Source organism: Balaenoptera borealis (assembly GCF_965194805.1).
Source record: "Balaenoptera borealis genome assembly, chromosome: 21".
Lineage (NCBI taxonomy): Eukaryota > Metazoa > Chordata > Mammalia > Artiodactyla > Balaenopteridae > Balaenoptera > Balaenoptera borealis.
Genome location: NC_138880.1, coordinates 30,178,539 through 30,250,627, shown reverse-complemented (window position 1 = coordinate 30,250,627; position 72,089 = coordinate 30,178,539). Strand labels below are relative to the sequence as shown.

The 72,089-nt window shown below is 36.9% G+C and overlaps 1 long non-coding RNA gene across 1 annotated transcript; it reads left to right on the top strand.

The window, feature by feature from the left end:
• Positions 1-16,305: 16,305 nt before the first annotated feature.
• On the top strand, positions 16,306-70,584 carry LOC309619790. Its single transcript, XR_014239235.1, has 2 exons — positions 16,306-26,375; positions 68,487-70,584. It is a non-coding gene; the product is annotated as an uncharacterized lncRNA (long non-coding RNA).
• Positions 70,585-72,089: the final 1,505 nt, after the last annotated feature.

Genomic DNA, 72,089 nt, shown 5'->3' with positions numbered 1-72,089 from the left:
CCCACCAACAGTGCAAGAGGGTTCCCTTTTCTCCACACCCTCTCCAGCATTTATTGTTTGTAGATTTTTTGATGATGGCCATTCTGACTGGTGTGAGATGATATCTCATTGTAGTTTTGACTTGCATTTCTCTAATCATTAATGATGTTGAGCATCCTTTCATGTGTTTGTTGGCAATCTGTATATCTTCTTTGGAGAAATGTCTATTTAGGTCTTCTGCCCATTTTTGGATTGGGTTGTTTGTTTTTTTGATATTGAGCTGCATGAGCTGCTTGTAAATTTTGGAGATTAATCCTTTGTCAGTTGCTTCATTTGCAAACGGTTCCTCTTAAGACAGAATCATAAATTGATGGTGTTGACAGCCAGGAACAAGGGCAAGAATACAACGAAGAGTTTTAATCCTCAAGAAGCCTTATCTTTTATTTCGTTGTAAGTAATTAAATAGTTTTGGGGCTCATGATAGAAATCAGACATTAATTGAGAAGGATTTAGGGAGGCTTATGCTAAGCATTTTGAAGACATTTCTTTCATGTCTATGTCAGGGTGAATTGCAGGCTTCATGGAATTGATGTTTTGATTATGAAGAGTATAATAAGGTAATGGGATCTGTAGCTAGTGGACAGAACTCTGTCCTTCCTGTGCTTCACCACTAAGTTTAGAAAATACTTAAACTCAACTCTACTACTACATATCAATTTATGAAGTGAACATAAAATTAATGCCGTTTTTCAAGTTTTTTTTAATGAAGATTATAATTGATGTCCAAAATCATTCTTTGAAATGTACCCACCTCTAAGGTTTTCAAGGGCATGATGGCTAATATAGAATTTCCTGTTTCTGCAAGTCCTACATGCCTTTCTATTTTTGGTCAACCATGCTTACATCTACAGAAGGAAGAGAAACTGACCTTCGACACTCCAATTCATTTATTTGGTTACTTCGCAAAATTATGATTAAATACTTGGCCAACACTGGTACCAAGAGTCCTATAAATTTGATTTTATCCTTTGGATTTTTTTCCTTGGTTACTACAGAGAGTTTGAAAAACAATTGTTAATTGACCATCATTATTAACAAACTACTTTTAAGGATCCTCATAGATTTCAGGTTGTTTGATCCTAGAGGTCAGGGCTGCCTTTGTGCTGGTTAGATTTCGGTAGGAGGTAAGTCACAAAGCACCGTGGGTGGTCGTGGTGTTGCACACACACGTGACCACACAGGTGGTCACCTTTATTTTCTTGGTTGATAAATCACCTTTAAGTCAAGGTAAGGGGCCTCCCTTCTCTCCTGGAATTGACAGCCTTGAGGTCTTTTGTGTTGCAAGATGGTGGGGCTCTGGAGAAGATTAGAATAGATATCCTTAGACGTTTGAGTGACTAAGTCTCTCTAGGAAAGGGGATAATTGAATGCTCTGTTCTGAGGAATGAATATGAAAATTAGCCCTTTTTCTCAATCTACGGAGGGAAGGGATAATTTTCTTTCCTGTGTCTGTGTGAGTCAGATATGTGTGTGTCTGCATCATTTCTGGCAGTTCTCGCGACAGTTGTGTGATATCATGTCAGCATAAATTATTGTAAAATCTTTTGGCCATGCATACTTTCCAAGAGCTAGTGCACGTATTTCTAGGACACAGACACCATAAGGAAGTCCAAGATACAGGAAGGCAGCGCATGGAAGTCTGTAAAGGGCACTGTGTCTGTCCCCTGTCGCTGGCCAGACGGCAGTAGTTATTTTATTTAGAAACCGTTAGACCATAGTAGTTGCTTGCCTTTAGGGATATCGCTGAATTATAATACAGAAGAATAATGTCTATAATGAGGATAAGAGTCACATTTTTATAATTTGGGCTAGTAAGGGACAGGTACTATTGCACTGAGACAGATTTCCATCCAAATTTGTAGTAAAAACAACTGGCTCTTAAATTATAAATCTTTGATTTTGAAAAAGACAGTATCCACTTAAAAAAAAAAAACTATCCCCAATCCATCGCCACCAGAGAAATCTTATATAATTTAAATTCTGAGTATCAAAAAGTAATTTTAATACACTAGAGATCTTTAAAGTAACACTAGTGGATCCTTTGAGTAATGCAAAGATACAGTCCTTATTTACCTTAAAATTTTTATATAGTGTTTTCTGCTGTTTAAATTATTTAAAGTATAATTATATACATAGTACTTTATAAATAGAAACAATAAAGATACAGATAGGCAAAAACAAGAAAACAAATTCAATGTTAATTTCATCAGCCAGCAATAATAACTATGAACACATATGATGCACATTCTTACAGAATTACTGCAAATACACCCACACCCACAAACACACTGACATTTTTAAAGCGATTTCTGTACTTAAGGGACTTCAAAGGGACTACTGCACTTAACTATTTTGGTAACCACACTTTCCCACTAATCACTACATTATCAGTGTAGAGGGTTTTTTTTTTTTAATTTTTAAAAAAATTGTTCTTTCTTTACACTTTAAGAAAATATATTATCTTACAACAGTTATCTGTTTATTTGTTCATAAGTGTCAGAGAGTCAGCCGTATTTTTAGTCTTTAATTGAACTCAGCGTACTTGGATATTCTTGCTTGAAAGCAATCCACACAGGCAGAGTGGGCTTGTGGAATTATTCTTAATTAGTGCACATGAGGCATGGTTAGCAGTTTAAGACCCAAATCTCACATTAAAAACTATAGATGCAATTGTTTCTGAAGTAAGTTACTTTACTGCAATTCTTGCTTCTCTGCTAGAAGAGGATCTTTGTTGCTAGGAACTTTCTTTCGTGTTTGGAATTGGAAGAAGAGCCATTCTTAGGAGGTGCCAGTTTGGCATCCTATCTGAGGCGTTTGTGAATTACACTCTTAGGAGCTCTGCTGGCTCCTGGTGTGGTCCCCTTCTGTTTCTGTGAAGTCACTGTGGCTTTGACAAATCTTCTTAGTTCAAAGGGGTGTCTTCACCAAGATTGTCTTTTCCTTTCGCTGTTTTTTCCTGAGGATTTTACACAACTCTTGAGTGTTATAATTACTATGTCAGCGTTATATGTTATATTTGACAAAATATTAAAAAATTATCAATAATGACACATCACAGTAGGAATATACATCTCTTGCCAAACCTTGTTGTTGTCAGATTTGATGAGCCATGCATTAAAATTATAGCAATTTAAAAACATCTGTCGTAATTCATTACATTCTGATTATTTAACTGAACCAAAGGTATAAATCAAAGTTAATCATTCCAGAGACTAAGAAGATAGCTTAATAATATCTAAAATTTCATGAGAGATATCCTTTTAAAACAGTGAAAGTGACATCAAGGTTAATTAAATCCCATCTTTATTCCTATTTTCACTTAGTTTCAGCAAGTCATTCAGATTTTAGAATGTGTTCAAGTGAAGAAATGGTATTAATATTAGGAGTCAGTGACTTTTTTGGATAACTGGTATATTTTAAATAATTTACAGTTAAAAATTTCAATGGAAATCACTATGGTCAATTGTAATTTTTTTTTTTTTTAGTTCAGATGGAACATGATAGGCATACTATATAAAATATTTATTTAAAAATGCTGGACAATATTTAATAAAATGTTGAACAAATAGATCAAATCACATTGTAAGAAAATCTAAATGTCCAAATTCTTCTGCTAAGTTGGAACTTGTTTCTTTTTAAAAAGGATATTATTTGAAATAAATGGGACATTTATGAAAAATATCTTCCTTTTTCCCTGGCTTAGGAATTTGTTGTTGTCAAAGCTTTGTGAGGATGGGATTTGAAGTGTGCAAAACATCACATGTAATGAACTCCATAAGACATCCACATTATTGGTTCTAATGGCAGTTTATTGAAATAGATGTGTTACTCAAAATCACATGTCTATATTGAGAGGACGTACAGATTAAATATGACAGAATTTCTTTCTTTCTGTAATGGATGAATTAGCAAGTAAATAGAATTGTTTCAGACCCAAGAAGACAGGTTTTATTGCATGCCATCCTCTCTCAGATATTGGAATTTTTTCTGAACAAGTGAGGGCAAGTACAAGTCCATTTTGTTTACTGGTAGGTAGGTCGGCATAAGTGCGTGTGCCTGTGTGTAGTTAACAAGGGTAAATGCTAGACAAAATTAATATGAGGTCTCAGATAGAAATCAGCTCATTTTATTTCTTGCTGTTAAAATTAATTAATGGACTTGAGGACACGGGGTAGGGGGAAGGGTAAGCTGGGACGAAGTGAGAGGGTAGCATGGATATATATACACTACCAAATGTAAAATAGATAGCTAGTGGGAAGCAGCCGCATAGCACAGGGAGATCAGCTCGGTGCTTTGTGACCACCTAGAGGGGTGGGATAGGGAGGGTGGGAGGGAGACGCAAGAGGGAGAATATACGGGGATATACGTGTACGTATAGCTGATTCACTTTGTTATAAAGCAGAAACTAACACACCATTGTAAAGCAGTTATACTCCAATAAAAATGTTTTAAAAAGTAATTAACGGATAATACTTTCATTTTCAATAATATTTGAATAGGTGAAAAACAGAAAAAGCAAAGAACCCCAGTGCATTATACACACATCTGTCTGGTATCTCCTTCCTTCATTAATTAAGCCGATGCATATTTTAGTGTTCCTGATGTGTCACATACTAGAAAATGCAGATACAAAAATATGCATATTATCCCTTGAACTGTATAGGCTTACAGCCTAGTAGGGAAGATGGTCAAACGTACTCGTGAAATTAACTGTAGCAGGCCAACAAGTGAATGAGCATTTACACTGGGTTAGGGAGAAGTTGGGGGAAAAGCTTTAATTGAAGGGAATCATGGTTCAGCGGACTTTAACAAGGCGTGAGGTTTTTGTCAGGTGAACAAGCTAAGTCAGTATATTCTGATCGGCAGGTATAGCATGAGCAAGAGCGTGTGGGGTGGCTGCCAGAGAAGTGTGTAAGGTCCTCGTGGTTAGAAGAGGGGATGCAGAGTAGAAATCAGTGAGGGGTTTCATTCAGTGACCTATGGCAGCTGAACCAGAACAGGGTGGCTCACTTTCTCACGTGACAGTTCAGGAGAGTCAGTTGCTGGAACTGCTGCAGAAGCAGGAACGTCGAGGTGTACGACCTCCACACTCGCTGGGATTTAACCCCCATGAGCCCAAGAAGGCAGCTGATGGTCTTCTCTCTCTATTAGCTTTGTCTTTTCCGGAATATTTCTTGAAGACAAATTTAGCGCGCTCCAGGGAACTAAGGCTGTTAAATATTCTGTCGTTCGATCTCATTGAGAGGAATAACCATTTGAGTGGTTTATCATGGCTTGGACCCTAGGGCCCTTACAGGGGATCATGGAGTCCATTACAGCAAAAGCTAAAAGACGAGGCTGTAGATGTCTCACCGTGTACACTTTGGGAGACGGGAGACTGAAGGATTTTTGACAGTTTGCCGATTGGGAGAATAACATGATTTGTGCCCTGGTTAATTGAACATCACACCAATTACAGTACTGAGATAATTGTGTGTGTGTGTGTGTGTGTGTGTGTATTTGTGTGTGTGTGAAATTCACTTGTCGCAGGCCAGTGCAATCCCCAAATGTAGAAGTAAAGGTAAGGGCTTTGGAAAAATTAGTGTTTGCCCTTTACCAGTTGGTATTGGTGTTTTTGATAGAGAAAATGACTTGGGTTTATATCATTACATAAACATTTTATTTTAGAACAGTTTTAGATTTATAGAAAAATTACATTGTACAGAGAGTTCCCATATACCCATCACCCAGTTTCCCCTATTATTAACATTTTATATTGGTTCCGATCAATGATTGGTTCCAATCAATCACTTGTTCCAATCAATGAACCAATAATGATACAGTATTATTAACTAATACCTATATTTTATTGAGATTTCCCCAGATTTTGCCTAATGTTCTCCTTCTGTTCCAGGATCCCATGAAAATACCAAAGTACATATGTCCTACCCCCTTAGGCTCTTCTTGTCTGTGGCGGTTTCTCAGACTTGCTCTACTTTTGATGACCTTGCCTGTCTGAGGAGAACTGGTCAGGTATTTTGAGGAGTTCCATCAATTGAGATTTGTCTGGTGATTTTCCCATCATGTGATTGGGGTTGTGGGTATTTGGGAGGAAGATGACAGAGGTAAAGTGTCATTTTCATCTCCTTGAATCAGGGAAATGTAACGTGAACATGAGTCCTCACTGTAGATGTTAACATGAATCGTCACTGTAGACGTTGACCTTGATCACTACCCAGCGTAGTGCTTGTCTGGTTTCTCTACTGTAAGCTCCTCGTCCTCCACCAGCCTGTTCTCTCTCACATTCTTGGAAGGAGTTACAATGCACAACCCAAATGTAAGCTCTGAGGAGCTATGCTCCATCTTCTTAATGGCAGAGTATAATTTATATTTCAAATATATATTATTTGGAATTGCACTGCATGAGAGATTTGTCTCTTCTCCCATATTAATTAATTAGGTCATTTATTTATACCAGTGTGGACTCCCTGATGTATATTTTACACTTTGGGTTATAATCCTACTACTGTATTTTATTTATTTATTTGTTTGTTTCTCAAATCATTCCATATTTTATGGTTGGGAATTCTCACAGTTGGATCTCTTCATCGTGTACGTATGTTTAGTACTTCCTCACTTTCTGGCACTAAAAGATGCTCAAGATTCACTATGTGTATTTCCTGTACCAGTCCTAGAATCAGCCAATTTTCCAAGGAGCCCTGGTTCATTTTATTAGAGTAGGTTTTAGAAAACAAGACCTGGGCACTGCGTGTGCTCATTATTTCTGGGGTTATCATTGATTTTAGGTTCCCTCAACTTAGAAGGAAGGAAATATATGTGTGCATACTAACATATATACGTATATCTGTTTATTCATTTATCAATACTTATATATGTAACCATCCCTATCCATATTAAGCTAAACATGAATTCACACTGATTTCTCCAGCTCTCATATATTACCACATAGATCATTTTAACAATATTTCCTTGTTTACCTATAAACTGCCACTCTAAGAGTGAGAAACCTGACCCATTTTCCACCATCCATTTAATTAATTTAATCAGTTCCAGTATACATGTATAGCAACATGAGAATTGTTAGCTGTAACCACGTAGAACACAACTTTAGCAACTATAATATGGTGTTTATGTACAGTGCCTTTGCTTTCAGTCTTACATACTTCACTTCTTTCCAGAGTTAACATAGGTGAAAATTTTTCTCTTTCCCCTTCAGTGAAGGTGTTTCATACATGTATGGTGTCGTTAGATTCTCTTGTCAAATTCTTCATTCCTTCCTAGGATTCTCTTATTTCCTAATGATTTTAAAATTTGCATTCATTAAGATCACGTTCGGTTATAAAGATATATGGCTTTTGACAACTGCATAATGTCATCTATTCACAGTGACAGGCATCATGAAGAATAATTTCACCACCCTAAATATTCCCTGTGCTTTGCCTATTCAGCCTTCCTCACCTCTGCTAGTCCCATAGAAACCACTGCTGCTTTTCTTTTTTTATACCTTTGCTTTTTCCAGAATGTCATATATTTGGAATCATACAGTAATGTACCCTTTTCAGATTGACTTATTTTAATTAGCAATATGATTTAAGATGTGACACATGTCATTTCATTACTTGATAGCTCATTTTTTATTACCAAGTACTATTGCATTGTGTGAATGTACAATAGTTTTGTTCCCCAATTGAAGGATATCTTATTTCTAGGTTTTAATAATTATGAATAAAACTGCTGTAAATATCTATATGCAGGCTTTTGTGTGGACATTCATTTTCAAGTCTGTTAAGTAAATGCCTAGGAGCTTGACTGCTGGATTGAACGGTAGGGACATGTTTAGTTTTGTAAGAAACCACCAAACTGTCTTCCACAGTGGTTGCACCATCCTGCGCCCCCAGCGGCACTGAACGAGAGCTCTTGTTGCTTCACATCCTCACCGTCAGGCATATTTAACTTTCCGGACTTGAGACAGGCTGATAGGTGTGTGGTTCCATGTCATTGTTATAATTTGCAATTACAATTTGCATTTTTTTCTTTTTAAGTTTAAAAATTTTTTTTGCATATTTTATATACAAATACTACATTAAATAGATGTGTTGTAAGTGTTTTCTTCCAGTCTATGGCTTCTCTTTTCAGAGAGCAGAAGATTTTAACTTTAATGAAGTTCAATTCATCAGTGTTTTCTTTCATGGATTGTGGTTTTGGTGTCATGTTTAAAAAGTCATCACCAAACCCCAGGTGATCTAGATATTCTCCTGTGTTTTCTTACAGAAGCCTTAGTTTTATGTTTTACATTTAGACCTATGATCCATTTTGAGTTAATTTGTGTGAAAGCTGTAGAACCTGTATTTTTTTTTTGCTTATGGATGTCCAGTTGTTCCTGTACCACTGGTTGAAAACACTTCTCTTTTTTGATTGAATCATCTTTGCTTCTTTGTCAAAGAGAAATTAAGCCAATTGACTGTATTTCCATGGGTTTATATATGAGTTCTCTATTTCGTTATATTGATATGCATCTGTTTTTTCTCTAAGATGGGTGAAAGAGATCATGGAGAATTAGTGTCATTTTTTTCTTAAATGTTAGGAAGACTTCACCTGTAAAATCATATGAATATGATACGTTTAGGGGGATGTTTATTAATTATTGATTAAATTTCATCATTAGATATAAGCTGTTTCAGATTATCAGTTTCTCCTTGTTTGAATTTTGGTAATTTGTATCTATCATCTGTGTTGTCAGGCATAGAGTTGTTCATAGTATTCCCTTATTTCTCTGTTGTTACCCATGGGATTACTAGGGATGACCCCTTTTTCATCTCAAATATTAGTAACTTGCACCCCGTCTGCTTTTTTCTTGGTTAGCCTGACTAGAGTTATATCAATTTTATTGATCTTTTCAAAGAACCAGCTTTTTGGTTTTGTCTGTTTTTCTCTATTGTTTTCCTGTTCTCAATTTCATTGATTTCTGCTCTAATTTTTATTATTTCTTTTCTTATATTTACTTTAGGCTTACATTTCTCTCCTTTTTCTAGTTTTCCAACATGGAAGCCTAGATTATGTATTTTAGATCTTCTTTTCTAATACGTGCATTCAGTGCTGTAAATTTCACTCTATCACTGCTCTTGCTGCATTTCACAAATTCTGATAATTTGTTTTTTCAATTTAATTTACTTCAAAATATTCAAGTGTCTCCTGAGACTTCTTCTTTGACCCATGGGTTATTTAGAAGTGTGTTGTTTAATCTCCAAATATTTTGCATTTTCCAGCTATCTTTCTGTTGTTAATTTCTAGTCTAATTCTATTGCGATCTGAGAAAATATTTTGTATGACTTCTTTCAAAATAAATTTGTTAAGATGTGTATTATGGCGCAGAATATGGACTATATTGATGAATGGGTCCAGGTAAGCAAGAAAAGCACACGTATTTTGCTGTTTGGGGGACAGTATATCTGCTAAATGTTAATTAGATCAAGTAGATTCACAGTGCTGTTCTGGTCAATTATATACTTCCTGATTGTCTACCTGTTTGACCTATCAATTACTGAAAGAGGGGTGTTGAATTCTCCAACTATAGCCATGGATCTATTTCTTCTTTCGTTTCTTTTAGTTTTGCCTCGTGTATTTTGATGCTCTGTTGTTAGATGCATACATATTTAGGACTGTTGTGTTTCCTTGGAGAACTGATCCCTTTATCACTATTAAACATCCCTGTCTATCTCTGATAGTTTTCCTTGTTCTGAGTTTGTTTTTGGTCTGAAGATAATATTGTTATTCCAGCTTTATTTTGATAACAGCATGGTCTTTCTTTCTTCCTTTATTTTAAATGTATCTGTACTTTTATATTCACAATAAATTTTGGGGGAAAATGTGGTTAAGTCTTATGTTTTTATCTGCTTTGAAAACCTCTGTTAATTGGTTTATTTAGACTATTTCCATTTATTTTATTTTTTTATTTTTATTTTTATTTTTTAAAGTAGGGTAACAATTTTATTAATACTATTTATGTACATTAAATTGTATTTCTTTTTTTTTTTTAACATCTTTATTGAAGTATAATTGCCTTACAATGGTGTGTTAGCTTCTGCTTTATAACAAAGTTAATCAGTTATACATATACAATATGTTCCCATATCTCTTCCCTCTTGCATCTCCCTCCCTCCCACCCTCCCCATCCCACCCTTCTAGGTGGTCACAAAGCACCGAGCTGATCTCCCTGTGCTATGCGGCTGCTTCCCACTAGCTATCTATTTTACATTTGGTAGTGTATATATGTCCATGACACTCTCTCACCCTGTCACATCTCACCCCACCCCCTCCCCATATCCTCAAGTCCATTCTCTAGTAGGTCTGTGTCTTTATTTCCGTCTTGCCACTAGGTTCTTCATGGCCTTTTTTTTTTTTTTTTCCTTAGATTCCGTATATATGTGTTAGCATACTGTATTTGCTTTTCTCTTTCTGACTTACTTCACTCTGTATGACAGACTCTAACTCCATCCACCTCATTACAAATACCTCCATTTCATTTCTTTTTATGGCTGAGTAATATTCCATTGTATATATGTGCCACATCTTCTTTATCCATTCATCTGTCGATGGACATTTAGGTTGCTTCCATGTATTTTATTTTTTTTAAAATATTTATTTATTTATTTATTTGGCTACACCGGGTCTTAGTTTCAGTGTGCGAACTCTTAGTTGTGGCATATGGGATCTAGTTCTCTGACCAGGGATCGAACCCAGGCCCCCTGCATTGGGAGCGCAGAGTCTTAGCCACTGGACTACCAGGGAAGTCTCTAGACTATTTCCATTTAAAGTGATTATTGATATGGTTGGATTAATATTTACCACGTTTATAACTATTTTCTATTAATTGCATTTTTCTTTTCTCTTTGTTCTTATTTTCTGCTTCCTCTGGTTTTAATTAAGCATCTTATATGATTCTATTTCATATCCTCATTTAGCATATCATATATACTTCTTTTTTATTTTCTTTGTGGTTGTCTTTGAGCTTGCAATATACATTTTAAGTCACCTCAGGCCACTTTCAAATAACTGTGTACTGCTTTGTAGGTAGTTCAGGTATTTTAGAGTATTCCTTATGGCATTGCTGTCATTCATTTCATGGATCCATCTACTATAATCAGCTAATACATTACTACAATTACTGCTTTAAATGAGCACTTATTTTTGAGCAACTGAGAATTTAAAAATATTTTATTTTACCTTTACATTCCTTCTCCAAAGGTCTTCCTTCATGTAGACCTGAATCTTTTACATTTATCATTTTTCATCTCTCTGAAGAACGTTTTATAAATTTTCTCACAGGGCACGGCTGCTGATAATGAATTCTTTTATTTTTATTTGAGAAAAATCTTGATTTTTCTTTACTTTTTAATGATATTTTCACTGGATAGAATTCTAGGTTGGTATTTTTTTCAACACATGAAACATTTCATTCTGTTCTCTTCTTGCTTGCAATATTTCTAACATAATAATCCAACCTATTAATAAAGCCAATGAAGGCATTTTTGATTTCTATTCATGTTTTTTTATTTCGTGTGTCTTTTTTTCCTTATAGTTTCCATCTCTGTGCTTCTATTACCCATCCATTTTGCACGTTGTCCTTTTTAATCATTAGAACCCTTAACCTATTAATCATTGTTACTTTAAATTCCATGTCTGATAATTTAACAAATTTGTATCATGTCTAAGTATGCTTCTGATACTTGCTTTTTTCTTCAGACTGTGTTTCCTTGACTTTTATCATGCTTGGCAATTTTTCATTGAAAACTGGATATGATGTATCAAGGAGTGGGAACCGAGGTAAGCAGGCCTTTTGTGGGAGGTTTTGTGTTTACTTGAGAAGAGTCTGGCTCTGTTTCGTGTTTGCTCCGGCAGTCGGTGCCAGAGGCTTCTGTTTCCTTCTGTCGTTTTCCGGCTCCCATGTTTTCCTTTGGCTTATCTGAGATAAAGTCCTTCTCAGATAAAGTCTGTTTTGCTGCTGCTTCAGCTGGAATCTGTGCTGTTTCACTGGAGTCCTGCTGGCATGGTGGGAAGGTGTGGTGGGGGAAGGATTTTACAGCTTCATGGTTAAGTCTCAGTCTTTAGGTGGGCTTGTGTCTCTGGGCTGTGACCTTCTCAAGTGTGTCTTAGCTTCTTTCCTCTCTCAGGTGAAATAGGAAGGCTGGAGGAGGCCGAGGTGGGGGGAGAGATGCTCTTTCCTCAGGTGACATAAGTCTCTGGGAATGTCTTTACCCTGGAGAACACACCGTTGGTATAGAGCATGTTTCTCTGGGTCTGTTTCATAAGGATTACTCTTCCCCTTGCTCCGCCAGAACCAAGAGAGGCTCTTTCTTGACTCTTCAGCAGGAAAAGATGGCGGCGTCCCCAGAGGTAAAAACCACAGAAGTGTGCTGCTCCAATACTGCCACCTTCAGGAGAGTCCTAGTCTACACTCCACCTTCAGCAACTCATTGAATTTGCTGGTTAAGTGTTCCTACCACTGTACGGCTCCAGCAGCACCTCTTCCAGGGAAGCAGATCTCAACTGTGACCCTCTGAATTCCCGTCTCTCCAGGTTTTCGGGTGGTGGCTTTTCCTGCAAATGCCATCCGCTCATGAGTCCAAGAAAAGGCATTGATTCTTAGTGAGTTCAGCTTTGTCTTCTTGCAGGGATGGGAGTGACAACTTCTGAGCTCTTTAAACATCAGAGCTCAAGCTGGAAGTCGTCTTTATTCTTTAAAGGAATTTCAAGAGTCTTATGTTGTGTGCCCTGATAAGAACCAGCCCTGTGGTCTAGTTACAGTCAAATAATAAATTCCTATGGAAAACTCTATTCTCTTTCTATGCTACGATTCTCTCTCTTTTCAATGCTGGGTCCTATCCAAGAAAGCAATATAATACAAGCAATGATTAAAATTATAGATGAATAAGCTTCAGAGGGCCAAGGTAGATCCACTTTACATATCTTGGACATGTTTTCTGCATTTAGATTAGCCCCTATAGCCTGAGTCAAATATTTCAGCATTTCTTTATATTTTCTCTAGTTGTCTCAGTCATTTGTTATTTTATTCATTCCACAAAATTCGCACCTACTCTGTGTAAATATTGTCTAAAAATAAATGTGCCAGATCATATTTTCTAGATAATGCGATGAACACACTATTTAAAATTCTTACTCTTGTGGTATTTAGATTTATAAATTAATGTTTTCTTTTCAATTTAATTGTATGTTCTTTGAAGGCAATGAGCTCAGCTCTTTAAGTCTTTTGTAATGCTGTATCCCTCCTCACCCCACACCATTCTTCATTATGAAAACTGGATTAGAGCACTCCTGAAATGTCAAGAGGTCTATTTAAGGCTAAAAGCACTTGAAGATTAAACTCTTATACTTATCCGAATGGAGCTTCAGGCTTATCTGGTTAATTGAGGTATTTTCAAACCTAATAGGACAAAAGCCTATTGTACATTCTGGAAATCATGTGATGAAGGGTTTTATTGTACTATATGTAGAAGGAAGATACAATGACAACATAGAAGCATTTTATTAAATTATTTCTATAACATGAGCTTTGGAGTCAGATGAACTGGATTTTGAAATCCAGCTTAACCTCCTGTTAGCACGGTGCCTAGCAAATAATTTAAACTTTAAGTTTTGGTCTTCGCATCTGTAAAGTAGGCATACAATTATAAATCATAAAAACATTTTCATGAGGATTAAAAGACATAAAGTCTGAAAGGCACTGAGCATATTGTGTAGCACATAGGAAACTTGATAAAGCATTGCTGCTCTTATTCTACTTACTTTAGTACTCCAAATGAGTCTAGGAAAGTATCATACAGACACCATAAATGTTCTTATTCTACTCAAATATTCTTCAGAAACTTGGAGATGGTGTAAGCTTTTGCTCTTTTCCCACATTTGTCATATAAGGTTAACTCCTGTTGGATTCTCTAAATCATTTGTCAGCAAAACCCTCTGAATGAAAGATGGATGTTTCATATAGGTAACATAGAGAAGAGAACACTCCAGGATAAGCAGTGAGAAAAAGGGATACTCTATAAATATAACATTTGTGGGGAACAGGAAAGTAGAGGGGAAGTAATGGGATTCTGTGGGAACAATCAGGGAGGGGTCAGTCTTTAAAGTTCAGGCAGATCAGGAGGGTGCTTGACTTCCTAATGATCATTGCTTAATTCATTTGATTCCTTATTCATATTTTCTAAATAAACAGTATTGAAGCATAATTCACACTGAATAAATTATACCAATTTTAAGGGTAGATTTCAATGAGTTTGAAATATTGGCCCACCCATATAACCATCCCACCAAACAAACAAGATACATAATATTGATTTACTTTAATTTGTTCTTTTTCTACATAATTATGGAGGAAACTTGGTTTGTTGATTTTAGATCTTTCTTCTTTTCCTGTATAAACCTTTATACCTATACATTTTCTTCTCAGCATGGCTTTCACCACATTCCATGAATTTTGATGTGTTCTGTTTTTATTTTTATTCAGTGCAAATATTTAAAATTTTTTCTCCTGATTCCTTCTTTGATCCCTAGCCTAGTTGGAAATGTGATGTTTAAATGTCAAATATTTAGATATTTCCTAAATTTTCTACATTTTGAGTTCTAATTTGATTCCACTATAGTTATAGAACACGCTGTTTACTATATCAGTCTTAATAAGTTTAGCAAGACTTATGGTCTAGCCTATGGCTTATACTGGAGAGTATTCCATGAACACTTAACAAGTGTTTGGACTCTGCGGGAGTTTGGTGGAGTGCTCTATAGATGTCAGTGAGATCAAATTTCATGATCTAATCTTTATCTTTCCTGATTTTGCATCTTACTGTTTTATCCATTAGTAATAGAGGAGTATAGAAATATCAAAGTATAGTTGTTGAATCAATGATGTCTTCTTTTTGATTCTGGCAGATTTTGCCTTATGTATTTTGGGGGCCCATTGCTAGGATAGTATACATTGATTATTGTCATGTTTTCTAATGTATTGACCCAAGACTTTCTAACACACTAAGTCTAGCGGCTTCACAGATTGATATTACCTACCTAGTCTTTTAAGGTGTGCATATTCTAGAGGGTTCTCTCTTTAGTGCATTGCCTCTGGTCCAGTAGCATCCACATCACCTGGGAGTGCTATTGCCAAGTTTAACAAATAAAAAACCAGGACGCCAAGCTAAACTTGAGTTTTGATACATGAAAGAAAATTGTGTATCTTTCATTGAGTACCTGAAATTCATACGTACCTGGGTTACCTGTATTTTATCTGTCAGCCCCACCTGGTAACGTTTTAGAAATGCAGCATCAAGAACTCTACCTCAAACCTGTTTAATTGGAATCTGCATTTTAATGAGAGATTTTGATAAGTTCTATGCATATTAAAGTTCCAGAAGTGTAGGGACCTAGTTTGACATAGGGCAGGAAGTCTCAGGTGGAGTATCAGAGGGTGATATCTTAGCTATAAATTCAGAGCAGCAGTAGGAAATACACACTTTTGAAGAGAGTCTATGATCACGGGTTCTGCTCATTTCTGCAACTCCCCAATTAAACAATTTACTGGATTTCCTTAATATCATGTGTAATCAAAACATTTCCAAATTAGTTGTAGCTCTTGGCTTTAAGTGTTATAAAGCAATAAAAAGAAAATAATTCAGAAGTGTAGTCATTGGAATATTATTTTTTGCATAAAGCTTCTGTTTTAATTACATTAAAAATATTTTGCCAAAGCCATTATGGAATTTTTAAATCTCAAGGCATTTAGAAATGTATATTGGATTGTCTCCATTACCACCACCCCTCACCCTAAGCCCACATCCTTTTAGAGGTTCATTTTGCTAATGATCACATTGTTTACTATAATTGCTTTTTAATAATTACTTCAGCTATTTCACCTAAATATGTCTGCACTGAAAGTTTATCTGTAAATTAATTAGCCTTTATTAATTAGCCAGTACATATGTATAATAAAAATGTAATATCTATATTATATATATTATATATATATATATATATATATACATATGCACATATCTCTTCTGAAATATAATTCTAAGTGTCAGAAATCAGAAACCTTCATTATTTTTTTTAAATAACAACCATAAGGAACATTACTTTTTATTTCAGAGATGTTTGTGCTTTTTTTCCAATTTGGAAAATCCCATTATTTTTTTTTCTTTCTTTTTTAATTGAAAATTTATTTTTTTTTCTTAATTTTTTAATTTAGTATATATATATATATATATATACACACACACACACACACAAATATATATATATACACATATATAGGAATATATCCTTTTTTAGATTCTATTCCCTTATAGGTTATTACAAAATAGTGGGTATAGTTCCCTGTGCTATACAGTAAGTCCTTGTTGATTGTTTTATATATAGGAGTATGTATCTGTTAATTCCAAACTCCTAATTTATCCCTCCCCTGCTTCCCCTTCGGTAATCATAAGTTTGTTTCCTATGTCTGTGGGTCTATTTCTGTTTTGTAAATAAGTTCATTTGCATCTTCTTTTTCAGATTCCACATATAAGCAATATTGTATGATATTTGTCTTTCTCTGTCTGACTCACTTCAGAATGGAACACTACTCAGCCATAAAAAAGAACAAAATAATGCCATCTGCAGCAACATAGATGGATCTAGAGATCATCACACTAAGTGAAATAAGCCAGACAGAGATTTTTGTGCTTTTACAGCCCCATAGTGATTTCTCATAGAATCTCTTGGAAGTTGAAGCTGCTGAGAGAGGGTGAATTGTGAGGGCAGCTCCCACCACTCCCGACCATTGAGACACTCACCTGGTCACATCAGCTCCCCACCCCTCTGCTTCTTCATCTTGTAATGAGAATTCTATCACACTTACTTTTCCAATGCTGCTGTGTGCGTCAGATTTGAAAAGACATACAATTCAAGCAGTGCTCACCTCAGTGTTCAGTGGTACAATGAAGATCTCTACTGAAAATGTGCTGTTTGCTACTAATATTAGTCTTTACTCTCTCCATGTGGACTTTTATGAAAACTTAACTCTTCCGAGGAGGGTAATATAGTATGTATTATTTAAATATTTATGTAAGGAAATTCCCCGGTGATCCAGTGGTTAGGACTCTGTGCTCTCACTGCTGGGGCCGGGTTCCATCCCTGGTCAGGGAGCTAAGATCCTGCAAGCCACGTGGCACAGCCAAAAAAAAAAAAAAAATTAATGAGATGGTTTATTTTGTTATAAATAGTTAAGCACAGGTGTTGGTAATTATTAGCAAGGCAGCAAAAAGGGAAGCAACTTGGGTGGCAGGCCAGTGGTAGCCATATGGGAAAGACAGATTTAGGGAAGATAAATAAAGCAGAGCTCAAGCTAAGCCCTGTAATTAAAGCCTTTCATCTACTCTAGGAATGCAGCTGGTGCAAAATATTCACACCTGTTCCTCACATCAAGAAAGAATGTATATGTGTCGTAACTGATCCTGTCTGTATTCAAGCATTTGTTGACTCTCATTTGCTCCAGATCCATTCAAATATTTCTGAAGTTGTCTTGGAAGTTTCCATTTAGTCATCGCATAGATGGTTGAAGGACTTCTTGCCGGTCTTACTGGTTCATCTTCTTATATAATTGCAACTTTGTCCTCATCTTTACTTTGGGGAGTTTTATGATCTTGATGCTATTATGCTATGTATTTTTAGGATGGTATCATTTGACCTGCCTTTACAGAATACCACTGGGATAACCTGGCTTTAGTGGGTTTTCAGATTCTTTTCATCGTTTAAGAGGCTGGTGAACACATGAGCTCTTAGGCAACTGGTCACTACTTCTCAGGGGATACTGTTTTTTTAATTAATAGATCATATTTTAGAGCTGTTTTCAGTTTACAGAGAAATTGAACAGGAAGTACAGAGAGTTCCCATACACGCTCCTCTTCCTCCTCACACAGTTTCTGCACATATTAACAACTTACATGAGTGTGGTATATAACATTTGTTGCAGTTCATGAACCAATATCAATACATTATTAGTAACTAACGTCTAGAGTTTAGGGCACACTCTTTTTGATGTATAATCCTACAGGTTTTGACGCATGCCTAATGTGTCACCTCTTCATACTTATACTCTTATACAGAAGAGTTTCATTGCCCTAAAATTCCCCTGTGCTCCACCTATTCAATCTTCCTTCCTTATTCTGAACCCCTGGCAACCACTGATCTTTATACTGTGTCTATAATTTTATCTTTTCCAAGATGTCATATGTTAGAATCATGCAATATGTAGCCCTTTCACATTGGTTTCTTTCACTCAGTAATACGCATGAACTTCCCCGATACCTTTTCATGGCTTGGTCGCGCATGTTATTTAGCACTGAATAATATCCCATTGTCTGGATGTACCAGTTTATCTATTCATACACCTACTGAAGGGCATCTATGATGCTTCCAAATTTTGGCATTTATGAATAAAGCTGCTGTAGATATTTGTGTGCAGGGTTTTGTGTAGACATAAGCTTTCAACTCCTTTGGGTAAATACCAAGAAGCATGATTGCTAGACTGTATGGTAAGAGTATGTTTAGTTTTGTAAGAATCTGCCAAATGGTCTTCCAAAGTGGCTTTAACATTTTGCAGGTAATGAGAATTCCTGTTACTCCACATCCTTACCAGCATTTGGTATTGTCAGTGTTCTAGGTTACAGACGTTCTAATAGGTAGATAGTGATAGCTCATTGTTGTTTTAATTTGCAATTCACTAATGATACACATTGTTGGCATCTTTTCATATGCTTATTCACCATTTGTATATCTTCTTTGGTGAGAGGTCTGTTCAGATATTTTGCCCATTTTTAAATTGGGCTGGTTATTATTACTTAGTTTTAAGTGTTCTTTGAATATTTTGGATAAATACGTGTTTTGCTAATATTTTCTACCAGTCTGTGATTTGTCTTTTCATTCTCTTAACAAAGTATTTCACAAAGCAGAAGTTTTTAATATTACTGAAGTCCAACTTATCTTTTTTTTTTTCTTTTATGGATTATGCTTTTGGTGTTTTATCTAAAAAGTCATCACTAAACTCAAGGTTACCTATATTTTCTTCTTTGTTTTCTTCTGGAAGTTTTATAGTAGTCTTTCATTTTACCTTTAGGTCTATAATCCATTTTGAGATGACTTTTTGTGAAAGTCGTAAGGTCTGTGTCTCAATTCATTTTTTTTTTATGTGAATGTCTCATGGTTCAAACACTATTTGTTAAAAAGGCTATCTTTGACCATCCATTATATTACCTTTGCTCCTTTGTGAAAGATCAGTTGACTATATTTATTATGTAGGTCTGTTTCTGAGTTCTCTATTCTGTTCCATTGGTCTGTTTGCCTATTATTTTGCCAAATATCACACTTTCTTGATTATTATAGCCTTATAATAAGTCTTGAAATCAGGTAGTGTCAGTCCTCTGATGTTGTTTCTCTCCTTCAAAATTGTCTTGGCTATTCTGGGTCTTTTGCCTTTCCACATGAACATTAGAGTCAATTTGTTGAATCCAAAAAATGACTTGCTGGTTGAGCTGAATCTCTAGATCAAGCTGGGAATAACTGACATCTTAACAATGTTGAGTCTTCCTATCCATGAACATGGAATATCTCTCCAATTTTTTTAGTTCCTTTGATTTCTTTCATCAGAATTTTATAGTTTTCCCTGTATAGATCTTGTATATATTTTGTTAGGTTTATACTTTAGTATTTCATTTTGGGTGTGGTAATGTAAATGGCATCATGTTTTTACGTCAAATTCCAACTGTTCCTTGCCTGTATATAGGAAAGGTATTGACTTTTGTACATTCACCTGGCATCCTGCAACCTTGCTATCATCACTTATTAGACCCAAGAGTTTTTGTTGTTGTTGTTGACTCTTTGGGATGCTACATAAGCAATCATGTTATCTGCATACACAGTTTTATTTTCTCCTTCCAATCTGTATAATTTTTATTTCCTTTTCCTATCAAATAAGCTAGGACCTTCAGTATTATGTTGAATGGGAATGGTAAAAGGGGTCATTCTTACCTTGTTTCTGATCTTAGTGAGAAGACATCTGATTTTTCACCATTAAGTATGATGTTAGCTGCAGGTTTTTTGTAGATGTTATTTATCAAGTTGTGGAAGTTATCCTCTACATCTAGTTTGCTGAGAGCTTTTTATACTGAATGGGTGTTGGATTTTGTCAAATGATTTTTCTGCATCTACTAGTATGATTATGTGATTTTTCATTTTCAGCCTGTCTGTGATAACACTAATTGATTTTTAAATGTTGAATCAGCCTTGCATATGTGGAATAAATCCCACTTGGTCATGATTTTTAAAATTCCTTTTATATTCCTTTTATTGTTGAATCCATATGCTAATATTTTGTTTAGGACTCTTTCATTTGTGTTCATTAGAGATATTGGTCTTTAGTTTTGCACTCTCGTAGTATCTTGTTCTGGTTTTGGTATAAGATTAATGCTGGCCTCATAGAATGAGTTAGGATACATTCCCTCTCTTTCTATTTTCTGAAAGTAATTGTAGAAAGTAATTGGTATACTTTCTTCTTTAAATGTTTAGGAGAATTCACCAATGAGTCTGGTGCTTTCTCCTATGGAAGGTCATTAATCATTGAGTTTGTTTCTTTAAGAGATATAGGTCTGTTCAGATGATCTATTTCTCCTTGTGTTAGTTTTGATAGATTGTTTCAAGGAATGTACTCACTTCATCTAAGTTATTCAAGCTTTGGGCATAGAGTTGTATATAATTTTTCATGTTCATGGGATCAGTAGTTAGAAATCTCTCATGCTGGGATCCTGAGTTTTTATCTTTTCAGGTCTCTGCTTTGCTCATATTCCAGTCATCTTCAGACACCCACTTTCCCATTTTATTAGCCACATTTATATTTAGCAGCTTATTGTTCATATAGCTTCTGCTCTACTTTTCATGTTACCATTACTGTGTCTGGGTCATACGTATTGTTAATTATAATAAGGAATTATTATCAATACATAAAAAGAGTTGGTGGAGCAAAATGAATTGCTCTCTCATAAAGTTATCAAGGGAAGAGCCTGTGCATTAGCAACAGCTTGAAACATTTCCTGACCCCTTGTGGGAATTTTTTCCTTAGCTTTGTGACTTAACATCATAAAGATCTTGCATTTTGCTGTATTCCCTTGATTCTGGCACCGTACCACAAACCTTGAAACTAGTACTCAATACCAGGTACATCCGTTATTTGGCTGGAAAGACCAAAAGAGGTAAAAGACATAGAATTAAGAAGCCACAGAAATTAATATAATTTTAACTGATTCTTTTCAGTTAGCCAGTCCTTTTCTAGCTTTTGTACATTGAAAGAAAATGAGCACACACCCCTGTCGTGCACTGACATCAGCTGACATCAGCCAGCCTGCATCATGGGACATCCCAGTACTGCTACAATGAGGGCATAAACAATGTTCGGGCTGTAGTTTGGAGGCTCTTCATGCATGATCCCAGTGCCATGGGCTTCCTCTCCTTGAGGCTAATCTACTACTGATGCCCCTAATGTCCAAAATTGCCTCAAATAGAGTCTAACACTGAGCCTTAACTTGACACTATTTACTGAGGAGACTCAGTAAATAGTTGGGAGAAAGTTAACTACATCTCTTGGGAGAAAGTTGACTACACTGGCTTCCTTCCATCCTTGAAAAGGCAGAGCTTAATTTTGACTGGAGAAGAAATACGTTTTGGATATTGGTTTGCTTTTCCTGACATGAGGTCCTCAGTCACTGAAACAATCCAAGGGCTCTCCATGTTCATCCTTCCATATGGGTCCCACATCACACGGAGTCAGACTAAGGAATTCACTTCATAGGGAAGAAGATGCTTCTGTGGACACAGCAAAACTGAATCCACCAGTCTTGTCACATACTGTGCCACTCATAGGCAGCCAGCCTGGTAAAGTGATGGAATAGTTCACAGGTGGCACATCTGAGGGTCACAGGTCAGAGATGACATGCTGCAAGGATAGGGCCTTATCCTCTGAGATGCAGTATACACTCTAAACTAACAACCACTGTATGGTGTTGTGTCCCTAATAGGTAAAATAACGCAGGTCTAGGAATCAATGATAAAGGTATAGGTGTGAGTCTGCTAATATTACTTCCAGTGACTCACTTGGGGTAACTGTTTTTCCTGCCCCTTCAACTTTGGGCTCTGCAGGTTCTCTTGTTCCTACAGAGAAGCAGCAGACACAGAAAGAGCCCCTGGACTTTCAGCAATTATGCTGCCCAGGCTCATTGGATCTTACATCAAGAGACCAGCAGGTAACAAGAGGAGTCACCCACCTTCCTGGCAGGGGCAGTAGTCACTGATGGTCAGGAGGAGACAGGGATGCTTTTATAATATGTGATCGTGGAGAAAAGTTTCACCTTCCTCCCTTCACATAAAGGCGGTTTATTCCAGCATCTCTTTATGCTCCTTGCTCAATTTTGAGAAGAAGTGGACAAACGCAGTAGCCATGGCCTAAGAGCATGGTTACTAGGGGGCTAGAAGTCTCATGAATGACGGTGTGGACAAAAGCATCATTTTGCTCACTTGGACCACCGTAGATAAAAGCTGAGTGTGAGGGGAGTTGGGAATGACATCAGCATGGCCTTGAGACCAGCTCGAGGGGCGGGAGCTGCAGTTCATTCCACAGCTGTCCCTCTGGTATCACAGGGCATTGGTTCCAGGACACCTTCAGATACCAAAATCCATGGATGCTCAAGTTCCTTAGATAGAATGGCCTAGTACTGTCTGTGTTTGGTATCTGTGGATGCAGAATCCGTGGATACTGAGGGCCGACTGTACTAACTTCTCTCTTCTGAGCTACCCTTGGGAAGAGAGGCACCACCGAATCTTGGTGCTGCTCCCAGAGATCATAAGACCAAGTGGATATGAGTGGCTCAAGGGATGGAAGATAGCCAGCACTGTCATGCATGTCCAGATCCCACCATGGGAATTAAAGACATTCATTGAGCGGTAGGGAATCCTGCCAGCTGAACGTTCAGATATCGGCTCATTCTGGGAATTGCTTTCCTCTGAATTAAAGGGAGTAACATCTCCCGAGGTCACACTCCTTTCCATGGGGCATCCTGTATCCACTGACTGGTCCGTACAGGGGTACAAAGGCTTTCCCTTGTCAGCCAATATCAAGAGAGCTTTGATGGGTCACCTCAGCTTAAAAGTTCCCTGTGTCCTACCTGAGTGCTTTATGATGGTTACAGTGGTGCCCAAACTCCTCTCTACCCAGTCCTGCATCATCTTCTTTTTCCACTGGTGGAGAGCACATATTACTAAACTTCCTGAGCGCTGCCAAGTCTGAATCTGCTTCCCAGGGATCCCAACCAGCAAGGATAGTCTTTTATTGATTGATTGATTGATTGGATGTTTTATTTATGTATTTTTAAAATCTTATTGGAGTATAGTTGATTTACAATGTTAATCAACATATATATACATTCTTTTCAGATTCTTTTCCATTGTAGATTATTACAAGATATTGAATATTTTTCCCTGTGCTATACAGTAGGTCCTTGTTGGGTTATCTATTTTATATACAGTAGTGTGTGTATCTTAATCCCAAGCTCCTAATTTACCCCTCCCCCAACCCCACGTTTCGACTTTAGTAACCATAAATCTGTGATTCTGTTTTCGAAATCTGTGATTCTGTTTCTGTTTTGTAAATAAGTTCATTTATATCATTTTTAAAAAATAGATTCCACATATGAGTGATATCATATTTGTTTTTCTCTGTCTGACTTACTTCACTTAGTATGATAATCTCTAGGTCTTTTAGAAGTTATTTCAGGAGTGACATCATCAACATGGCAGAGTAGGTAGTGCCAAGCCCCTATTCCCATAGAGAAATACTGAAAATATGGAAAGACAAGCAGAAACTCTCAGGATAAAATTTGTCAGAACTCTGGAAAACACACAAAGGTTTAGAGCAGACAAGTGAACACTGGATCGGGAAAAAGGCAGCTTGAAAATGATGGGAAAACTTTGTGATGTTTTCACTTGCTCTCACCCCATTCTCTTCCCAGGGCGACAGTTAATTCTGGAATATCAGAATTAACTAGGGAAGATAACTAAGGGCATATAAATGGAGGCAAAAAAGCCAACAGAATATGGGTATTGTCGTTGACGTGTCCTCTGAGGTACCTAAATGCAGTTGAGATTCACTGAAGTATATGTTTGCCCTCTTTCTACAAACAACAAGAAATGTGCTCCTAGTTGAAAATCAAACAACAGTAAACAGAAAAATGTTGCTGAGTGACCATCCAGTAATGTGTTTTTTCCCTAAATTGTGTATCACAATCTGTATGTCATTAATTATGCTTTAAAATATGATTTCTAATTGTAAAAATGTATCTCGTCACCTGGATGTACATTAGCTTATACAATTGTGAAGCTGTTACTGATCATTCAAATCATTCTGCTTTTTCTCTGTTGTCAGTACTGTGAGGACCATCCTTATAGGTGTGTTTGTGTTCATTTCACTAATTATATGTTTAACAAATACTGATCTACTTCTTCCTTGAGATTGTTATATTTTTCCATTGTGTTTATGCTTACAAAAGGTTCATCCTGCTCGCAAGAAAAGTTACATATTCTGTTATGTTTGTAGAAATATATAACTATTGATCCAGAATATTAAGAATCATCACATTTATAGTACATTGATAGCTGTATAAAGAACTAATTCTTATTCAGTTTATTAAAATATTATTTATTGTATCTCAGTAAAATCTTAAATATTTCCACGTGTATAGTTTCACTATTTTTTCTTAATGTTATTATTAAGGTTTTTATATTTTTCTCTGCTACAATAAACAAGAATAGAAAAGTAGATACCAATGAAAATAAATTATCATGATTTTTTACTGGGTCATATTAAAATATTTTATTAATTTTAAATTTTCAGTCAATTTCCTTCTGTTTACTATGTCAATAAGTGTCATATATAAATTATGATACATTTATCTCTTTTTAATTTTTTTTTATTTCTAACTTACTCCTTAGCTAGAAAGCTAAAACAGTATAAACCTGTATAGTGGTAATAGTCATAATTATTTAATTGTTTACTTTAATGAGAATTCCTCTTTTATTTTACATTGAATTTAGCTTCAAAAATGATAGAATTTTTCATGTTATACGAGTATATTCCTATATCTGTTATATAATATGTTTAAAAATAAGGAATAATGTCAAAAGTTGTGGAATGCCTTTACAAAATCTACGGAGGCATTTCTTTTCTTATTTAGAATGTCTTCGAGATTAATTATAATAGCATTTTCCTAATGAGAAATCATTCTAGAAATAAAGCCTGTCTGTTGGGATGAATATGAGTTTTGGAGTTAGAAACGTAAGTTCAAATTAAAATAATAGGTTAAAGTTTAATCTAAACACTTTCCTTGTTATTAGGCAATGTTTTCTAAATATTTTGGTATCATGATTTCATGTCCTACTAAAATTAGTTACTTTAATATTTCTCTCTGTCTTGGAGCAAATTATATATTATGGGGTTTTCTGTTCATTTAAAGTGCTAAAGAAGTCTGTAAAACCACGTGGATGTGGATGAGAAGGCTTTGGGAGAAAGTTTAAAGAGGAAAGAGGAGAGGGGGGAATTCTAACACTTAATGCTTGGTGGAGGAGACTAGACCTACAGAGGGGAAAGAAATCAGTCATTAAAAAAAGGAGACATAAGTGTCCTTGGCTATGAAAATAAAGGGATGCGTGTTTCTGGGGGAATGGTCACCAGTTGCGAGTGCAGCTGAGACCTGAAATACAATAAGATCTAAGCATAGTCCAGAAATTTTTAAAGTGACCCAAGGATGTGATTATTTATTTGCAGTAATGTTCTACACAGGACTGTTCATAATAGCAAAAAAAAAAAATGGTATATTTTCAGGGGTACGGTATTGATTATGGCAGTGGTATTATCCCTTTGCTACGCTGATGTTAAAATGATGTTGCAACCACATATTTAGTAACGGGAAAGGAAGTTCACACTAAAATTTTAGGTGAACAAGAGGAAATTACATAACAGGGTGTATTCAGGATTATGAAGGACTTTTATTTTTGTCAGTCTGCCTATCTGCCTGTTTTAAAGATACTACAGCGATCATGTTTAACTTATATAACAGGAAAATGCAGTGAATGTTCTCACCATGAGGAAGTGACCTGTGAGTCTAGCTGCACAGAGATCTTGGGTGAGTCCACTGACAGCTGTCTCGTGGAGTGAAGGTGCCCTCAGGTGGGTGGCAGCCAGCTCTGGAATGAAGGTAGGTGTGAAAATGAAGACAATAAGTGTGCACTGCTGTTTCGGGATTCTGCCCTTGAAAGAGAGAAAGCAGATTGACTAGTGACCAGAGAAAGATGCAAAGTTGAGTGAGGATTTGATTGTTTAAATGGAAGTGTCTTCAGTCGTGAATCATACAATGGAAATTTCCCAGGTGAGAGACAAAGATTGAATATTCAATGAAAAGGAGTAAAGAATATAATATTATTCCTGATAAAATAAGAATAGTTAGACTCCAAAGCATGGGTGAAAAATTAGTCTTGGTGGAAGAGCTAGCTCTGCTCTTGCAATAGGAGAAGAGAGAGAAGGATACAGGAAATATATACGTATTGATAATTAGGAAGATCAAGTTGTTGTCTCTGATGGATTCCCTTCTCTCTTTTAAGAGAGAGGCAGGGGTCATCTGAGAGTGAGTGGAGATTAGGTGGCCAGAGGTGAAAGGAGAGGGGAACCATTTGGAATAGGACTTGGAAGGAAAAAGAGAGTGAGCTGACCTGAGAAATATAGTGGAATTGCATCGTCCCAGTGCTGAGGGTCCTGTGGCTGATAATGAAGAGTTTGTAATGGAAACATTCTTCCATATGGGTTCATCTTCTATGGCAGTGGTGTGCTGCTAGTATGCAGGCAGTGGGTTATCAGAAAGGGGATAATTGGGTTCAATTGTTACCATTTAAAATACCTCCTGGGGCTGCTTTGAAAATTAAATGAGATAATGCTTACTGAATGTTTAGATCACCGCCTGACACCTCAATAGCACACGAATTAACAGTTCGAAAATGATTTTTATTCCTGAGCCAGAGTTCACTCATACACACACACACACACAGATAACACACACATATACACACCTAAAATAAATATTTATGTATTAATAAAATAGGTATACTTATATGCGTGTACTTTCAGAAGTATCAATTTCAGTGATATTTCAAACTTAGCTTCTTATTATTTCTATTATATTGCTTCAAATTCCGATTTCTCTCATTATAAAAATATTTTATTTTTATTCTATTTTCATTTTACCCACCTTTTCTTAGTTTCATTTCTAGAAGTTTGTATATCATTCGTTGTTTCAAATAATTTTAATTATTCATCAATTCAAGTGATAGTTTTATCTGGTTTTCTTCAAACATCCTGTTTTATTTCTGTTTGTTTTAACTTAAGCTCTTGTAATGAATCCTTATGAATGAATCTTTATTTACTGATCATTTTCTTCATTGGATGATTGAAATAATTGAAGTGTAAGAGGATATCTCTGAGTCCTTGTTTGATATTATACCCTAAGTCTAGATACCCAGTTTTAATAAAGGTTTTTATTTATATTACTCATTTCTTAATTGACCTAGCATTCACTTATGGGAGTATTATTTTAAAAAGAGATGGGCATCTGTGTTCTGCTTAGAAGCCCATCATAGTGAATGTAGACGAACACACATGAAAACAACACAGCCCGCAAGACCTCACCCAAAGATAATTCCTACTGATACTTTGGGGTATGTCTTTGGGGGAACCTCATGGCTTGATAGAAACAGAAGCCAGATGACATGCAGTTGCCACGTGAGTTTAGAGTTTTATTTCAATTTTTATAATTTTTTTGTGACTAAATCGACCTTTTAATGAAAATTGCACAACACATATCAGGAAAACGTACACTAAATTAATGCTCTAGAAGTTTGTAATATTTTTAACTTAAACTTTAAATCAAACATTTAGTAAAAAAAAAAAAAAAAATTTATTCAACAATATTTTTTTTCCCACCGTGTTCCTATAGGTGGGTATTTCTACGTTCTAAACTAAGATTTACTTAAAACCCATTCAGACTAGGTGGTTGCACTGGGTCTCCTCCTCTCTCCCTGTTCTTCAATAATTTTGTGATCAAGCAGTTTTTGTTCTCTCTTATTACCTTAATTTTGACACATGATGAAACTTGGAATGAGAGAAAATCAATTAGTGTCAGAGAACAAGATTTCCTTTGTAATTTTTTTCAGAGTAATTGCTTTCACGGGCTGTACCTGCAAATATTGATTGCCTCTACATGTTCTGCATCAAATGTTAAACTATAATATGATTTTACAACCCCCTTTTTTATTAGCAGATTTCAGGGGTACCTTTCAACACTTTAGTTTTTCAAATTTACCGCCTATTAGAATTGCAGGCAGGGGGCCTGTGTGTTGTGAGAACTTTAATCTTTCTGTGTAGTGTTCCATTTGTGGGTGTGTTAGTGAAATGTGGGCAGTTCAAGTTGGAAAGAGAACTATTTCCCTTTTTAAAGTTTATAACCTGTTGAATAATATTGAAACAGGAGGTCAGAATATCTTCCAAAAAATATTGATTATTGTTTTTGGTATTTTTTTTACATATGTATTTTGTAGGGGAGGAAAAATAATTACCCCTCTCCCCTTCTGAGTTCTTAGCTGAGACCCCTTGTAATAAAAGATGGATGAATAAGAGGAAAACACACAGATATTTGATTAACATTTTGACCTCATATATGTATATATGGGAGATGCCCAGGGAAAATTGAGTAAACTCCCTGAGGTAGCTTGGAATTCAGACTTAAATACCTTAAGAGGTATGTAGGCCTCTTGGAGGAGAGGAAATGATTTTTAGGGAAGATAAAGTGTCCTTAGAGGAACAGATGGGAGGTGTGCTAGTTTGTGACAAAGTGGTTCTGGGTGTGGTGTCCGCTTCTAGTTTCCTCTCCTGTGACAAGAGTCCATCTTCCCTGCTTGATGAAACTCCCAGGCAGGGGGTTTATGACAATTGGTTTCTTTTGGGGGATCCGTCTACAGGCAGATAAGGGGGTTCAGAGAAAGACTCTCCCTGCACTGCTGTTTTCCAAGTGCCAACAGCCCCCAGTGATCAATATACACAAGCAGCCTATTCTGGCGTGGTATGTCCTGAACGCCCACATTCATATTTTGGGGTGACATATTCTGCCACCTTTCAATTTCTAAGTTCCGAACATGTTGAGTAGGTAACAGTGCGGAATTTAGTTCAACAACATTGTTTTCAATATAAAACTTAATACAAATATAATATAGTTTTCAATATAAAACTAATACAAAAACAGAGTATTTCGTGATAATAAATTTAGCTTCCTTATGGAAATAAAACCATATGTGAAAAGGCAACACAGATTTTCTTACAAGCACTTGTAAGTATCTAATTTAAACTAATAAAAGTAAGACATTTTACAGTTACCTAATAACGAGATGTACTTAGTTCTTTCCACAATTCTGTGAAACTGCGAGTTTCACCTCCACGTGGACTAAATGACTTCTCCTTGCTACACTTACTGTTGCCTGTTTGTATTTCGGGCAAATGCATCTTACCTGGCACCCCCTGTGATGGGCGGGTGGGTGGTAGTGATGACTTGTACAGCTGCTGGTCCTTTTTATAATGGAGGCCCTTTTCAACTCTAAATCGCTTAAGCTAAATTAGATATGTTAAATTCTCTAAAAAGAATACTAAGCAGTCAGACAACATTGTTGCACGTCAGAAGAATGAAATGAGCCACTTCCCATAAAAATGCTGGCCACAGCAAGCAGGTGCAGAGGTGTATGCTCACGGGGTCAGCATCACAGAGAAGCCAAGTCCAGAATATCTTCAGAGCAGCTCAGACATACTGTGCTTGCAGAAACCAGCAGGCGAGAGCAGGTTCTGCAAGAAAAAGAAAGATACTGCAACGTGACACCGTCAGGTTGAAATCCAATACAACCAGGAAAGTATCACAGTAATTTGGTTCATATTTTATGAGATTAGGTCATTTAGATTCCTTACATCTCGGTGAAACCTTGTAAGTATATCATCTCGAGAAAGATTATAAAAATTATACAGATAATGAAGTGCTTGAAATAGTCCTTATAAAACACTGTGAGAACACGGCCCTTGTCAAAGACAGGCCGCAATGAACATTTCAAAGTTACAATGAACCAGTAGTCATAGACTTCCTAATTATGAAAGGTGTATCAAAGATAACAGCATTGTGTTACTACCCAATCCAATATGATCACCCTTCATTATATCTTCAAAGGCTCTTTTTCCAAATAAGGCCACGTTCTGAAACTTCAGGTATTCACGAAATTTGGGGGAACACTATTCAACCCATAATATAGACCTAAATATCAGACCTAAGCCTATGAAACTAGTAGAGAAAAGGAGATAGAATAAAATCTTTGTGACTCTGTAATAGACTAATGTTTCTTAGATATAAACAAAGTAATAACCAGAAAAATAAAAATTGAGAAATCAGAAGTTATCAAAATTTGACACTGTTGAGCTTTGAAACACAGTATTAGTAGAATGAAGAGGTTAGCCACAAAGAAGAAGAAAATATTAGCAGTATACATTTCTAAAATACACTTGAATCGAGCATACTCAACAATAAGAGGCAAACAGGCCAATTTTTTTAAATGGGTGAAAAGATTTGAACAAACATTTTGTAAATAAAGGTATACAGTTGGCCTACAGGTACATAAAAAGTTGTTTTATTTCATTATCAGGAAAATGCAAGTTGCAGTCACCCTATGATAATGCCACACACAAACTAGAATGGCTGAAAAAGCCTCAAAATATGGAATGTTGGTGAGGATGTCGAGAAACTGGGCCTATGATTCTCTTTGGGCGAGAATATAAAATGGCACAATCAATGACCTCAATCGGTTGATTGAGTTTCTTAAAGTTTTAAACTTTTACTACTCACGGCCCAGCCATTCCATTCCTGGATATTTAGCTAAGAGAAATTGAACCATATTTTTACAAGAAGTTGTACACACATGTTCACAGTGGTTTCATTCATAATAGTAAAAAAATGCAATAGGAAAGAACCTCAAATATGCATCACTTGGTACGTGGATAAACAGAATGGGATATACTCCACTGGAATTCTGCTTAGCAATGAAATGAATAAATGAATGTACAATAACTTGGACAAGTGTCAAATTCATGTTGCTTAGTGAAAGAAGCTAGATCATACCTATTGTATGTTTCTGTTTTTATATAAAATTCTAGAAAATAAAATCTACTTTATAGTGCCACAAAGCAGACCCATGGTTACCTGTGATTGGGGTTGATAGAAGGATAGGTTATGGCATATCACTAGGAAACTTTGGAGGGTAATGTAAAAATACTGTATCTTGATGGTGTTGGCAGTTTCACAGCTATATACTCTTTGGATTTTATACTTTAAACTGAGGCCTTTATAGTATACAGTTACACCTCAGAAATATAGTTCACTAAATGAATGTTTTTATTTATGGTAGGGATGTGTGTTTCCAAATGAATAGTTTTCTTACCTTAAATTTCCTACACTTGTATTCAAAGGAAAATATTTTGGAGTAAATGAATGAGCACCACTTGGGTTGAATTTCTGCTTTTTTACTTTCTCATTTTCTATTGCTACTAAAATCAACAAGATATTTCAAATTCTAATTCTTTTTATTATAATCTTTGGAGTCATAATGGTTTAATTTCTGAATGTGTCCAGCAATAATTTCTGACCTATGTAAATGGGGTAGCTGCCTATTGAGTATGCAACAGTCAGCAAATAAGATTTCTTTTTGAACTTCAAATGTTCTGCATTGCATGGTCTGGGAATCTAGAATTTGTCTTGTGCATATGTGTTTTTTTTCTTTTTCTTTCTTGTATCACTTTTTCTTTCCTTTTTCTTTTTCTCCTCCTGTGTCGCTATGACTAATCTCTTTAAGAGAGTAACCTGGGTTGTAAGTGACACGATTTTAATAAATAAGACTGAAGACATGAAATGCTTATTTATTCTTTGTTTTAATCTGAAGAAGCCATAATTTTATTTCGTAGAATCTTAACCATTAGAAACTGTAAAATCAGCTGGTAGTAACCATCTATATGATTTTTGCTCATAGTGAATCTTTGAATCTCTTGTAATAAAATAGCTAGGTTGTATTTACATTTACGTTACTGCAGAGAAATTTAAGTCCTTGATTAGATGTATTTTTAGAAACTATTAAGGATGGGACTTTGGGTCTCTTGTAACATTACAGTCTCAAGGGTTTTTCTGTTTGAGGTGATGGCGTGAAAATGGGACTATGCCACCTCTAAACACCTGGGCCCTTCCATCAAGGTTAAGTGCCATCACGGTGGCCGAGCACAGGCCATGGAGTGAGGGGGTCATGGTCAGTGTGACACCTGGTTCACCACTCTTGCCGCTGGTGGTGGAGTTCTCTTTATAAAACTTTAACAATGTACAGATGAGGAAACTGAGGCCTGGTGACTTGCAAAAACCCATGAAAAGATACACTAGCGGGGCTGAGAGAAGAGTCAAAATTTCCTGACTTTCATTTCAGTGGTAGCACTTTCTAACACACAATCGGCTTAAAAAAAAATTGTGGTAAAAACCACATTAAATTTACCATCGTCACCATTTTTAAGTTTATAGGTCGGTAGTTTTAAGTACATTTATATTGTTCTCGAACTTTCTCATCTTGCAAAACTAGAAGTCTGTACCCATTGAGAAAAACTCCCCTTTTCTCCCACCCACAGGAGGCCACCATTCTACTTTCTGCTCCTATGATGTGGATTGCGTTAGGTACCTCTTCTGAGTGACCGATTCAAGCCCTAACAATTTACGTGAAGGTTTCATTTCCATCAGCCTTAACAGCATCAGAGATAAATTATGCTTCTGTGTAGCCTCTATGCTCATATTCACAGGACTTTCTTAAAATGTTAATGAGGCACAATGTACAAATTTGAAGATGTCAGCCAGTGTCACAGAGAATCTAGTGTCTGGTATTTACTTCAATTTAGCACATGTTTATAACATAACTCCTATGTATCACAGCAGTGAATATCCCTTCTCGAAGTGGCTTGCCTTGTGATTGAGAAAACGATCATGGAAGAGCTAATGTTAGGCTCAGGATGAGATCCTCAGATTGTGAATTACAAGGAGGAGGGAGACACCGTTTTCAAGGAGACCAGGGAAGATAACACAGAATAGGGCAACCAGCTAGATCTTGAAGTTTTCTAAATTTAGTGACAAAAGAATGGGTCACAATGTGAGCCCACTGAGTTTTGTCCTCAGCAAACCAAATGACATACATTCTGTGATCAATCATCCCAACCACTTTCTTACCAATAACTCCATTGAATCAAACCTGGTGGATACCGAAGACTGATTTTCGAGGTCAGAGTCTGGAAGAGGGTACGTGCTCAGAAACTCAGTGAGGGATGAATAACTCTAAACAGTGCTTCGCATGTTTTTCCAGGTTCCTTTAAATGATGTTAGTGGCAAGCTTGGGTTAAAAAGCCCTCTTAGCACATTCTTTCTTGAAAAAGAAAGTCATGGAAACCAGGCACACAAAATTGGCAGTTTTGATATGGCAGTACAGGAAAAGGTATTGCATTTTATTGATATTATTGTGAAATTATTTTTTAAACTTAAAGTCATATCAACATGTACTTCAAAGCCAAATAATTTGGACTATTTTCCACTGTAGCCTCAGTGGTGGTAGATTAAGGATGTATATTGCACAAGATGCATTCATGAGCAATTACGAGCTGAGTGACTATAAACCTCCAGACCTTTGAATAAATATGCTCCTTTATCAACTATAAAGACATTATATTTTAGACGCACTCCATGCCTTAAGATTCCTTAAGAATAAATCATCATGTGTTCCTAAGCCTTCAGAAAATAATTAGCCACGTACTAGCTAAGGGGTATAAAAAGCTGAAAGTTGAAAAATCAATAAATAATGAGAGGCAGATAAGCTAGCTTTGCTGTGCAGTGAATTTGTGACTCTCCTCTGAATGGACAGAAAAGGCCCATTGCAGTTATTAGTAATTAGTTCTCTACTAATCTTCATGCTCTCAGGGTAAGTTCGCCATTATCATTCAGTTCATTATCAGAGAGCTGAATGCATGTCAGAAATCAATTTTGCATTTAAAAGTGGTTGTGATTCTTATATTTTTCTATGTCGTTTGTTTCTTTTTTCTTTTAATTGTTTGTTTTGCTTTTAAGCGCTTTATCGACAGTGCACAGAACACCAGCAACACAAGGGATTTGGGGGTTTCAGGCTTTCAGATTGCTCTCCTCATCGTTTTGCCTTCAGGTTAATAGATTTTTTTTTGTTGTAATTGTCATATAGAAGTTTGGGGGTCACAGCTCAAATATGAACCCTGAATATAGAGGTGGTGAGTTTGGGTGACATTATTGATCCCTTACCCTCTGTGATTCCATATGTATTCTCACAAGACAATGTATCCTTAGTTGGGTCTAGAGATTAATTTCTTTTCTCTCTCATCCATGCTTTTTATCTTTTCACACTTAACAATTTGAAAATGTTTTGAGTTGGCTATCATTATATAGACATACATATTTTAAAAGGAACAAAAAATAGAGCCAGTACTAAATCATCTAGATACATTCTGTTTGCAAATCAACCATCAGTGGACACAGAAAGAAGTTGACCATTCTCGATTCAGCAGTGGGCAATCAGCAGTGGTCCTGCAGGTGAATAAGGAGACTGACCAGTATGTGACCTGGTATCCTAGGGAGGGTTCAGGGAAGGCTGCACCTAGCCCAGTCTTCTCCTATGCCTTTACCATGACTGATCCATCCCGAAAAATCAAGAATTTACTTAAATCACTATGATGGTGGATATTTGTGATCTTATTCTTCTATTTGCCCAGTTAATGAGAAGTTGACCATAAGTAGGTATAAGAACTAGGAAAAATACAGATGAGATGGAGGATGAAAGGGAGGAAAGTGAGACAGAAGTGAAGAAATCAGTGTCTTAATGATGACCTTTAAATTTGGTTCTGAATTCCTAGTGACCAAACAGTAAAAGGGACCAGCTCTATTATAGGGTTGGCATCCACAAAAAATTCATACTCTTAGTTCCTCAGAAGCAACATTGCTACACCTGCCACTAGAACCTGAAAGGTTTCTCACACAGAAACCTTTATAATGGGCCCTGAATAGTGTCTTCAAGTCCAGATGGGGCAATGCTTGCTCATATGCAAAAACTCTGTAAAGCAAGGATGTTTTTAAGGGAATCAAGCTTGTGAACTCAAATTTCATAGGTCCTTTTTGTTAAACCCGATCTGGCTGAAAAAGCACTTATAATTTAATTGAGAAGGTTTTTGTTTGTTTGTTTGTTTAATTTGAAAGCCGTATGGATTCATGAAATATAAAAGCAATTTTTAGAGGAATATGATGGCGTGATCAATAAAGGCTTTCAAGCATAAAATATGGTACATTAGAATAAAATTATGTGGGATAAATGGAAGAGAACTGTAAGTTCAATGAGGAAAGAGTAACAATCTACCAATTCTTCCTCCTAAAGAAGAGCTTAGTTCCTATTTTTAAATGGAAAATAGTGAGTTTCAAATTGCTATGGTATTTAGACTTCACTAGATAGTTAAAAAAAGGTATAACATTTATTTTTAAATGTTGATATTTGCAGCATCGGAAATTATATGCTTTGTAATGATTTCAGTTTATTAGACACACTTTAAATTCAAATTAAAAAGTGTGAATGGATAGATCATTTTCTAAAATTATTCTACAGGTTATAAAAGCAAAAACTTTTTGCTGGCCCTTGTTATAGAGAACACTTGTGAACTCAACTGTATCCAGTAATAAATGTCATGGCTGGTTTTGTATGAGTAGTTTTTGAAGTGTCACCCAACTCTGTGAAAATAATGTGATGTGAGAGAAAGTGTGTGTGTGTGTGTGTGCGTGTGTCTGTGTGTGTGTGTGTGTGCGTGTGTGTCTGTGTGCGTGTGTGTCTCTGTGTCTGTGTGTGTCTGTGTGCGTGTGTGTGTCTGTGTGCGTGTGTGTCTCTATCTGTGTGTGTGCGTGTGTGCGTGTCTGTGTCTGTGTGTGTCTGTGTGCGTGTGTGTGTGCATGTGTGTGTCTGTGTGCGTGTGTCTGTGTGTGCGCGTGTGTATGTGTGTGTGTGTGGTGAGGGAGAGAAAGGGTTCAGCTGACTGAGATAAGATAATGTGAGTACAGTCTCCCCGAGGCATGTGAGGCTGAGACCTAGACTGACTGTGTAGTGACCACACTACTGGAATAGCCAGTAGCCACGTGGGGATATTTAAATGTAAATGAACTAAGAACTGAAATTAGAAACTTAGTTCTCCTGCCACACTAGTCTAGTTCAAGGGTTCATTAACTACATGGGTCTAGTGGCTGTCCCATTGGACGGCAAAGAGAGAGAATATTCCTTCATTTCAGACAGTTGGGTGGCACTTACCTTGAAAAATGAGTGGATTACATAAATACCACTTTGCTCTAAAGGACTCGACCTCAGATTTAGGCAGCAGTGTACATCTATTTTGCTCTGACAAGGGTCTATAGGGTATACTATAGTAAGTGTTTTGTGTTGCACTCTTGGGGATGATTCATGAACACCCAGCTATTCTGAGCATATGGTGGGGTTGACAGACATTAAGGAGAATGCAAAAAACTGATGTTTGAGCAGATTTGGGAGCTATACTTTAGCCAAAATGTTAAAATTGAGCTTTACCTTATCTTTTTTAAATGGAATATTTCTGAATATATCACTTTTTTAGAATCAGAAAAACCAAGCATTAAACTTCATTTGTACTATATCATATTACTCACTGTTCACAAAAAACATTACACTGGCCTTTGGAAATCCTTCAAGTCCTCTCATCTAAATGTGTAATTTTTTGATTTGTGACTAGATCATTTTCCTCGATTGAGTTTTGTCTTAAGTTAAAGGTGGTATGATGTATTCCAGTTTGACACAAATTTTGCTCATTTATTCCTAGGGAAATTTTAAAAATTTCCATGAGTTATTATGAAAATCAGTTATCATTTTTGAATATTTCACAATGAAGTCTCTCATTTTGAAGGGCACAAATGAATTTAGTTAATTGAATGTATTAACGGTGATTAGAATGAAAAGCTTTACGAGTAGGACAAAAGTAAATCCAAGAAGTTTTTAGATTAATAAGTAATAAGTTGGAAGAATTAGAAATATCATTTAAAATAGAAAATATGGAATTAATACAGAAAAACTATTTGACACACTCTACAGGAAAAAAAAAATTTCTGTTGACTTGTGGTGAGAGAAATATCTGGTTGCATTTATATCAAAGGTAAGATGTTGACTGAGGTTATTAAGGTCAATACTTATCTCAAGTGAAGAATAAATCTTGAGTTTTTCATTGAGTCAAAATATCAATGCATGTTTGGTTACAGAAACACTAAAAATGTATCATAGTCATATTTTAATATTTTCTGATAACATAATGATTTTCAGGAAAGACTGCTATTTCCCTGACCGTGGTTTTGAAAGAAATAGAATCTATCAAATATGTTGGGGCAAGGAATTTATCATGGCCAGTTTGGACGTGTCCTTCTTTGTTCTTCCTCTTTCTTCCTTTTCTTTTTATGTGTCTCCTATAAGAGATGGTGCCTTTGTCCACACCTCTGGTTTGCCCATGTATTTTTCATCTAGAAGAAGCAACTGGTAATTTTGTAAAAGGAAGAACAGTTTCCCACAGGTGATATAATGGCCTCCAGGCGTTCCAGATGTGTGAAAGGGCCTTCAGGGAGGTAGTGTTGAGGTGTCAGTTGATTCTCGGATTTGATGCAAGTGCAGAAAAAGGTCTTAAGGATTTAAAGTTGTGCAGGATATGAACCATGCCTACAATTGCTTTTCATTCCTCAGGTGAAAACAGATGCTCTGGGCAGGTTGTCATGTGCCAAAAAGGGTGTACATTGTGTGTGTGCGTGTGTGTGTGTGTGTGTGTACATGCCTGTGTGTGCACAGGGTTGGCCCAGAATGTGGGATGGAGGGATTGCAATCTCTACCTTTGCACGTCTGTTTTCTCTGAATGGTTTGCCTGTTTCTTTGGGAGGCAGGTTTGGGGAAGCAATGCGTGGCTCAGAGGCATGGTTGTACCGTTTGCAGTCAGCCCCCCCCATCCCATCCCAGTCTCGCCCACAAACACGATGTACTAACGGTATTGGGGAGATGACTTTACTATCAGAGACAGTTTGGAGAAGCAAGCACACAGGAGTTTCTGGCTACTCTGCAGAGGACCAGACGTGAACCTTTGCCCGAGCCCCGCAGACTTCTGAGGTTATAAGTAATTTGAAATTTTATACTTTACCCTTCAGTCACTGCTTTATCCACTTGCTAGTAATCCCCACACTATGCGGTTTCTGGTGTTTCCTGCTCTCTGACTGGGAATTAAGGCTGTGAGCTCCGTAGACACAGTGACAAGGGGGTGATTATTGATGCAGTTGGTAGCAGCTCTTCATCATGAGATGCTTAATTGTGTTACTCAGTCCAGTCAGCAGTGAAGTTACATTCCTCTCCTTAACAACGGGTAAATTATTCATCTTGAAGTTTCTTTTCTAAAAATGTTTTCAATAAAGGACAGTTCTATGCGTAATATGCAGGTAGAAAAATACAAACAAACTCTTTGGCTCAAGGGGGCCCATCAGTTTTGGAGGCCCTGCCTTTCCCGTGACAGTATCTAATTGCTTCTTGGATATGCATTAATATATTTTCTTTTAAAAGGGGGCCCATTGGATTTGTGGAGTGTTTACTGCTTTGTTTATGAAAAACCGCTCTCTTATGTCTGATGTGAATTTTTTGTTACCTTTTATTTAAACCCTCTGGCATGATCATCTATCAGTGTCGATCAGGGATTGTCTTGGAAGAATTGTTGGCTTACAGGGTCTGTTTTTCCTGAGTTCCTATGGTTTTTCCAGGCATTTCCCCTTTGCATCAGTGCATTGCAGCTGCCACTGTCCTTCCTTGTGGAAAAGGTCACCTTAATTACATACTGAAAAATTTTCCTAGCAGATCAGCTATCACTTAGGTGCGATACCAGAAACGACTCCTGCCTTTCTTAATATTAATTTTCCCTTCTTCCTGTCCTCACAGTTTTAGTTTGATGCCTGCATGCCCAGAATGAAGTCCACAGTTCCTAGCCTCCCTTGCAGTTACCTGGTGATGTGGTGACTTACAAACAAGGGCTGATACTGTAAATACTGAAAGGACATTAAAAAATCCTCCGTGAAACACACCTGAACCACACACCTGGCTCCTTCCTCATTGTTTCTCCATTGATCAGCCTGGAATGTGTGTAGAGGGGCTGAGGCCAGGAATTCTGTTTTAACAGCTAGCAAGCAAGAAGCTCTCCTTGACTGAGAACAGGTCACAGGGATGGTAGGAGGGCTGAGCTGGGAGCTCTGGACCCTTAATGACTTGGTGCAGTTTCCACAAAATCCACAGGAGCCTATTTTTCTGTTCTATTTACATGAGCAAGCAAGAAACTGATACTATGTTCCTGCCACTTTTATGGTGGTTTTTCTCTCAGATGCAGCTGAACTTAATCCTAGAAGGTAGTTAGATAATTTTTTTATTGGGTCAATGAAATAATAGAAACAAGACTAGATATTATCGTGTGTAATACCACATCCAATTTTTCAAACCTCCCTGCAACATCTATGACAAGCGGTCTCCAAGCCCTGTTTGAACGTCTTCTGTTATATGGACACTCCATCTCCCTGGGTCAACTGATTGGTTTGAACATCTTCCTTTAAGATAAAACAGAACTCAGGTAATCCCTCCGATACAAACCAGATCTTTAAGAATCAAAGACAGCTGTTATGTCAAGCTAAAAATTCAGAATAACTTGAACTCTTTCAATATCCTCTACCATTGTAGCTATGGTTTCCTAGGCATCTTGCAGTTGTCAACATCCTATTTTTCAGTATCTGCTGTCTACAACTGAAAACCATTTTCCATACCAAGTCTGATGGGGGCCAAGGAGAAAGGGTATTTGCCTGTTCTCTCATTATTACATCGTCTTCTTGTTGGGTTACAAAAATCCTCTACTTTCCTGAAGCGGGTGATCCTGACAAGAATAAATGAATGGTCATTCCCGTCTAGGTCTCCTTCTCTTGGAAACAAGTGCTCTGTGTTTGGTGCACCTGGCAGGAGAGGGGTGGAGACTGTGCATTACAGAAGCCAGGATGTCTGTTTCCTCTCTCTGATGCTCTATCCCCATCTCATGCTCTTACCTGTCTTTCAAGGTTAGTTTACTGATTGAGTTACCAAAAACTGTCACATTGATTTAAAGGTACATTGGATTATATTTTGATATCTGAAAGAACTTATTTTTTATGACTCACCGTTACCTTCTTTCCTAGGATGGTAGCCAACCTAGGCAAAATGCATGTGTATCAAAATGACAGTTTCCTTTGGGAGAACCCATGCTGAGTGGTCTTGCTAAATTAGTCACAGGTCATGGGCAATCATAAAGTATTAGATGTAGGTAATTGGATTAGAAGGGAGGTCATCTCCTGCAACACTCATATTTGGCAGACAGAAAAATAAGGCCCAGGAGATGACGTGGTGAAAGTCACTTACTGGGTGTTGACAAAGATCCAAGCGAGAGCAAAGAAGCCCTGACCTCAAGCTCTTTCTCCTTTTCCCTAACCTCTTGGTTCATTCCACGTTGACTCTCAGGGGACTTTCAGAGGGTGACATTGGGCCACCCAGTGACTCCTGCCACCTAATCCTCCAGCCAACCTAAGTATTGTTTGTTTTTTTTAAAAAATCTACTTTATGTTCTGAGGTTGACCTTACAAATTTATTTGAAATTTAAAAAACAGTTTCACTGAAAAAAATCCCTTGTTTAACAAAATAAAAATTCAGATGAAACCTCTTATAAAATAAGTACAAATAAATAAAGTATCTATGTGTGTGGAACGCTAAAGGAAAATCTAGTTTCTCCAACCACTGAAGGTCATCAGAAGACATTTTGTGACTATTGAGAAAGGAGGAAAATACATCTGTACATCTTGTTTGACACCAAAGAGAAAGAAAGTTTGGAATTGGGCTGTTGCCTTTGAATGGATGTGGAAAGGCAGGGCAGGGCAGGTGACGTGTGACTACAGTCACGCCTGCACCCCTCTTTGGGGGTTGGAGGGGGCGTTCATTGTGTGTGCCTCTGGGGGGGCCAGGCAGGCAGAAGAAGCGCAGACATTCCAGCCTGTGTCCTGTCGAAATGGTCTCTTTTTGTTTCCTCCTAGATGACCCTCCTAGGAAAAAATGGGTCACAAAACTTTTAGTATGTGTTACATAAGGAGCTATGACAGCTATTGATTGTTGTTAGTTATGAGATATCAACTGAAATTGGATCATGACTTATGTTACATAAAACAAAATATTTTTTAAAAAACTCCCCTACTTATTCAAACGTGAGATATGAGAAAACCAAGCATTTCTTACTTGAAAGGTTGAAGAAACTTGAACGTTTAACCTAAGGTTTTCATACAATTCCAGCCTATAAGAGCATTTTGAGAAGCCAGGGAAAGTGTTTAGGTGGATTAGGAGGATTTTGGAGTCAGTGGTTGGTGTGCTGTCTGCTTCTCCTCACCATCCCAGTAGAAAGGGATGGATAATGGATGTTTCTCCCTTAAGCCAAGTCAGATACTTAGAGCCCTTAGATGTCACCTCTGTAGGTTTATAGTCACAGGGTGCTGGGTGAATGTTTGTCTGGTTAGGTTCCCTGAGCCTGGAATGAGAAAGGGTTGCTAATGTATCAAGATTGCACACTCAGTGTTTATTTGGGTAAAGAGTGTAGAAGTATTTCAAATAGAATAAATGTGAAATCTTGTCCAAGAGGGCAGCCTTGAGATGCAGCAGAAGTGGCCACCAGATTCCTAGAGGTGGAACTATAAGCTTCCATCTAGAGGAGAACATATCTGTAGCTTCAAATGAGCTACATATCTGGTTAGGAGAATGGAGGGGGGCCCTAAAGAATTGATGAAAACACCCCATTAGGAAAAGTCAAATGTGTACACCCACTAGCTCCAGAGAACGCATGGCTGGCTCACCACAACACCCCGCTGCGACTTCTGAGGGGCAGAGATCATAGTTATCAAGCTGGTGGGGATCGTGGAGAAGAGAGAAGATAAGCCAGCTCAACTCCCAAATGACCAGCTGATGCAGCCCAGAGCTTATAAAAGAGAGAAGTTGGAAATTTGCTTTGAAGTTTTGATTACCATAGACTGGAGGTATTCATTATTTTATTATAAATTTTTAATTGTTACCACAGACTAAATGTATTTATTATTTTATTATAAACAGAGACTCTGTTTTGTCAGTGCAGGTAATCAGAGAACTGTTTTGTTTAGTTTTGTTTTACCAGAAATGTTATGAGACTTGCCCTAAATTTATCCAGAGACAGGGGATCTTCATGATAATGGTTCTACACTCATATATATTTACACATAAAAACATTGCCTTTAGAGGTAAACTATATTCAACCAATTCTTGAAGGCCCCTTTCAGCTTCAGATTCCTATGATTTTAATATTTTTCTTCTCTCTTATGGATTTCAATTTTAATTTTTTTTTTTTGTACTGGTTTTTTTTGTTGTTGTTGTTTGTTAGTTTCTGCTTTCTTCACTGAGAATTTTGAATAAGTTAGGCTGTCTTTATCACGGGGTCTGCTGTAAGAGTATATTGTGCATAATTTCACAGTGTTGAAATGTGGCACCCTTTATTAATGTACTTTTAAGTGCAACTTAAAGCTGAATTGTTATTATTTTTTTCATGAAAATGAAGTTAGAATTTAAAAATGCACAGGATTTTCAAAGTATTATGTATCATAATGGATCTTAGTAAACATAATTTAGCCCATTTTTTCTACTAACACTCATGTTTAGGAAACACAGGTAACAACTGTGGAACTAAAAATATTATCAAGGAATCAAACAAAATAATATTTAGATAGCTACAGAATTCTGTGAAACAGCTCCTGTCTCTACGGATTCCTGTGTTTTTCAGAATGCAAGACTTTGAGTTTGAAGATGATGACAAAAACTCTGAAAATCAGGTTAGGAGATTGACAGAGTCAACCAAGTGATGGAATTATATTGCCAAAACAAACACAAGTGTTGAGATTCTAACTAACCTTTAATTTGCTCATATCCAGACTATCATTCATCTTACTTATTATTGGGGGTTTTTCCATTATTTTTTTAACCTCATAGATATACACCAGAACCTGAGCCTTTTTGACCAAGGTAAATCAAGCATCAAACTCAGTGAAGAGAGCATTACAAAGAAAAAAAAACCACTGCCCTCTAAAGCTATAAGCTTTGACCTCTGTCTGCAGCACAAAGGAAAAAAATAAAAGGCTGACTGAAAACAGTAAAACCACCTTGGCAATCGCTGTGTGTTTACCATGTTCTTTATTTCCAACACAATAAAATCTGGAGAATGATGGAAGATGGGTTCTTGCAAACCATGGAGTGAATATTGCAACTCTCCTTTAATGAGTTTCTCAGCAACTCTTATACTTTCAAACCTGCTTATATTATGATTATTTGTTTTAACTCTGAGCAAACTTGAATTCATCCATATTAGGAAGCTGAGAATGAAGCACTCTTATTTCCATTTTTTCCAATTATTTATTTGTAGTTATATTTTCAATTTCTCTTCTGAAGTAGAACATATATATATAACATATATAAAGAACATTGTATTCTCATTTTTAATATAGAGCTCAGTAAATATGTACATTTTATTCTTGTATAACCCCACCCATATTATAACAGTATAAAGGTACCTTATAACATGTAATATATAATATATAAAATATAGCTATATAACATGTAATGATACAGTATGACATTAATGGGTTTATTATTATTTTTAAATAAATGAATATTTAACATTTTTCTGTTTTTTTGAATATGTATTTGTATTTATCTTAAAATAATAGTAAATCCATTACATGTTAATGCAGAAAACATTTCTGTTATTGTGGTTAGAACAGCCATGAGATTTACCCTCTTAAGTTTTTAAGTGTACAATACCAAAAGCACAGGCAACAAAACACAAGTAAGTAGGGCTACGTCAAACGCCAAAGCTTTTGCACAGCAAAGGAAGCCATCAACAGAGGGAAGAGGCAACCTACAGAATGGGAGAACATATTTTCAAACTCTGTATCTGTTAATGGGTCAATATCCAAAAGTAAGGAACCTCTATAACTCAATAGCAAAACCCAAACCCAAACCAAAAAACAACCTGATTAAAAAATGGGCAAAGGAGGGAATTCCCTGGCAGTCCAGTGGTTAGGACTCTGAGCTCTCACTGATGAGGGTGCAGGTTTGATCCCTAGTCAGGGAACTAACATCCCACAAGCCGTGCAGCGTGGCCAAAAAGAATGAAAAAGGGCAAAGGACTTGAATATACCTGTCTTCAAAGAAGACACACAAATGACCAACAGGTGTATGAAAACATGCTCAGCTACTCTAATCACCAGGGAATTGCAAATCAAAACCACAATGAAATATCACTTCACAGCTATTAGTAGAGCTACTTTCAAAAATAAATAAATAACAAGAGTTAATGGGGATGCAGAGAAATTGGAACACTTGCACACTGTTGGTAGGAGTGTAAAATGGTAAAACCACCATGGAAAACAGTATGGAGGCTCCTCAAAAAATTAAAAGTAGAACTACAAAATGATCCAGTAGTACCACTTCTGGGGATATATCCAAAAGAATTGAAATCGGAATCTGTTTAATTTTTAATGCATTAAATACCAATAGGTATAACATACATAAACAAAAGATCTTTGGAAGCCTCAATTTACAAGATTGTAAAAGTTTCCCAAGACCAAACATTTGAGAGCTAGTGACATACCCTATAGCCTAGTGATTTTACTCCTAACTATATACCTGAGAGTAATGCGTCCATGTCCCCAAAACACATATATGAGAATGATGCTAGCAGGTGTTTTTTGTTTTTAGATAATAGCCTCAAACTAGAAATAACCCAAGTGCCCACTGACAGGACAATAGATAAATAAATTGTGGTATTTTTATAAATTAAACACTGTAAATCAATAAAAGAGAACTACTGCTTTATGAAAGACATCGATAGATATCATGGAAAATACTTTGAACAAGAGGATCAAGACTGACAGCAAATGAATACTGATGGATTCCATTCATAGGAAGTCTGAGAACAGACAAAGATAATCAGTGGTGATGCAGATCAAAACTGCCCTCGACTCAGCAGCAAGGAAGGGGGTATGCATTGGACGGACACAGGAGAAATCTCTGGAAGGGAGACTTTGCCATCGCTACCACTGAAAGATTGTTTAGCATGTCTTGCCAAATAGTATCCAACATCCTTCAATGGAAGAGACAACAAAGGTCAGGAGGTAACAATGAATGTATGAAATATACAAGGATACCAATGAACAGAGATATTAATAGAAGAGCACAATGAATTGAGGACTCACAGGCGCCATTACTAAATCATATTTGAAGAGGTGACATGGTTTGAGGCTGAAGAACCATTGCTTCTGAAGAGACATGCTATGTTTTCATGTTTTCACACTGTACATACAGTTTTCCTTGACAGGACAGTCTTTTCTACTGAACTGGCAAATTCTTTCTGTCCTGTGTGGATTCAGGAGGTAAGAAGCACTCTTGAACCTTGTTGAAGTTCACATCAAGTTGCTGTACTTTATTGACCCTTGGTTGTCTCGTCTGCTAGACTCTAAACCCTTGTATGGAGGGACCACATTTAGTGACCATTACATCCCACTGCCTAGCCCCACCTAACATAGAGTAGGCACTAACATGCTAGATTTTCTTTATTAATTAATTAAACTCATTGATCAGCCAATTACACATTTATTAATTCATCAAAGTGTATAATGAATTAAATTCATTAAATATTTAAATGTACAAATAATGATGCTTATGAAATAAGAACAGATGAGGAGTATGGGAGGTCAGAAGAAAGCTGAGACCTGGAGGAGAAGGGGCAGTGAACCCTCCCTGGAGGATCACTGCCCCAAACTACAGCAGAAGGTGACCTGACTGGCAAGGGATTGCCCCCTCTGTGCTGGGACACGCTGGCCACTGGACCCGGGTGTCCCAGGTGTGCCCTCCCCAGTGGGGGCGGGGACAGTCACCTCCATGCACCTCATCAGGATGCTCCGTGGGCATCCACCCCTCCTCTCCAGCTCCCAGGCGCTGCCAGGTCCCAGCGTGGGCTGGAGGAGGGCGGCAGAGGTAGTTGTTCAGAGAGGAGACGGAGGTGGGGAGGGGGTCAGATGTCAGAGGGCTGGGGAACAGGCAGCCGAGAACTTGTCCAGGAAAGGGAGAGGAGTTGTGGCAGGAGGTGAGATCTCTTGGGAACTGAGACTCCAAGCCCCCAGTGCACGCTCCGTTGTCCCATCAGATTTCCCTTACAAAACACAAGCGCAAAGGTAAAAATATCCAGACTTTTAGGACTTCGGGCACCATAGAGCATTAAACTCTAAGTGCAGGGTCCTTTAAGCATGGGACCCTCTAGATTGCTCTGGTTGCACCCCACGAAGTGGGTCCTGGGTCTGGGTTTGGTAGGACTTCTGATGGGACTGGTGGTAGTAGGTCCTCAAAGATCATTCACCCAGCTCCACGTGTTTAAGAACTTTGTGTGGATCGGCTATGAACAATCCTACACATGCAGAGACTGCTGTGAGAGGCATCCCATACTGTGCTTGAAACAGCAGAGTCTGATAGAAAGTGAGGCACCAAGACTTGATCTTGACCTAAAGGGCAAAGCAGAACAACACCAAGATGGTAACGTCTTCCTGCTTCTCCTGGGACCTCCTGCACCCTGGGCTTCTCTTAGGATCTGAGGGATGATGAAAAAACCCAAATGATGACTAAGATTGAACTTCCCAGCTCTCCTGAAAAATTAGAGCTTAAGACAGAGAAAAGTGAGTTAGAAAAATAGAGAAATGAGGCATTTTTGAAGGTGAGTGTTGTCAAGCAAATTCATCCCAGTTACCACTGTGAGTCGGCCTGCCTCTAGCGTTTGCAAACTCCCAAAGTCAAGAGTTCCTAGGGCTCCATTTCCAGATTTTTGTCTGTCCTCAGACACTGCTGGTAAAGTACACCAGAAGATCAATATATAATCTAGTTACGTATATTTTTAAAATTTCCTCTGGCCCCAGCCAGATGGGGACACACCCAAATCCATATATGAATTTGGGGGAGGATGGATATTATTACAATAGCAATAAAGGAGTCTGCAGAGATAAATGAATATCTGTAGTATTAACTGCTTTATGTGTTCTTTTTTAATTTAATTTTTCTTAAACAAGGAAAGGACAAAAAAAAAAAATCTATACCCCATTAAATTACCTAATAAAAGTAAAGTTTAACACAGTTAAAATACAAGTTGATGAAATTATCAATGATTTCATTTACATGTAGAACTTCAATCTTCATAATGATTTATCTTTATGACTCAGGTATTTCCATATACTTTAGCAATTTGGATACTTAAGTTTTACAATATAATTCTACCAGGATAAAAACACATGCCAGGTTTTTGAAAGTTTTAAAGTGCAAATTTTCTCTTACCTTAAATTTTTTTACCTTAAATTTTATAATATATCATTATATGCGTGAAAATAAATAAGTAGATAAAATACAAAGACTATTTCAGAAATAGGTGGAAGAGTTTATGTTTCTGAGATAAATTTGCTGTCTATTGCTCTTTAAAATGAGCTTCTGTGAGTTCCCCCAAATCCTGATTTTCTTCAACACCTCCCTGTCTTTCCCTAGTGTCCACCCACCCCGGCTTCCACACTGTTCTTTGTTAGGGCTTTTCAACTAATCACACAACAGATCTGAATTCGTCCACTTTTCTGTTGTTTCCTCCTCCTCCTCTCTCTCCTTAGGATACCGTTTTCTCATGTTTTTGGATGGTGGACAAAGGAGATATTGATTTGTTCTGCCATTAATCTTCCCTGTCTATTCACAGATTTGATGTGGACTATAAAGAGATAAAGGGATTACTTCCTGGAATATGTGGCAAGATCCAGTGAAGTTCTCCAGGGAAGTAAAAGGTAGATAAGGAAAGTAGATGCAGGTGAATTAATAAAATAATGGAATATGTGCTGTGTGTGTGTTTGTCCAGCTAAGCCGTCCCTGTCGCTTTTGCAAACTTGAGTCAGGTTAAGTCTTTTTCTATAAGACTAAACTAGTCCATACATCCAGTGGGTGAAATAAATCATCAGTTAAAATTCGTATACATTCCCAATTCTCCTCTCTCTCTCTCTCTCTCTCTCTCACACACACACACGCACACACACACACACTTTGTGAGCAAAGGTAGCCAACACTTCCCCATACAATCACATGGCGATATCAGATTTTGCTTTTTTTGTTGTTACTCATTTTTTTCTTAACCTTCAAACCCTGTGCATGTGATACGTGAGTATCTTGTTTGACTAGCATTGTCAGGAACTGAGGAGGTCCATCTAAGTGTAGTTTCTGGATAACTGACAGTTGCCCTTTATAAGGAAGTTTCTCTTACGTCACCTATTGTGGACAGACCCTTGCTGATGTCATCGCGCACTGCATTTCACCCTACTAACACGTACGCACAATGCCTCCTTTTCTCTGCATCCGTGATACCTAAGCCTGTCATTAGTGTTCTGAGCACCATGTGCCGGCCTCTTCAGCAGCTATTAACATGTCTGGGATGATTTGCTTCTCCATTGCATGAGTCCAGAATAGCGGATTTTTAAAAACATCTTTGTGTTTTTACACAATTTGGTTCCTATGCTGTCATACCTCATCTCATATTGCTCTCTGCGGTCTTTGCCTTGTATAGACCCCATGTTCCAAAATTCTAACTTGCTTCATCCAATCTTCTGCAGGCTCGGAAACAAAAGGGCCTGAATGTTTGAAATTCCATTAAAATAGATTCTGAAATTACCTCAAAAATAATGCAGGACAGAGTATGGACTTCAGTATGAGACTATTTTAATCCTTAAGTTCGTTGTTGAGATACTCTTTTTATATTTTTACCATCTTCTTGGTAAAGGGCCCAGAACGTCATACCATGAATCAATAGCACAGTTTGTGCTTCGACAGGTCAGTGTATTTTTAAGGGTCTCTTTTCTCCTTGCTAAGATGAATAGATTCGATGGAATTATCCCCCAAATTCCTGACATATGTGGAAAGTCTATAACTGGAGGTGAGATGTGCCTCTGCATATGAATATGAGTTTGAAGATGATTTTAGGAAATACCATAATGAAAAGTTAAATGTGAAGTTAAAAATGAATTAATAAAGACCTAAAAGTATGAGAATAAGAACACTATTTATGGAGCAGTATATTATATGAATATCTTATCTCTATTATAAATATACTGAATCACATTAATTGCTTTCAGAATTTTCAGAAGAATACTTAAAATTATATAATTTATTGTGTTTTCAGCAAATATATGTATTTTATATGTACATAGCTTTCTTTATATATAAATTATATATATATAAGTAATTTTATTTAATTTGAAAAGTTGTGTCACATACATCAGCTAAGTGTTGGCTAGTATGTCTCAGAGGTTTTTTCTAGAGTATTTCAACTGAGGCATTTAAGATATTTTAACCCATGTGGTATATGTTAGAAACTATGGATTTCTTTGTTGAGACGGTTTCTGTTATTAGCAAGTTTGTTTGTTTTGGTCAGTGTCACAAATCAAAGACAGTTCAGGTCATCTGTTAATGACAGTTAATCAAAATATGTATATTAACCAATTCACTTTATTTATGATGGTAGAATTCTAGCTGCACCCTTAGTGATAATGTTTCTGTAATCATAAACTTAAGGTACCTATATATAGGGAAGACATTCCATGAGTTTAGTTGATGGTGGGAATGCTTTTAAGGATTTTATTTTCCAAAATGTGAGGGACTGTTTTTTCAAAAACTAGTATTGTTATGCCATTTCCACTGAAACAAAAAATCTGAAAACTTTCAGTGACGTTGGTCATCCGCTCTGACCCAATTTACAAAAGAATGTGACTCAAAAAAAGCACTGAGAAAAGGCAAGTGAAATAACTGGCACTTGGTTCTTGTATCAGTGTTGTTGCAGCTAAATGACTACTGCATCAGGACCAGGAGAAGCATATTAAAATGTATAGATTTTCCGCTTAGTAGATTCCTGCAAGAGCTGCCTCATAGCTGGCACCAATTGACAATGACCCAAGAAGACATAAACAAGAAAGCTACAGAGCCAAAATTATATTTTCCAACTGGCTTGTATTGCTCTCTCTCTGCTGTAATTTTTGCTTGAATTTGACAGCTAATCATTGGTAAGCATATGCTGCTGCTGAGTCTTGATCTTGCAGCATTGAAGCTTAGAGCCAAATTGACAGTGATTGCATTTTAAGTATCTGTCAGCTCAAGAATTTACAAATACCCAAATGTTTTTTGCAGAGATATTGACCATAGGAAACCAAAGTGCTCTGAAGTATAACTGCTTTCATGAACTCAGATTTACTGAATATCTATTGTGGGGTCAGAGTCCAAAGTTTGCCCAGTGCGATGAAAATAATGCAGGTAAAAAATGGGGAGATTCCACCCTATTGCCTGTCATATAGTAGTTGAAATAAAGCATAAGTACAACTATAATGCAAAACATAATGGGATGAGTATAAGACTTTTGAAAACAGAGTGCTAAAGTGATTTGGATGAGGGAGTGATCTGTTCCAGCTGAAAATAACCAGAATTGATTTATTAATGAGGTGGCATCTGAACTGGGTATTGAAACTTCTCATTTGTGTGTTGACTGCAGATAAAATTAAGAGAATGATATTAGTAAAAGCATATATGGGGATGGGAGAGTATAAAAACATTGACCAAAGTTAATTCAGGATGAAGTGCAACCAAACAAAGGACAGAAATGCTGATATAGTTGAAAATTGTGTTGGGTTAGATTGAGAGATTTGAAAGTTATTATAAAGAGTATGTGTATTTTTAAATAGGGAGACAACCTGAATAGAAGAAAGATATGTAGATAGATATAGAGAGACAGTTATCTGAGGATTATTTTATTTCATATTTGTTTCAACCATTCACATTGATACTATTATTATACCCATTGTCTGGATGAAGTATTTGAGGCCCAAGGAAGATAAGGAACCTGACAAGGGCACCCAGCCAATAACTGGCCTAGCAGTATTCAAATATATTTGTTTTGACCCAGAGTCTGGGCCCTGTACCAATGATGGAATTCTGTGTCCCAGAAGGTAATAGTATAAGATTAATCATACAGCAGTGATAAGCTTAGTTGCACCCATAAGTTCCAGTGGGAGCTTAAAGTTCTGATTCAACCATTGATCCAAACGAGACATTTCCTCTTGGTTATTATAGCTCATGATTTTTTTAAATTAAATTTTAATTTTTGAGCATTTTAGATTTATATAATTGTAGAGATACTACAGAGAGGTCACGTGTACTCCACTGTGCTGTAAGGTCAAAATTAATATTATGTGCTGCCTTGACGTTCGAAGCCAGAGGGCCTTGAAATGGCCTCACTACAAATTTCCCTGCTCACTCTATTTCTGAAAATAAAGTCCCCTAGCCAAACAGTCTTCCTCATTAAATGAACCACATGCATGCAGTTCCTGCTTATCTCTGAGTAGTGGGTTTTAGTTCCCTGCTGGCCGTGGAATTACTGAAACAAGATGATGAAACCTTCCTGTGGGAGCCGGGGATGGGATGGGGGATGGTGAACCTCATCCTCTTGATACTACAAAGCCTGCTTCTTACAGCTCCTGGTTGTGCCCTGTGTCCTGGATACAACCCACGTGGTGTGTGCTGTGTGTTGTCCTACTATTAACGTCTTACATTAGGTGGCATATTTGTCACAACTCCTGAACCAATACTGATACATTTGTAAAGGTTAGAATTCATACTGTATTCAAAATTCCTTATCTTTTACCTAATGCCCTTTTCCTGTTGCAGGATATCACATTATGTTTAGCCATCACGTGTCCTTAGGTTCCTCTTGGCTGTGACAATTTCTCAGGCTTTCCTTGTTTTTGATGACCTTGACAGTTTTGAGGACAGCTGGTCAGGTGTTGTGTAGAATGACTCTGTTGAGATTTCTCTGTTTTTCTCATAGTTATACAGGGATTATGGGTTTGGGGGAGGAAGACTACAGAGGTAAAATGCCGTTTCCTCACGTCATATCAAGGATACCTACTACCCACATGACTTATCCCTGTTGGTGCAAACTCGATCACCTGCGTGAGGTGTGTTTGTCAGGTATCTCCACTGTAAATGACTCTCCCCGCTTTTCATCCTGTGCTCTTTAGAAGGAAGTCAGTATGCACAGCCCACACTTAAAGAGTGGAGAGTTATACTCTATCCTCTTGAAGGCACAGTATCTACATAAACTTTTTGAAATTCTTCTACCAAGGAGAATTGTCCACTCTCCCCATATACTTATTTTTTCAGTCATTTATGGAGTCACAGATATTGGTTTTATAGGTTGGGTACAATCCAATTTTATTTTGTTGCCCAGATTGTTCCAGCTTTGGCCGTTGGGAGCTCTTTGACTGGGAGTTGGCTCCTGTTTTGACATACCTGGATCACTGTGCATGTGTGTTTGTATGGATGTGTTTTGCAGCACTTGTATTAGTTTCTGGTATCACAAGATGTTCTGGGCTTGTCTTGTATATTTTCTACCTCAGTCCTACAGTAACCCCTTTCTCCAAGGAGCCTTGGCTCCTTCTTAGAGAATGGCATTAAATTCTGAGATCTGGTTGCTAAGTATGCTCACTGGAAATGGGCAGCCTCACTGTTCCTAGGTATGCTCAGCCGATAGAGCAAGGAAATACATGTGTGTGCATAAGCCACTTATAGACACATATCTATAGGTATTTCTATATGTAAACATGGGTGTATGTAATAGGGTAAACGTGAGTACCTGTTTAATTATTCAGTTCCTATATACTGTATGGTAGTATCAGAACTGTACTCTATTGGACATGACTTTATTAACTGGAGTACAGTGATTTTCCACAATTCCTTTTGCCATTAGTCTTACAAACTTTACTCATTTCCAAGGTAACTTAGGTCAGCATCTTTTTCCCCACCTCTTTCAGTTAGATTATTTCATACCTTTGTAATCCAGTTAAATTGTTTCATCTCGTTTTGCATTCTATCCGGTATTCCTGTGAAGGGTGTTTTGAAATGTGTAAATGCATGAAAAATCTCCATCTCATTTTTGCAACTCTAGGACTCAGATTTTTCTTATTTTAATTGAAGACATCTCTTTGTTGTTTAAAACTATTGGAGTTATTTATGTTATCTGGTGTTGCACAAACTATGTCTGTTCATCTAATATATGCTGACCCATCGCATATTCTTTGTAAACAGCTATTCTGTATTCCCAACTCTTCTCCAGGGAAGAGAAACAGACCTAATTTAGCCACTGCTCCTGCTGTAATGCGATTCCCAATTTTATGTTGGAATTGTCTTCCTTTCTGTAAATGGTATTCATTACATGCCTCAAATCCAGCAAGGTGTTAACACAGTCCATCTTTCCAATGTCCCTGGTTTGTCAAGACCTTCTCTTGATATGAAACCAGTTAGATTTCCATTGTTTTCTGTTGCAGGTGTTACCATTTTTGCATGAGGTTTTTCCGGGTTTGGTCCCAGGTTCCTCTACTCATTATATTTTCAAGTTGTATAATCCCTCATGATCATCTTCACATGTAAAGTAGTTTATTATATATAAAAATACCTAATATGGTATTTGCAAGTACTTCTAATTACCTTCCCCTTCCACTTACCCGTAATATTTGAAATGCCAGGTTGAGATTCTTTAGACTTGTATGAGTGGAGAACAGATAGAATACTTTGAGCAGAATGTGTGCAGTTGCGAGAGGGACCTGACGTGTGTTATGCAAGATGAATGAGTTCCTTTGTTCAAAAAATATTTATGGAGCACACACAAAGTGCCAGACACTGTGACAAGCACCAAAGCTACAGGAGTTAGTATAACAGGCAAAACTTCCCTTCTCTTATAAAGTTTAAATTCTAACGCAGAGATATGGCAGGTATACAGACAAGAAAAATATGGACACATAATATGCCTAGTAGGAATACATTTTATTACGAATACTAAGCAGCATGAACAGAGATTGATGGAAATGGGCACTTACCCAATAGAGGATGGCCACACATAGGCTCTGACAAGCTCATTTTTAAGCAAGGACTGAAACAAAATGCGTGCAGATATAAGAAGAGAGAACATTTCAGTTTAAGGAAACACCAAGTACAAAGCTTCTTAGACAAATCAGACTGAGTGCAAATCAGATTGAGAAATAGCTTAAAGGCTAATGTGGCCCATAAGCCACATGGAACCCACACAGGAACCTGTCTCAGGTTCTTACTCCCCTCTCTTTCTCTCTCCTTTTCAAATGATCTTATAGGTAGGGTAAGCACATAATTTAAAGACCCTGCTAATACAGTTTTGAAAAATGAAAGAGCACTAGTAATAATTATACTAGATACAAAGCATAAATGCTATATATGATCTATTAAACTATATATGATCATGCTATATATGATCTATTAAACTTAGGATAAATAAGCAAGACCTGATTTATGTTTTCTCAGAAGTAGGGAAGGAATAATCTCCCAATTTGTAAAGCAGGCAACGAGGTAAAGAATTGTACCTTCTTCTCTTAATACATGAATGAAAAGGAAGAGATACCAAACCATTTTGTTCCTATCGAAATAAGCAACGTGTTCATTTTCCACCATGCACATGTTAGAACCACTTTAGACCAAGATTTAACTGTGGATTACTAAAGGAGAAACCACAGAAAAATCCGTAATTTTTAAAATATTTGGATGAATGACTGTAGCATTTTAAGAAATAATGAAATAAGATGCAGGGTTCATGGGGTAGGTGGCAGTAAGTATGGCTTTCAACTTAGGATGTCATCTAAGTGGAGGTAACAGTTGACAGTGTTGGATGGGATATTGGGAGAGTAGGTAAAACTGGATCAAGATTGACATTGTTGGTTGAAGCCAGAGCAGTGAATGCAATAATGTGTGGAGAAGATATAGATGGGGGAGAAACACAAAGGGATATTGAGCAGTGTTCATGGCAATGTTCATATTCACAGTATGAAAGAAGGAAGAAGAGTGAACAAACAAACAAAAGAGAGTATAGTCAGAAAGGTGGGGTGTGGACCAGGATAGCACTCCATCACAGAAGTCAAGTGTTGAGAGTTCCTGCAGTGTTCCCCTGTTCTACCCTTGGTATCTCCATATCCTCAAATGTGACACCAGGAAGTATGAAGATTGCAAAGTAGAGACATCTGGTTGACCCATGAGTAGAGGAGGCAATGTGGAAAAATCAGAATGAGGTGAATCCAACTAAGACTGAGACTTTCCTATTAGATAATGGAAAAAGAGCACTGCACGTTGAGAGCTGGCTCCTTTTCTTGCTAAAAATGTGAATTGGTAAAAAATAATTTTAATTTTTTTCATCTATAAACTGGAAATAGTAATCCTTGCACAAATTGCCTTATGGGGCTGCTAAATCACTTGAAATATTAAAGAGAAAGTGCTTTATGATGAAAACTCTATAATATGGCATAGAAATATGCTTCTGAGGTATAAAAAAAGAGGCAAATGCTGCTCTCAGCTCCCTTAGTTTTAGAAGTCATAGATTTGTGTGATGAAATCTTTTATAGGTAAAACCAAAAAAAAAAAAAAAAAAAAAAGAGAGGAAGAAAGAGAGAGGACAAAGAATGTGTAGTATAGCGAGATTATGAGGTTCTGCCTCTTCTTTTGTTAGGGATTTTAGACGAGTAACAAACTGTGTGTGACTCAGTTACCCCATCTGTGAAATGGTGATCATATCCCCCAACCCTTACGAAATGGGAAGAAGATACATATACACAGCCTAAAACATAGTGGGGATTCAGGTTCATAGCTGTTAAGATGATTATTTTTATGTGGTTTGTGATGAGAAGGTGTGAAGGGAGTCTGTTTGGGGCTACTGAGAAGGAAAAAGCAAAGGAATCTTTTGATTTCCTTAGGGCTATTCTAATCCAGTCCACCAGAGTAAAAACAGAAGAGACACTTCTACCAGAAAGTTTTGAGAGAGTTTCTCTACTGCTAAAGTGTGTTCAGCAAAATTGAAGAGGAGTATCTCCAAAAATTATGTGAAATGTTGAGGACAAAATATTCTTTTTCTGAGCTTTCCCCTTTGAATTGTAGGACACAGGAGCAAAATGGCATGGAGTCTCCTTTGGATCTGCAGACTGTGGGAAGGGGCGATGCCATGTCACTGGCCCCTTGTTAGGTGTTCTTTCCAGACTGAGCAAGGTACCCGAGAAGAAGTAATTTGTAAATTGAAATAAAACAGAAAACCTTGTGATTTTCACACCTAAATATTACACTTAGGCTCCTAATCAGGCTGCTCTCAGGGCTATATTGCTTTCAAATGAGACCACAGGCAAGTCACTTCTCTGGTCTCTATATCTTTAATTAAAGCAAGAAAATGAGAAGAATAACCATGTCCCCAAGAGAGGTAGTTCTGGAAGGAAATTAATTTAAAAAATACCACGATTTTTGCTGAGGGCTCTCAAATCAGCTACATTCAGTAAATAACCAACCTTTCATTAACCGTTTGAAAAACGGGCCGCTAACCAATACTGTAGGAATGGAAGGGGCTATTTGTTACACATGGCAAATGGAAATTTCCCTTAAAATAGCTTTAATTTCCCTTAAAATAGGGTTCTTGAAAAAGACAAGAATTTGAATGACCAGAAAATACCATGAGAGGATTAGTGCATTCAGGAACTTTTCAGGTAATCTCCTGTGTCTGTGGAAAGTGCGAAGTTAAAGGGCACAGAGAGGAAAGAAAATATTTTGGTAAAGCAGTACACTTGATCTCAAACCCTTAAGAACACCATTTAAAGCAGCAGTGTGTGTGTGTGTGTGTGTGTGTATGTGTGTGTGTGTAAACCTGTCTGCGTGTGTAGACGTGTTCAAAGACACTACAGCTGTCACAGTGTCCAAGTGCAGTGGAACAGGTAGTTTGCAGTTAGGGAGGAAAAATAATAACCCCTCTACCCTTCTGAGTTCTTGGCTGGGACTCCCTTTATAAAAGATATATTAACAGGAGAAAAGTAAACAGAGGTTTAATAACATGTACACCTCCTGTATATGTGGTAAATACCCAGAAAAGCTGAGCAACTCCCTGAGATAGCCCAAGCCACCACCTTGAATACTATCATCAGCTAAAGACAAAAGAAAGAAAAGTATAGGAATGGCAGGCCAGTTATGGGAGATGACCAGGAAAATCACAGTAAACCAGAGTCACAGTAAACCACAGTAAACCACAGTAAACCAGGGTTTGCTATGCAGATTTAAATCCCTACCTTTGCCAAGGGCCAGATCCTCTTGTGAGTTACCCATCCTTCTCTTCCTGGGACAGGGAGGGAGACACATTTTCAAGTGGAGAGTCCCTTTAAAAATTACATTTATAAATGTCAGTGTCCCTTTCAAAAGGGTAACTTCTACTCTGTTTTCAGAGCTTCTCCTGGATCTGCAATTTCTTAAAATATCAATTCAAAAAAATCCTTATGCCAAAGAGGCGTATTTTGGGGTGGTGTCCTCTGCTAGCCCTCATTACTAAGAATGTGTGACTACTGGCAAGTAAGCTTCCTGGAGCTCGATTTTACAACCTATTTAATGGATATACTATATGCCCTACATGGAGCTCAGAGGGTTTCTAGGAGGAGTAAATGTACTAATGGATGTACATTTTTGAGAAAACTTCAGGACGTTTCTAATTACAAGTGACTGCCTGTTTAAGAATCAAAGATCAGCTTATCTGGATTTTAAATTAAGAGAAATAATTGTTGCTTAATTATTACAAAAGAAGGAAGGAAGGAAAAAGGAAGCAAGGAAGGAAGGGATGGGGTTCAGGACACGTTACCCCAAAAATGGCATCTTGAATGTCTTAAACTAAGAGTTTGAGAAAATGGCAGAAGCTGTATGGTCACTATGACCGCTGCCCCCCAGAATAGGTCATAGATCTTTCCTGTGAAAGATGCCCTCCCTGTACCAGAAGTAGAGAAGACCGTCTTATCACCAGAGACAGAGAATTCAGGGTGGAGTAATCTGTACAGACAAACCGTATCTTCCCAGTTCCTCCCCAACGCTTGATTGCTCCAGCCCAAAACTCTGTGTCTTGTCAGTCCTTCACAGATTTAGTTTCCTCATCTAAAATGTAGAAAAGCTTCCAACTCTGGTCACCTAGGTCTTTATTCTCTTGTGAAGGCTCCCAGGTACACATAAAATTTAATAAAATCTGAATGCTTTTCTCCTGTTGATCTGTCTTTGTCAGTTTAATTTTCAGACCCAGACAGGGACCCTAACAGCGTTGAGAAAAATGTTTTCCTCCCCTACAGGAGGACGGAATAAATGAAGGGAGGGAGGAAAAAAAGAAAAAAAAGAAGAGAGAGAGAAAAATGGAGGGAGGGAGGGAATGAGAGAGAGAAGGAACAAGAAAAAGAGAAAACAAGCAATGACTTGTGATCCGACTGTTATCCAGGAAGTTTAGTGGATTAGTTTACGTTGTTGAATTTGGCCTGGGAGGCAGGGTGGTGGAAGGAGGGGGACAGAATAATGCGCTTCTTCCACACCTTCGATTGCCCTGCAGAGACATGCACGTGATGACCCTGCGATGTGACACAAAACCAGAGGCCAGTGTGCTTCTCTTGCATTACTGCCCTTCCAGGTCTGCTGTCTCTGATAAAAAATGCGACACAAATCCTGGGAGTGGCAAAGCGGAAGAGAGAGGAATCAGGACAGAATTACTGTGGGTGCTGGAAGGTGGCTTTCTCGGAACAGACGTGAGGTGAGCTCAGGGAGAAATGCATCAAAGCGCCTGTGTTTAATATCTACGTGTGCACACACTGCACGTGCGTGTGTGTCAGCATCACAGAGGCCATCGGCACACGTGCTATAAGGAGGAGGAATGCACAAGGAAGTCTCACCCACCCTCAATCTTGTTTTTATTTTTTCTTAATTTTTATTTTATATTGGAGTATAGCTAATGTACAACGTTGTGTTCGTTTCAGGGGTACGGCAGAGTGATTCAGTTATACATATACATATATCTATTGTTTTTCAGATTCTTTTCCCATTTAGGTTATTACAGAATATTGAGTAGAGTTCCCTGTGCTTTACTGTAGGTCCTTGGGGTTTATCTATTTTATGTATAGTAGTGTGTATAGGTTAAGGGTGCCAATTTCTTTTCTTTTACGTATGTATATAGAGACCAATATATTTCATCTCAAATATCCTGTGCTATTTGCCGCTGATCAGCACATGTTATGCTCTGATTTTAGCTACAGGACATTCATTCTCTTACCTCCTGCCCATCCTGGTGTTATCTGTTGGTTGGGTGTGGTGCTGGGGCCCTGGGCTAGAGCTGGGGTCTGTGGACCTCTTCTGTGAGAAATCGCTGTGTGAATCTGGGCAAGTGGCTTTCCTCTCGGGCAAACCAGGGGGAACGAGTTACTGCCTGCCCACCTCGCAGAGGTCCTTGGAGGCTAAAGTAAATCATAGCAGCATTAAAGCTTTAAGAGCCATAAAGCTCTGTACAACTTAGAATGTTTTATAAGCCACCCTTATAGACAGTATTTCAATCTTGGATGGCTACAGTTCTCTGTTTTTTTCTGTCTACTGCCAGAGGTAAAATTAAATAAGTACTAAACAGACCCTGAATTCCTCTCTTCTGATGGCTAATAGGAAGAGTTTCCTACTCCTTTTCCTTGTATTAGATGAATTTATTCTACTCTCGATAATAATTTGTTTTTAACTTTTTAAAAGTGAAAGTCTCTTATCTTCCCATTTGAGGAACTTGTGACCTCCTGAATAGTAGCAAAAGGTCATTCTCACCCCTGGAATAAATTAACCTTGTGATCTTAGGTCATCCCATTTTCTGGCTCTTGGTTTCTTTAGAATTAAAATTAAGATGTACGAATAAATAATCTCTAATGTCATTCCAGCTCTAAAATTATATGATGCTGGTAGTTTTAACAAATGTTTTACTTTGTCAGAATAGATTACTAACTACTACTTCAAAAAATCTGGAGCCATTTTAAATTTGAGATTTTAGAAATTCTTGGTTTAAGAGTTATTTTTTAAAAAATAACAGGGAAAAAGAATTCTGCCATCAACTTTTTCTGAATGTTCTGTCTTTTATCCCTTTTTGTTTTTATACTTCTGGATGAGGAACTAGTATAAATTATAAGTAGAACAAATAGTGTCAAAGTTGAAGTATTGCTAGAATTTGTATGTAAAATCAGATGGCACTCCACATTTGTTACTTTAAGAAAGAGTTCAAGACCCCTACTGGCTTGTTACTATGAATGAGTGGCTGTGATTGGTGTCCTGTGACTTTTATGTTTCTGCCAGGGGCTAGATTACCTTGGCAAACCTCACAAGACACTGTTCTTAGTTTATACCTTCACCTTCTTTGCAAGGTTTTTTTCCTAAGATGTCCCAGTGAAATAGGTCAGCCTTGCTATTCCCAATCCATGGAAAAATGTAATGCCCCTGTGACACATTTCTCCTGCGGTTCAGACTTGAAATGGAAATCAGAACCAAAAAATAGAACGGAAAATGACTGATCTTGAGGCAGGAGATAGATGGGCCCCCAGGGCAAACAGGTTGAGTTTGTTCCCTATGGACCGATTCTCCAAGACAAGAATAATAGGACAATTGAGACAGGAGGCTGGGCCCTGCCCAGATAGAAGGTAAGAGACCACATATTCCTCATTCTTGAAGTCAGGACACCTCCCCGACTACACATGTGCAGAAAGGCTCCTTGGAGGTCAAAAGGGGAGTGATGCTAAGTGATGCCAACTAATGCTCACTACCCATAGGCCTCTTCAGTAGAATCCATCTTGGCTAAGAGATGCGCGTGCACACATGGGAAAATCCTGAAATGCACCAAATATGGACTCTGAAGCAGGGACATCAAAATGATTGGCCAGAGGAAACCCGGAGGAAATACCCCATAAAAGTGATTCAAACTGCCACAAGGGCGTGACTCTCTCTCTGAGAGTCTATCCACATGTACTGTACTTCTTTTTTCTCCTAATAAATACTTCACTTGTTTCACTACTTTCCGTCTTTGTGGGAATTCTCTTTCTGCAAAGCTGCAGGGCCGGGACCTTGTCAGTGATCACGGGTCTAGTGGCTACGATTCGGTGCTCTCACCGCCGCGACCCGACCTCAATCACTGGCCGAAAACTGAAACCCTGCTTCAAGCCGCAGCAGGCAGAGGCCACCGGAGAGCAATCTGAGTCCAAACTGGGAGCCACAAACACCTGAGAGGACAAGTAGTGCGACCCAGGCCTCAGACGGTTACAAAGCTAGCTTAACTTTCATGTCACAGCCAAGTGCTATCACAAGAAACAAAGGGTTATAAAGAATATCATTGCAACAGGTTTTTAGAAATGTTTTCTCTTAAATCCACTTTGTTTTCTAAAAATTACTTGCATTTGATGAAGAAAAGTAAATTCTTTCTGTATATAAAGTATTTAATAAACAAGGTCATGAATAATAATATTTATTATTATTATTTTGCTAAATCTATATCTACATAGTCCTTTACTACATTCTATCAGGAAAACAGTAAGCCTGCATTATGAGTACATTTTTTAAAACTGAGACCAAGTTTTTAGATATCTATAATCTTTTTTTAAAGCAACAACAAAATGTATTCACCTGTGTTACTGAGTTTTCATGTTATTTGGCAAACGAGATTATTTAGATGTTGGCTAACACTCCATCATCTTTAAATTTCTTTCATTCAGCCTATTTGGCATATGATACTTGTGGTAAATGTGCCATAAATGAGGCCATGAAAGGATAAGGGTATTTAATTTGTCAGTAATTCCTATTTCAACAGATTTTCAAAGGAATTACAGATGTGAAGGAGCCTCTGAGTGAAATTAGGCCTAAAATATATTTGCTGCTTTCAGAGGAAGAAAGGGAAAAACGAAAAGGAAAGAGAAACTTAGATGATTTTATAATTGATATTTTCATGTGTATAACATATGTTGACTTATAGTTTACATGCATATGTGATAAATGTCTAGCTTACTTTTTATGAAATAAAATGAGTTTAATTTGATAGAAAGAGAGAAGTTGATTTCATTTATAAGAACTTACCCAGTGCACAGAGATCGCAAAGTAATAGCAGAGAAAGTTAAAGATGGGTTAGAATTGATGAAGGAAGTCTAGCATCTCCCTGGGGTTACTACTCTGGTTTACCAAAGAGAGAATATTCCAACACCCTTCAGAAAACAGAAAACAAGGACCCAACTTATCCATCACCTCCTTTGTGACAAACTGTCTCTAATGCAGTGACCTCATAGGATGTTTTAATGCATGGGCGATGTCTTGAGGAAAAAAGGAAGTGTTTAGAAAATGGTTGATTTGATATGAGGTGTTACAGCTGCCTTAGACATCTAACTTTGTTGGTTGTAATATAACCTCTGAGTGCAAGGCCATCTAAGTATTGGAAGAACCTACTACCTCTTTATACCATTCCTATCATTGCCAGTGGTTCTGAGTTGAAAGAAAAAAAAATTGGAAAGTTTTAAACAGCAGAAAAAGTGCTGAGAAATAGTGAATGTTTAAAAACATTATGAAAGTGGTACATCCAGACAATGGAATATTATTCAGTGCTAAGAACAAATGAGCTTTCAAGTCATGAAAAGAAATGGACCAATCTTAAATGCATACTGCTAAGTGAAAAATAACAATCTGAAAAGGCTCATACTATATGATTCTAACCATATGACATTCTGGAAAAGGCAAAACTATGGAGACAGTAAAAAGATCGGTGTATGCCAGGGGTTATAGGTGGTACAGTCGTGGGTGGATGAATAGGCAGAACACAGGGAATTTTTAGTACAGTGAAAATGCTCTGTACGATACTATAACGGTAGATAAATGTCATTATACATTTGTCCAAACCCATAGAATGTACAGCACCAAGACTGAACCCTAATGTCACCTGTGGACTTTGGTTGATAATGATGTGACAATGTAGATTCATCAGTTGTAAGAAAAATGTACCACTTTAGTGTGGGATGTTTGTAGTGGAAGAAGCCATGCCTGTATGGGGGAGCAGAGAATATATGGGAACTCTCTGTACTTCCCACTCAACTTTGCTATGAGCCTAAAACTACTCTAATATATATATATACATACATACACACATATGTAATATATAAATAGATGTATATGTATTTTATATGTATATAATATATATATAATAAGAGAAAATTCTAAAATGGAGCCATCCAGGTTTATTGCTATTTAAATTATTTTATTTAAAGTGTTGGTCATGCTGCAGTTTAGCCCATCTTTGAAGTAAAAGTTGGCAAGCCTTCAATTAGAATGTTTAGTAGCCTTAATAAGAAAATTATTAGGAAGTTTCTGCTAGAACACAGTATATCCTGTGCACTTAATGTTTGAAAAAAAAAGCACCTACTATTGTAAAAGCCTGCCTTAATGGTTCAGGATCCATTTATTCATCATATTGATTAAAAACTTATAATGTGTCCAACACTGCTCCATACAAATGATCCTGAAATGACCTAAATAAAAACTCTTTCTTTCCTGGACTTTTCATTCAGGATGGAGTGATTCAGGTTAGATAAGATACAAAATAGTAAAATATATACTAACCTAGATTGTAATAAATGCTCTGGGGGAATATTAAAAAAAAAGTCAAAAGGACAGAAAGTGCAATGGAAAGTAGGTGTAATTTTAAGGAATGGAAGGTAGGTGTAATTTTAACGTGAAAGGCTTCACTAGGGAAATTATACATAAGTGAACACATGAAGAAGGATAGGGAGGATGTGGATATGGATGTGGGTGGAGACCATTCTAGGCAGTGTCCACAGCTGATGTGAAATCCCTAAGGGAAGAGCTTGTGGAACAGCAAGGAAGCCAATGTAGCTGATCAGACTGAGCAAGTCAGCTGTTAGTAGGACATGAGATCAGAAGGGTAACATGGGAGCTTTACAGATGTAACCCTGTGGATAGCCCACACTGTGGTAAGCATTTTATCTTTTACATGGGGTGAGATAGGAAGTCATAGGCAAGTTTTGAGCAGGACTGAGTGATATGATTTGACTAATAATTTAAAAAACATGTTTCTGAGGAATATCTTCTTTTGGAATGACAGAGTAACTTGTGACGGCAGCACTACAGAAAACAACTCAAGAAGCTGGGTAAATTCAAGTAAAACAAGCAAAAACAAACAAGGAGAGAAATAATCCCCATGTTTACAGTTTGTGAAGCATTTCTTTTCTATTACTTCATTTTCAGCCTATTTGTGTCTTTGAATATAAATGTTGTCTCTTGTAGGCAGCGTGTTTTAAGTCTTGATTTTTTAATCCAGTCCCACAGCCTCTGCATTTTGATTGGAATATTTAGCTCATTCACACTTAATGTAGCTATTGATCTCAATGGAATTATACCTGCAATTTTGTTATTATGCTATATGTCTTTATGTCGTTTTGGTTCTTCTGTTTCTCCATATATGTTATATAGATGCTTCATGACTTACCACTTTATCTCCTTCATAGATCCAGAATACATTGTTAAAATTACTGCTTTAAATAATCATGGGCTTTTAAAGATATTAATAGAAAAAAGAGAAAAAAATATTTTTATGCACATGTTTAGTATTTCTGGTGTTCTTTCTTCCTTCCTGTGGAATTGATTTATCATTTACTTTCATTTCCTTTCAGTACGAAGAATTTACCTTAGTAATTTTTTTAGGAAAGATATTCTTATTTGTTTACTTGGGAAATTTTTGTTTCTTCATCATTTTTGAAGAATAATTTCACTGGATATAGAATTCTTGATTTTTAAATTTCTTTCAGAACCTCAAGTAAGTCATTACCAGGACTTCCAGTGTTGTTTTTGTCTCTGATGAAGAGTCTGCTGTTTATTTTATTATTGTTCCATCTTAGCTCATAATCATTTTTCTCTTTCCACTTTCAATATTTTCCCTTTGTCTTTGTCCTTCTGGAGTTTGACTGTGATGTGTCTAAATGTGATTTCTTTCTGCTAATCTTACTTTGGGTTCATTGATCTTCTTGATCTATTGATTGTTTTTTAATCAAATTATTGAGGTTTTCAGTCTTTATTTCTTCAAATATGTTTCTGCCCCATTTTATGTCTACTCTTCTTCTAGGATTCCCATTATCCAAGTCTCTGAGGTTCCTTTTTCTGAAGTCATTTTACTCTCAGTTCCTCTGATTGTCTGTTCTCTATTTATCTGTAATCAAATTTACTGATCTGTTCTGTCAACTCCAGTGTGCTTTGAACCCATGTCGTGATTTTTTTCACGTCAATTATTTTTTCTCAATTTTAGGTTTCCACTTAGTTCTTTTGAATAGTTTGTATTTCTGTATTCAGAATCCATATTTACTGTGTCATTGTGATATCTTTGTTTAGTTATTTTAATATGATACTATTAATTCTTTTAACATATCTATAATGCTAGCTTTGAATAGCTTTTCTCCTAAGTTCAATATCTAGACCCACACAGAATCAAATTCTATTGACTGATTTTTTTCTTGTAATACCACACTTTTTTGGTTTTTTTGCATGCTTCAGAATTTTTGTTAAAACTGTGCATTTTAAGGTAATATACAATAGTACCTCTGGATTCTATTTTATTGTTTGAGGGCTTTGTTTGTTTCCTTTTTTTAACCTATCTGGACTTAAATTCTGGATTTTTCTCTGTATATGTGCAGCCACTATCATTTTTGTTCACCCTTATATTCTTAAGTTTATTTTTAAATACCCACAAGGATTATCCAAGTGTCTGCAGAACTCAGCCAAATATTTGGGCAGAGATTGAGTTAAAACACTTCTCATGTGTGAGTCTTTTTCCAATCAGTCTGTTTCTTGGATGGGGACACATTCAAGGCCTCCATCTCCCCTGGCTTCACCTGTTCTGGGCTCTATCTAGTCTCCCCAGGACATGCATACAATTGCCCAGTGAGTGAGCAATGTTTGGAGAGCCTATCTCTGCCCTCCTACTCTCCTCTTATGTCAAGAATCTTCTCTTTAATTTCTGGCTGGACTTGTACTAACTCCAACATGGAGACCACAACCTCCTGAAGGTTTACCTGTTTATTCCTGCCTGAGTCCACAAATTTTAGCTTGGAAGGCTGTGGAGTTTTATTCTGAACCCAAATATAGTTTATTACATAAAGCAACAAATCTTAGGATTGGCAGGTTTATTTATGTTTGTCCTTGTCAGAACTAGGCATGGGAGAGAAGTTATCTCTAACTTCCCCCGTTCTTACCCCAAGACCTTGCTTAGTGTTTCAAAAATAAGTGTCACTTGATTTGGGTCTTCTTTTAGTTGATTTCCAGAGTCATGGGAATTGTTTTGATTTGTTTTCCCCTGCTTTAGTGTTTTATGACAACCATACCATAAAAGGTGGTAGAGACATAGGTTAGATTACAGTGTCCGTGTTGGAGGATGAAATAGAAATGCTGATTTGTGTTCAACTTTACAAATCAAAGATGTGTATGTAATGTCTACATGTGATACAACTAAAAATCATAAAATAAGTTGTAGCTGAAAGTTAATTGTAACATATAAAAATGCTTGATTAGTAAGAAAGAAGAGAAAAAATAGTTGAAGTTGAAAATAAATGTTAAAATAGTATATAAACCCTAATATACCAGTGATGAAAATGGAACATTTAGTTGATTTAAAGGACAAACATTGTCTAAATGCAATTAGACATTGTCTAATGTCTAAATGCTATTTACAAGAGACACACCTTAAGATACTGAGAATAAATTCTGGAAAATGAAAGGATATAAAAGAAAATCAAATGCCAACAATGATTTAAATAAATATTCTCACCATTCCCTTATCAGACAAAGTTCACTATAAAAAGAATTATTTGAAAAAATAGGGTGACATTTCATAATGATTAAGGTGCTAATTCTCCTGGAAGATATAAGAAAACTAAATCATTATTAACATAATAATATAACTCCAAAATGTTTAAAAATAATTTTACAGGAAAAGAAGAACCAAATGAGTATTATAAAGATTTTAAAAGAATATTAACAAAGATATAATTATAAAACCTTTGCAGAGAAACCAAGAACTATTGTCAAAGGAAATTTAAGCCTCTAAAAGCAAATACCACAACATAAGAAAGGCTATTACTTATCTAAGTATTTATCTAAGTACTCATTTCAAGAATTTTCAAAAAGAACAGCAAATTGAACCCAAAGAAAGTAGAAGGAAGGAAATAATCAAGCAAAGAGCAGACTAAAATCAGAAAATAATGTTCAATATTAAAATCAGTGAGGTAAGAATTAACTGTTTGATAACCTTAATAAAAATTGATAAACTCTAGCAAGACTGATAAAGAGATAAAGCAGAAATTAATATGCACAATTAAGAGTGAATTATAAAACTTGGACCATAATTTTTGCAGACATTGAAAAATCATGAGAAGATATTATGCCACATAACTTAAAACTTTAAGGTAAAGTAGACAAGTTCATAGAAAAAGCATAAAATACAATTACTGACTCAAGAACAAATAGAAAAACCTAAATAATTTTATATTAGAAACCAGATGATTTCACCAATGAGTTTTTCCAAACATTTACAAAAGAAATAACAGTAGTCTTTCTCATGCTCTTTTATAGAAACTAAAGAAAAACAGGGATATTTCCACACCTATTATGAAACAAATGCCACAATATGATAAGGACATGACAAGAAAGGAAAACTGGAAAATTACAAGCCCATTGCTCACATGAAAATAGATTCTAAAAAAACCTAGCAAATTGAACTTAGGAAGGTATAAAGAGGAAATCAAACCAAAATCATGTGAGTTTATTTCTGGAAGTATTTCTTTTAGTTTCTTTTAAACACTTGATAGTCAATTGTGATTTTTCTCATTATGTAAATAAAAAAGCAAAATCATAAGGTCATTTCAGTGCATGCAGAAAAGGCATACAGTGAAGTTCAAAGCTAGCAATTATAAAGCGTTAACAAAGTATGAGGAAAAGAGCACTGCCTCAGTCTTGTAAGGATTCTTGAACAACACAAGAAAAAATATATTATACATCATACTTAATGGTAAATTACTGGAAATGTTTCTTCTATCATACAGAACGAAACAAGGATGCCTCCTCTCACCACTTCTGTTCAGAATTGCAGAGGAGGTCACGGAGAGAGAAATAAAGTATGGAATGGAGTGAAAGGCATGCCGATTTGAAAGTAAGGAATAAAATGTGATTTTTAGAAAATCTGAAAGAATGTGAATCTATAGGAATTGAATGCATAACTTTAGCACAAATGCCAATATAAAGTCAGCATGAAATTTTATTTCTTTATACTAACAGCAAACAAATAGAAAATGGAATGTTAAAATGACACTACTTATAAGATATTATAAAGCATCGAATAACTATGCATACATCTAACAAAGATGTGGACTCCTATAAACAGAAAACTATAAAACGCAGTTGAGATGAATTAAAGCAAACCTAAATAAATGGAGGGAGACACAGCAGTTCTTGGATTGGAACACTTAATATGTAAAGACAGTTCTCCACATGTTGGTCTAAACATCTGATGCAATTCCAGTGTAAATCCTAGAAGTGAGTTTGTTTGTTTGTTTGTTCCTATTTCTTTATTTATGTATTTGTCGACATTGGCGTACTCATCCTAAAATTCTTACTGGAATTCAAGGGTCAAGAGTAACCAAGATAACCTTGAACAAGGCGAACCAAGTTGAAAGATTTATGACTTATTATATAGACAGAATTATTAAGACCATGTAGTATTGGCACAGGGGTAAATAAATGGATGGAACAGAATAGAAAGCCCCCAAATATTCTGTCATTTGATTGATGACAATCACGCCTCTGCAGTGCAGCACAGACAAGCTATTGGATATAAATATCAATTTGATATTCATTTTAAAGAATTTTGACAAGTGAAATTATACATAAAAATCTCTTCCAGATACTTCAATAAGTATTTCTTAAATAGGATTAAAAAAAAAGATTAATATAAAGGAAAATACCAATAAATTATACTAAACTGATGCTTTTTATCATTCAAAAGTGATGCTTTTTATCACTCCATTGAGTGAGTGAGAAGGAGGTGATATTAATAATACTCATATCTGACAAAAGGCACAAAAACAGAATACCTAAAGAACTCCTACAAATGCCTGTTAACAACAGATCACCTAATACCAGTATAGGCAAAAGAAGATTTCCATATGGCCAATAAATGCCTTAAAATGCTGACTTCTTTAATTGCTAGAGTAAGGCAAATTAAACCCCACCAAAGTAGCTTAAATTTAAATACTGAAAATACCAACTGTTCATGAGGATGAGAAGCAGCCGCTGGTGAGAGATCAGTTATCACAACCACTTCGGAAAAGTTCCATAGTTTCTACTAAATCTGAAATTGTTCCCACTTTCTGGGCCAGGTTTCCACTTCTCGGAAGTACCACAGAGAGAACCATGTATTGTCAGGCAGAAGATATTCATACATGTGCCCATGACAAAATCATTCAGAGTAGCCCCAAACTGGAAATAAATCAAAGGTTCAAGTAAGCGTTGGGGTATCCATACAATGGAATATATTCATTAATGAGAAAACATTAGTGCCTGTTACAATAGAACTGCACGGATAGATCTCAGGAACAATTTTGCTCTGAGGAAGCCACGTACCAGAGTGGACATTTATGATTCCCTTTATATAGAATTTAAACCTGAAAAACCTTACCAGTAGAGGCAAGTTAGCTTACCATTACTTACGTGGAAGTGGTGCTGGATCCCACGTTTCATGGCTTCATCTGGGTTATGGTAAGTCGAGGGTGTTCACTTTGCAAAATCCATTGAGTCACAAGATGTGATATTCAATATAAAGTTTACTTTAGAAAAGTTTACGTGGCTCCTGAGTTGGCCTGGGGAGGATAAAAATCCAGGATGGGATTTATTCCAGTAAGCAGATGAGTGAAGAGAATTTGGATTAGGGTTTTTGTGATGGTAGAGATGAGAATTCTTTAGATCCTACACCCTTACTGATGGGCTGAGACACCCAGAGGAATCAAGAATAGCTTCGTGCACCTTGGCATCAGCATGTTGGAGGGTGGAGCCGCCTTGTGTTTAGAGGGTGAAGGCTGCAGGAGGACCATGTTTTGAGGGGAAGGGCAGACAGTTGCCTTTAAAATTTATAAAAATATTGAATCACTATGATGTATACCTGAAACCAATATAATATTTAAATCAACAGTACTTCAATATAAACATATTAATTTTTTTTAAAGAAAACGTCTGTTTGGGATACCTATATTAAATATTCAAGTACAGATGTTGAAAACACAGTTGTTTATAGACCCTTGGAATTCTGGAGATGGTCAAATGATGTTGATGAGTCAAAGTGTGGATGGGAGACTGACCATGCAATTCAGAACACAGCTGTTAATGATAACCCGGACAAGAGCTTTTTTTCCCTGTTTCAAGTGGTCAAGGATGAAAGCCAGAATGGGAGGCTTTAATGGAGGACAGGAAGAGAGAAATTGAACGTGGGCAAGTACAGACAGCTCTGCCAAGGAGCTTTACTACAAAAGGGAGCAGGCAAACTTAGAGATGTTAGGTTGGGACATAACTTTTTATTTACTTTTTAAGATCAGAGAAATCACGGTATGTCATTGCTTTTAGGCTGCCTCAGCAGACAATTAAGACATACATGTGTATGTTCTAACCCTTTCATATACACACATCTGTGTTTCTGTATCATCTGTCTGTGATATGCGTGTGTTTGTGTACATATGCATGTCCGAAGAGGACATAGTCACTAAAGATTCCAGTTCAAGATCACAAGGTTCCTTCTGGCAGCCCATCCTTTTCTTATTTGTAAATTCATCATCCAACAATAACAAACCCAGTTCTTATTTTTTTTTTTTAATAGCTCTTTTTTGGAGTAGAATTGCTTCATAATACTGCGTTAGTTTCTGTTGCACAACAAAGCTAATCAGCCATATGCAAACACATGTCCCCACATCCCCTCCCTCTTGAGCCTCCCTCCCATCCTCCCTATCCCACCCCTCTAGGTCATTGCAAAGCACGGAGCCGATTTCCCTGTGCTATGCTGCTGCTTCCCACTGCCAACTATTTTACATTCGGTAGTGTGTATATGTCAATGCTACTCTCACTTCGCCCCAGCTTCGCCCTCCCACCCCATATCATCAAGTCCATTCTCTATGTCTACCTCTTTATTCCTGCCCTGCAACTAGGTTCATCGGTACCATTTTTTTTTTTTTTTTTAGATTTCATATATATGCGTTAGCATACAGTATTTGTTTTTCCGACTTACTTCACTCTGTATGACAGACTCTAGGTCCATCCGCCTCACTACAAATAACTCAATTTCTTTTCTTTTTATGGCTGAGTAATATTCCATTGTATATATGTGCCACATCTTCTTTATCCATTCATCTGTCGATGGGCATTTAGGTTGCTTCCATGACCTGGCTATTATAAATACTGCTGCAATGAACATTGTGGTGCATGTGTCTTTTTGAATTATGGTTTTCTCAGGGTATATGCCCAGTAGTGAGATTGCTGGGTCATATGGTAGTTCTACTTCTGGTTTTTAAGGAACCTCTGTACTGTTTTCCATAGTGCTTGTATCAATTTACATTCCCACCAACAGTGTAGGAGAAACCCAGTTCTTATTATCTACATTGTGCTTA